This window comes from Gracilinanus agilis, chromosome 1, assembly GCF_016433145.1.
Source record: "Gracilinanus agilis isolate LMUSP501 chromosome 1, AgileGrace, whole genome shotgun sequence".
Lineage (NCBI taxonomy): Eukaryota > Metazoa > Chordata > Mammalia > Didelphimorphia > Didelphidae > Gracilinanus > Gracilinanus agilis.
This window is the reverse complement of record NC_058130.1, coordinates 735,326,140-735,392,204: the sequence shown is the minus strand read 5'-3', so window position 1 is coordinate 735,392,204 and position 66,065 is coordinate 735,326,140. Positions and strand designations below refer to the sequence as shown.

At 40.8% G+C, this 66,065-nt stretch overlaps 1 protein-coding gene across 2 annotated transcripts; it reads right to left on the bottom strand.

Annotated features, from left to right (window-relative positions):
• Window positions 1-24,144: 24,144 nt before the first annotated feature.
• PTBP1 (polypyrimidine tract binding protein 1) lies at window positions 24,145-53,289 on the bottom strand. Of its 2 annotated transcripts, XM_044672559.1 has the most exons (15): window positions 53,216-53,289; window positions 48,914-48,944; window positions 38,551-38,626; window positions 37,241-37,413; window positions 35,418-35,564; window positions 33,921-34,091; window positions 33,180-33,290; window positions 32,896-33,070; window positions 32,066-32,143; window positions 30,725-30,873; window positions 28,317-28,350; window positions 27,744-27,836; window positions 27,019-27,235; window positions 25,954-26,031; window positions 24,145-25,663 (listed from the first exon to the last, which is right to left on the bottom strand). In XM_044672559.1, the coding sequence occupies exons 1-15, from the start codon at window positions 53,221-53,223 to the stop codon at window positions 25,531-25,533; spliced, it is 1,674 nt and encodes a 557-aa protein (XP_044528494.1). In that variant the 5' UTR covers window positions 53,224-53,289; the 3' UTR covers window positions 24,145-25,530. The 2 variants fall into 2 exon arrangements, with proteins under 2 accessions (XP_044528494.1, XP_044528503.1); XM_044672568.1 differs by lacking the exon at window positions 32,066-32,143.
• Between the last annotated feature and the right edge of the window lie 12,776 nt (window positions 53,290-66,065).

The following is a 66,065-nucleotide window of genomic DNA, read 5'->3' as shown; positions in this document are numbered from 1 at the left end:
GAAGGAAGGAAGGAAGGAAGGAAGGAAGGAAGGAAGGAAGGAAGGAAGGAAGGAAGGAAGGAAGGAAGGAAGGAAGGAAGGAAGGAAAGGAGGGAGGGAAATTAAACAGATGACTATTAAAGGGGTTGATAGGTAGCTGAGTAACCAGAGAGCCAGGCCTGGTAACCAGAGGTCCTAGATTTAAATCTCAATTCAGACATCTCCTAGCTGTGTGACCCAGGACCAGTCACTTAACCTCATCTGCCTAACCTTTGCCTCTTAGAATTGTTGAAATACAAGAAAGTTTGGGTTATTGTTTTTTTAAGTACATGATGGGGTATAAGGAATAAAGATACTGTAAAGGTGGGAGGAGGCAGGTTTTCACCTGATCTGGAAGCCATATTCCCTTCTATTATTATCTTCCCTCTTGTTCTAGCTGCTTATGAGCAAGATCCTTAACTGAGTTTTCTTCCTTCTGAGATCTTTCAATCTTTTTTTCACTTATTTTGCCCTATTGCTCATTTTCTGACCAAATGGCTCAGGGGATAGAGCACTGGGACTGGAGTCAGGAAGATTTGAGTATAAATTCAATCTCATAATATTCATTAGCTGCATGAACACTTAACCTCTCTTTGCCTCAGTTTCCTCAGCTGTAAAATGGGATAATAGCAGCACCTGCCCCAACAGGGTTGTTATGAAGATCATGTAAAATAATATCTGTAAAAAGTGTTTAGTGCAATACCTAAAACATAGAAGCTCTATAAATGCTTATTCCCTTTCCCTTCCCCTTCTCCCAGGGGCTGGATCTCAAAGCCATTTCAGCTCCCTCCTATACCCTGTAGTTCACAGCCTTTGCATTTCTAAGGCACTGAGAGAAGAGTGGGCAGAATTGAGGGAGTTGGCAGTCCTGCCCAAGGGCTATGTGGTGGGCAGCGAAGGAGAGGATGCTGAGTGAGTCTGTTAGGAACTATCAAATAGCCTTTTCTGCTGTTAGTTCACTTAATGATTACCTTATTTGCTTCCTTGGTTTCCCAGACCGTGGGAACAGCTGAAACTGCTTTTTCTCTCTTGCACATAATGTCCACTTTGGAGAGGTTTGAGTAATGTAAGGATCCTCAGAGAAATGTCTAGTCCTCCATCTTACTAATCTCTTAACACAATTTTTTCCTGCAGTTTTCCCCCATCACAAAGGGCTCATGGGAATCCATCATGAGATACAGAAAGCACTCACTCACAAAATCCCATTTCCTCTATTACTCTCTCCCCGGAGACTTACATGCCTGCCACACAGATCTCACTTTCACTCAACATAGCACAGTCCAGGTAATTCACTCAAGGCTCGTGTCTTCTGTTCCTGCATGGCTCATCCTCCTGGCAGTAGACTTCTCTGAGAAAAGGGCAGCAGCAGGAAGCATCTATGACTGGGCAACAGGACCCTGGATCCAGGAGCTGCAGAAGTAGCTGCCAAGGCCAGAAATATCCATCTCACAATCACTACCTGGTCTCCTGTGCCCAGAGTAGTTTTGTGAACTTGTCAGAAAGGAGAAGAAAGAGGCAGCGGTCAGCTTAAGGTACTCGAGCCTCAGGTTTATTTAGGCAAGTACATGTTACTTCTAGGGAAAGGAGAGAAAGATTCCCTCCCTCTCCAAACTAGAAATCCAAGGAAGAGGCCATCTGAGGCCTAAGTGATGACAGAGAAAGGAAGAAAGAAAGGAAAGAGGAGAGAGAAAAAGAGAGAGAAAGAGACAGAGACAGACAGACAGAGACAGAAGGGAGAGGGGGGGAGGGAGGAGAAATAGAGTGATAGAGGAGGAGAGAGGGAGAGAGACAACACAACTGAAAATGACTAAACAACAAAAATCCAGCCCTCCCTTTGACTGTTTTCTCTCACTCACAAACAACTTCTTTTCCAATCATCGTATCCCATATGGTACCTTAATACTATTTTTTGAAGACAGTTCAGCCTACTTACAAACATCTTTTCTCCACTGTCCTTTGAATTAACTGAGACCCTTCAGAGATTAGTATATGTTTTATTTTGGTAATTTCACTTTTTTTAATTAACCGGCATTTCATGTTCTTTTCTTTCCACCTCTCCATCACCGGTATGGGAGAAGGGGAGGAAAAATAAAGAAAAATTAAAGAAAAGCCCTTATAACAAATATATATATAATCAAACAAAACAGATCCCCATATTGGCCATGTATGTGGTATTCTGCATCTTGAATCAGTGTGGGGCAGGGCAGTGGGGCCAGAGAGGGCAGAGTAGAGAAGAATATACATCACCAAAAATCCTAATTAGTTACCAAATTGTTCTTAACTCTCAAATTTGATTATCTTTATAATGCTGCTGTTATATGATTTATTCTTCTGATTCTGGATACCTCATTCTTGTGAAGACGGGATTAACTCTCCCCTGCCCATTTTTAGATTTGATCACCAAAAGTGTACACACCCCACTTATCCTCAAGTGGGGGAGATCTGTGACCCACGTCACAATAATGGATAACGAATCAGAATCACTGACTGACCCCTGGGTAGTCCTAAGCAAAACTTTAGCTGTAATTGGTACATGTAAAGTGGGAAGAAAGCACAGGAAGTGACAAAAGGAATGGTCTTTATAAATTGCAAGACCCTCCTATAAAAAAGTTCTTTTCCCTTGAACTGGACCCTGGAGGAGTTCTGGGTGAGGACCTTGGACTGCTTTATATTTCTCCTTAGAACTACCATGTGGGTGAGTGAAAAAGGCTGACTCCCTTCCTTAGCTTCCCTGGAGGTACTAGCCTCTGCATCTGGGAGGAGGCCCTGTGGCTAAAAGCCTTGTTAAATGACCCTTAGACCCTTAGACCCTTGGAGCCCTGCTGGAATAAGCCAGGGCTTGAGCACATAGTCTAGCTCATTAAACTAGATCTCTTACTCTGCCCTCTTCTCATTTCTCTACTTTCACTCTTTCCCTCTATTTTATATATAAATTGCTAAAAAATCATTTGGAATGAATTAATTAAATTCCTGGCGGCCACCCTATTAAATATTCAGTCCAACCATAATTTTACTCTTTTTACACTGTCTCAGTTCATAAAAATCTTTCCAGATTTCCCTGAAAACTCTCCTTATGGCACAACAGTGCCATTATGTTCATCTGCCGATGACTTATTGAGCCATCCCTCAATTTCTGGGCATCTCCTCATTTTCCAATTCTTTGCCACCTCAATCAATCAACAAATTAAATTCTCACAATTTATTAAGAGCCTACTATGGGGGGGGCAGCTAGATGGGTCAGTGGGCAGAGAGTCAGGCCTGGTTCAAATGTGGCCTCAGACATTTCCTAGCAAGTCACTTAATCCCCATTGTCTAGCCCTTACCATTCTTTTGCCTTTGAACTGACACTTAGCAACAAGTCTAAGACAGAAGGTGAAGGGTTAAAAAAAAAAGGAGGGTAGAGGTAGGAAGAGCCTACTATGTGTCAAGTACTGTGCTAAGTAAACCCTAGGAAATCGAAAAGAGGCAAGACAGTCCTTACCCTAAAGGAGTTTACAATCTACTGGAGGAAACAGCAAGTAAATAAATATACACAAAACAAACTCTATACAGGATAAAAGGAAATCATTAACAGAGGGAGGTCACTGAAATTAAGAGGCATTGTAGTTGGGAGAGACAAGCCAAGCAGGAGGAAAGGGCCATAGAAAATTTTGTTCAAATGGATCCTTTTCCTCTTTATTTGATCTCTCTGGAATATAGGCCTAGTAATGGTATTGGTATTTAGGGCAAGATTCTAGACAAGAGAATTAATATGCGTATTGCTCATATTAAGCACTCTAACAGCAGAGATGGTTCCCTGAATCAAGAGAAGGAAAATGATCAGAAGGAGGAAACTAAAGAAAAAGGCACCTGGGTTCAATTGAGACATCAGCCTGCTCCACCTAGAAAGGCACACTGAGAGAGAACAAAAGGCAAGGCACCCAAGCTGTAGTGGAAACAATCCCCTTCAAATTTATGGTACAAATGACTCAAAAAAAAAAGATTCTTTGATTTTTAAAATAAAGATATTTTATGTTTACCTATTACATATAATAACAAATTTCCACCTAAGGTTTCTGAAATTATGTGATCTAAATTATCTCTCTCCCGTCTCTCCTCACTCCAAGAGCTGGCAAACAATTCAATCTGGATTATACATATATTATCTTTCTTGGATTTTTTTTTTAAAAAGCCATGAGTTCAAATCCAGCTTTAAACATTAGCTATGGGACTTAGTGGGAATCACTTAAATTCTTTCTGCCTCAGTTATCTCATTTGTAAAATAGGGATAATAATGGCAATTATCTCCCAAAGTTGTTATGAGGATCCACGGAGATATTTGTAAAAGCACTTTTTGAACCTTAGAGCAGTTTACAAATGATAGCTATTATTATAGACTACATTGAAAGACATGATAGCCTAGTGGTTATTCCCCATCCTCCTTATCTGCAATGCTATTCCTCCTCCCCTTCCCCTTTTAAACCTCCTAGATCCCTTCAAGGCTCAGTTCAAGCTCTTCCTCCTTCAAGACGCCTTTCCAGATTCCCATGGTTGTTAGCCACACTTTGAATTACTGTTTATTTTTAAATATATTCCCCAGTAACTTAACTGTGAACATGTCATCTAATCTATCTGAAGTAAGACCCTTAAAGCTAGGAACTTCTATATTCCTATATTTTCTGATATTTTATTCAATGTACATTCATATATTTTTATGTCACTTTTATAGTCATATCCTCAGGAGAGATGACACTCTAACCCAATTGGACTGTGTCTAGAGAATTCCGTCAGTGGTGGGTGCCATATTTTTGTGTGCAACTCATGGATTGCCTGGGATAGGTGGGTGCCTGCCAAAGCGAGCTCCTCCATCACACTGTGAGACCCTTGAGGGCAGGGATCGTCTTTGGCCTCTTTTTGTCTCCCCAGTACTTAGCACACTGCCTGGTGCATAAGAGACACCTGAAAACTCCTTTTTGTTGGCTAGATCTCACACGCTGCCTTCCTTCCCTCCGTCAATTACTCCAAGAGGCCATGCACTATCTGAGTTGTCCACCAGGTGGCGGCGTCCTTAAACCAACAGCCCAGGACTCACTTCGCTTCTCCAGCCGTGAAATAGACACCTTCCCCCAAAAGGCTGCAGTACTGGAACGGGCCACCAGAGGTCCCTCCACTTGCAAACACCTACATGACCGTCCCTGCTGGACCATCACCGGCTTCCACGTTTAAACAAAGAGATGAGGTGAACTGTGGCTCCACATGATTAAAAAGAGGAAATCCCTCTGCATCTGGAATCTCTCTCGGGGAGCGACCACACTCTGAGTCACAAGGCACAAGACCGCAATAGAAGACGGCTATATCCTCTATCGGGCAGCGAAAACAGAAGGAAAAATAGGAAGCCCCGACACGGAACCCTTCGCGCCCAGCCCAGGCAATCTCTGGCCGCAGCAGACTGAAGCCACCGTGCCCCAACGATCTGCTCTCCCAAGTGAAGCTGCCACTCAGTTACTTAATGAGCAGAAAGCCCCAGTTGGGTCACAGTTCTCTTCCCCCATTCCCCTGCTTGGCAGCCAAGAAGTCTCTATCTCTAGGGGCAGCTGGGTAGCTCAATGGATGGAGAGCCAGACCTAGACATGGGAGGTCCTAGGTACAAATCGGGCCTCAGACACTTCCCGGCTGTGTGACCTTGGACAAGTCACTTGACCTCCATTGCCTACCCTCACCACTCTTCTGCCTTGGAGCCAATACACAGTATTGACTCCAAGACGGAAGGTGAGGGTTTAAAAAAAAAAAAAAAGAAAAAGAAGAATAAGTCTATCTCTAGAGCAAGGGGAGAAATAAAAGCACTCTGGATCTGTCTACACACTCTCCCAGGTCTTCTCATTTCTTTGTTCTCTTGTTCAAGCCAGGGACTTGGGGGGAAGAGAGATACACCTTTGCCCGGGATGGGAAATATCGATTTCAATATAGAAGAGAGAGCAATCAAAGAAAGGCACAGGAGAAATGTCTGCAGATTGCTGACAATCTGAACTAAATCTAGAGGAAGGTGACCAAGATAGCAAAAAGCCTGGCTGCTGAGCCTGGAGAAGAGACTGAGAGCTGCCTTCATTAGTCTAAAGGCTGACCCCAGGATAAAGGACAACAAAAAAAGGAGGGTGTTTTGTTTCTGTAGCTAGAGGGGCCAGCCCTATGATTTCATCAGCATGGGGTACTCCCAGATAAGGAATCTTCCATACCAATACAGGGCAGTGCTTTATCAGCAACTTATAGACCTGCCTAAAGTACTGAATTATAACAAGAAATACCAGTGTCAGAATTGATAAACAAGATCATTAAGCAGACCTTAAGAGAGCAGTTGGCTGCAGTGGAGGCATTCGAGTTACCTGGCGCAGATGAACTACATCCTCGGGTCATGAAAGAATGGGCAGCCATGCTGGATGAGCCCCTGCCAGGGATATTTGAAAGATCAGAGTTCTACCATGGCCCCTTCATCTCCTACGTGTGCCCCAGGAGTGAGAAGGAACTTTATTTTGCTGAACAAGCAACATCTCTGAAGACGCTGAACAAGCCGAACAAGGGGAAGGATTGGCATCTCTCCTGCCTGAAATCTGAGAAACGTGGGAGTTCATTGACATCAAGAGACCAAACAGAGATGAAAGGAAGCCCCCATGAAGCCATCTCTGCTATGCAGAGAATTGGGCCCAAAAGCTATGAAAAAGAGGTGGTAAAAGTCATATCTTCAAATAGACCCAACTTCAAGGTTCCCCACCTCTATTATTCCCTTGAATCCACAGGAAAATGTCAGCCAGATTTGAATGCTTGTAGTTAATTATGTCTCCAATAAACCCTAAACACACTGGAGGGGTGGGGGAATAGAATGGAAATCAGAAGTGCCACGAGATTGGAGAATAGCAAATGTACTGATTCGCAAAAAAAAAAAAAAAAAAAAAAAGGAAAGAAAACTGATTTTGCCAACTATGTTCAAACCACTGAGCTTGACTTTTTTTATCCCTGGAAAAATTCAAGGACAGGTTGTTAAAGGGATGGTTGGCAAATTTTTTAGGAGAAACTGATCATAGATCATGGTGGCTTTGTCAAGAACAGATCATGGCAGGGTAACTTCATTTCATTTTTTGAAGGATCAGTAAACTAGTTAATGAGGACAATGCTCTGGATACAGTTTACCTAGATTTTTGCAAAGCTTTTGGTTACTGTTTTTCATTGGATTAAACATTCATTCATTCAATCAGATAGATTCAGAACTAGTTACAGGATTGGACTCAAAGAGGAGTTGATAAAGGTTTATTGCTAGGCAGCTAGGTAGCACAGTGAACAGAATGCCAGGCCTGGACTCTCAAAGACCTGGGTTCAAATCTGACCACAGATACTTCCTAGCTGTGTGACCCTGGGCAAGTCACTTGACCCCAATTCCCTAGCTCTTAACCATTCTTTTGCCTTGGAACCAATACCAAGTATTGAGTCCAAGATGGAAGATAAGGGTTTATTTTTATTTTAAAGCCCTACTTAAGGCCCTAGCCCTTACTGCTCTTCTGTCTTAGAATTGGTACTTAGTATTGATTCTAAGACAAAAGGTAAGGGATTTTTTTTAATGGTTTATTGTTAAATGAAGGGGGTCCTCCAATGGAGTGTCCCAGGAATCTGTGCTTGACCTATTGTTTAACCTTTTTATCAATAACTTGATTGAAGGTCTGAGTGCTATACTCCTCAAATTTTGCAGATGACCCAATGGAAAGAAAGTTAATTGACATAGTGGATGATGGAGTCAAATTCTAAAAGGATCTTGAGAAGTTAGACTATTAGGCTAAATCGAAGAAGATTAAATTCCACAGAGATAAATGTAAAGTCTCTTGGCCTTCACAAGTAAAAGATCAGGGCAGCAAAGATAGACAGCTATTGTTCTCAAGCTAGTTCTCAAGTCTAGGTGGATGGCAAGCTCAAAATGAGAAAGTTGTGCCAGCCAAAAGAGTTAATGTCTTGACTTCCAGAACCGAGGTGATCATGTCCCTATACTCTAGCTTGATTAAACTTCATCTAAAGGGTTGAGTTCTGGGTGCCATAGTTTTAGAAGGACATGACTAAGTCAGAGAGTGTCCAGAGGAGAGCAGCCAGGTTTTGCAAAGCCTCATGTCTGTGCCAAATGAGAATCAGTTAAGAGAACTGGTTATATTGTGCCTAGAAAAAAACAGGAAGAATATCATAGCTGAATTGTTTCTTACTGGTGGAGAAGTAACTAAACTAGTCCATTTGACCTCAGAAAGCAAAACCAGAAGCAATAGTAAAAGTTTCAAAGAAGGAAATTTGGGTTCAATATAAGGGAAATTTCCAATGAGAGCTATCCCAAAGTGGAATGACTGTCTTGGGATGTGGTGGGTTCCCCCTCCTTGGAGGTATGCAAGCAGAGGCTATATAACCACTTGTTGGGTGGGTTATACAATGGGGGTTCTTTGCATATGGAATGTACAAATGGCCATCAAGACTCCTTCCAGCTCTCAAATACTGTCCGATTGTACAATGGGATTTGTTTTATTTGTGGGGGTAGGGGACAATCAGGGTAAATCCAGGTAGAAATTACTGGAGAAACGGGTCTAAACAAAACGCAAGGAAAATATTCATTGAATCATAGAATTTTAGAATTGCCTTAGAGGCAGTCGAGTAGGTAACATCAAGCAAAAACTAAGTCTCCCCTGAAGATATTGGTTTTGTGATCAGATATGTAAAAATAGTCATTATCCTTAACAGGGCATTCCTGAGGAAATATACACTATAAGAAGTTCCTGATGATTCTGACCTCTGAGGTTATTCAATATATCCTGCTAAGAGATGGGAGGTCCTAGGTTCAAATTTGACCTCTGACACTTCCTAGCTGTGTGACCCTGGACAAGTCACTTGACCCCCATTGCCTACCCTTACCACTCTTCTGTCTTGGAGCCAATACACAGTATTGATTCTAAGATAGAAGGTAAGGGTTTAAAATATATATATTCATATATATTTCATATATATATATATCCTGCTAATCACATTGCTGCCTCCTTCCACAAAAACTCCCCTGACCTTTTCAGTACCATTGCTGTCCATCCATGCCTCCCCCATCTTATATATTTATGACACTAATTGTATCCTTGTATCCAAGTATAAGATTTAAACTTATTCCTATTCACTTTCATCAGCTCCCAGCTCTGACAGCCTATAATAAAGTATTTTCTAGTTATAAGAGCCTCTATTCTCCTACCTCTGACATCCTGTGTTCTAAGAGCACTCCCTGCTCTGAAATTCAATATTTGTTTTTGTTTTTGTTTTTAAACCCTTGTACTTCGGTGTATTGTCTCATAGGTGGAAGAGTGGTAAGGGTGGGCAATGGGGGTCAAGTGACTTGCCCAGGGTCACACAGCTGGGAAGTGGCTGAGGCCAGGTTTGAACCCAGGACCTCCTGTCTCTAGGCCTGACTCTCACTCCACTGAGCTACCCAGCTGCCCCTGAAATTCGATATTTGAAGGCTCTGACTTTCTGCATTCTAAGATCTCTTCCATCTCTGACAGCCAAGAGTCCCAGGAGAGCCCATCATTAAAGATTCTCATCAGGAGGAGAGTTGTTGCCTTGGTAACTTGCGGTCCTTTCCTTCACTTCTTCAGCAAATATTTACTGATAGCTGTATCTGAGATCCAGTGGGTGGAAGGAGTATGAGAAAAGGAAAGCTGGGCTAGGTGTTGGTCTTTGTATTCTAGTCCAGCCTCTGGACCTCTGACTCCTGGAAATCCCCCTATCCTTGGCCAATCCATCCTCTACACATCATGGGGAGGAGGAGGAGGGGGAGAAGCAGCAGCACTCACTCTTCCTAAGGCACATATCATTCTTAGTCTGGCATTACAAACTCTCCATAAATTGGTTCGTATTTATCTCTCTAGATATATTTCACTGTCCTTATTTTCATGTACCCTCCATTTCACCCAAATTGGCCCAGCAACTGTTCAGTGAACGCTGTATGCCTCGTCGCCTATCATGACACCTTTGCAAAGTCTGAAAGAAAGGAGGAAGGAAAGAAAAGCACCTACTATGCACCAGGCACCACATTAAGCACTTCCCAAACTATGTGATTTGGAAAGCAATTCCTCCTCAACTCCATCTCTTAGCATCCCTCCTTTCCTTCCAGAAGCAATTCAGGTACTACTTGCCCAAGGCAGGGATTCTTGAACCTGGGTCCCTGCTTTTTTTTTTTTTCTTTTTAATTCTTAGCTTTCACCTTGTAATCAATACTATGTCCTGGTTCTAAGGCAGAAGAGCAATAAGGACTAGGAAATGGGGGTTAAGTGACTTGCCCAGGGTCATTCATACAGCTAGGAAATATCTGAGACCAAATCTGAACCCAGGATCTCTTGTCCATTGATTTTTTTTTTTAAACCCTTAACTTCTGTGTATTAGTTCCTTGGTGGAAGAGTGGTAAGGGTGGGCAATGGGGGTCAAGTGACTTGCCCAAGGTCACACAGCTGGGAAGTGTCTGAGGCCAGATTTGAACCTAGGACCTCCCGTCTCCAGGCCTGGCTCTCAATCCACTGAGCTACCCAGCTGCCCCCTTTGTCCATTGATTTTTTAAAAAAATTTTTGATAACTATTTTAATATAATTGGTTGCTTTATAATGATATGTATTTTATTTTGGGAGTTTAAAAACCTGAGAAGTGCTTAGTCCTCACCATCCTAGCCAGACTGGCTCAGAACACCAAAGGAGTGATGGTGGTGGTGGTGATAGGAGTACTAGTAGCAGCAGCAGGAGCACCAACTAGCATTTATGGAGCATTTTAAGGAGTTCAGTCTAACAGGGGTTTCAACCTACAAACAACAATGTAATAATAATAATAACTAGCTTTTATAGAATGTTTTGGCACTTTACAAATATTATCTCTCATTTGATCCTCACAACAACCCTCGGAGGTAGGTACTATTATCCATATTTTTACAGAAAAGAAAAATGAGACAGGTTAAGTGACTAATTCAAGGCTAAGCAACTAGTATATGTCAAATTAGAACCCAAGACTTCCCGACTGTACCACCTTGATGCTGGGATCTTACAAACAAGATATAAACAAGACGAATTACAAATCATTTTAGAAGTAAAGGAGAAGGAGGCTTAGAAAGGCTTTTTACAGAATATAAAATTCTAGCCAAGACCTAAGGGAAGTAAGGAGATGGAGATTTGGAGGCATCGAGGTATGGGAGATAATCTTTGTGAAAATGCATGTCGTCTGGGGCAACTGGGTGGAAGACAGGAGGATCTGGATTCAAATCTAGCCTCAAACACTTCCTGGCTCTGTGATTCTGGGCAATCCTAACTTGCCTGGCCTGTACCACTCTTAGGCCTTGGAAATGATCTTTAGCTTCAGTTCTAACGCAGATAGTTTTTAAAGGTTTAAAAAAAAAAGTGCATGGAATCAAGAGATGGCGTTGTTGTATTCAAGGAACATCAAGGAGGTCAGTGCCGAAGGATCGCAGAGAATATGGAGAAAAACAAGAAGAGCCGAAAGAAGAAAAGATGGGGATTGCTTTAGAAAGCTTTAAAAGAGGGGGCAGCTGGGTAGCTCAGTGGATTGAGAGTCAGGCCTAGAGACGGGAGGTCCTAGGTTCAAATCTGGCCTCAGACACTTCCCAGCTGTGTGACCCTGGGCAAGTCACTTGACCCCCATTGCCCACCCTTACCACTCTTCCACCTAGGAGCCACTGCACAGAAGTTAAGGGTTTAAAAAATGTTAAAAAAAAAAAAAAAAAAAAAAAAAAAGCTTTAAAAGGCAAAGAGGATTTTACATTTATATTTGAACTGGATGAAACATGGAACTACTGGAGCGCTTTACAAACATCTCATTTTATCTTCACAATAATTCTGGAAGGTGAATACTATTAATATTCTCATTTGAAACAATTTAAGTGACTCCCCTGTGGTCAGACAACTGGTGTTTGAGGTCGTATTTGAACTTACAGCTTCCTGATTCCAGGCCCAGCAGTCTAAACACTGTGTTACTTAATGATCAATAATTGAATGGGGGACAGGAGTGACAGGGTCAGTCTTATCCTTTAGGAAGATCTCCTTGATAGATGAATGAAGTGTGGATTAGAGCGGGGAGACACTAGGCAAGAAGACCAACCAGTAGGCTAATGTAATAGTTCAGGTGGGAGGCGATGAGGATTTACACCAGGCTGGTGGCACTGTCAGAGGGGAGAAGGAGGGTGTATAAAAAAGAAATACCGATATGGTAGAATCAGTAAGACTTGGCTGCAGCTGGATGAGGGATTGAGAAAAAGTGAGGAGTCAAAGATGAAATCCAAGTTGCAATGTCAAAGGCTTCAGAGAGATCAGGAAAGAAGAGAATTTGGGAAATACCATTAGATTTGGCAATTAAAAGATTATTGGGGGACAGTTAGCTGGTTCAGTGGATAGAGCCAGGCCTGCAGCTAGGAGGTCCTGGGTTCAAATCTAGCCTGAAATACTTCCTACCTGCGTGGCTCTAGACGAGTCACTTAACCCCCATTGCCTAGCCCTCACCACTCTTCTGCCTTGGAATCAATATTTAGTATTGATTCTAAGACAGAAGGTGGAGGTTTTAAGGGGGGAAAAAAGGTTCCTGGCAAATTTGGAGAGAATTGTTTCACGTGAGTGATGAAGTTAGAATTTAGACTATAGAGAATTAAGAGTAAAAGGAAAGGAAATGGGGCCACCAAATCGAGGTTGCTTTAGCCACAAAAGGAAGTAGTATAGGTCAATAGCCAGGAGATGGAAAAATTGTATGAGCACTTTTCGAGGATGAAGGAGACATGAGTGTTTCTAGATTGCAGGGAAATGGCCAATGGGTAGGAAAAGATTGAAGAGAAGTGAAAGAATGGAGATTGTAGAGAGGGCAATCTGTGGAAGATAGGATGGAATGGATTGAGGGCGCATGTAGAGAGAGGGCTCTGTGTGAAATGGGAGAAGAGATAGTGGCAAAAGGATTGATTTGAGTTGAGGAAGGGAGAAGAACTCGTGGCAAATGGCTTCCGCTTTTTTTGGTTCTCAAGTGAGTTAGGGGTGGGGAAGCCATGGGAATTTGAGGAGCGATGCAAAGGTTTGGAAAAGCTGTGTTGTGAAGAGTGGGACTGTGAATCCATTAGCAAGATCAGAATGCAGAGGTTTTTAGGAAAAGAATGAGAAGTGGAGGCAAGGAGTGAAAACAATGAGTTTAACTAACAAAGGGAGGACAGATAAAGGATGATAACTATCTGAAATGGGAGATCTAGTGAGGAATTTTTTTTCTTCCCATGGGGAAGACTTGGTCATGTTTGTCAGCAGGAGAAAAAGAATAGCTAAGGAGTCAGTGAAGATTAGTGGAAAAGGGTAATGATAGGCAATCTGTTAGAGAAGCCAAGAGGGAATGTGATCTAGGGTAAATGTAAAGAATAGGTAGCAAGAAGAAAGAGCAAAGTTTTCATTAGAGGCTGGAGTAAAACAGGACTTAGTGGATGATGATGATGTTCTGAGGGAAGATTTTGCACCACTCCCAAATAATGTAAATTAATGCCCAGACAACTCCTCTGAATCAATCAAAAGTGCAAACTAGATGACAGCTTGTCTTTAATAAATTTTAAGAACAAAGTCATTCATTAAAGACAGATGCCAGTGTATAAGAAATATTGTAATCGTCTAAAAAAAAAAAAATCAAGACACACTGTTGGGTTCCATATAGAAAGAACAAACCAACTTAGTCAGTAGAGTGGTAGTCCAATTCAGCAGCAAAGGACTTCTAAAAGGAATCGTTTGCTCTTGGGATAGAGAAAAAGATGGTTTCTGCCTCTTTCTTCTGCCCCACACCCAGCTAACCTGTTAACAACTTTGTAAGTTACACAAAGGTCAGATGATCCCCAAAGTGTCCCCAAAGAAACAGTGGCTAGCCTCACCAACCTCATTGGAGGCTGTCACCCTTGGGAAACGCAGTAAAAAACATGATCCTTCTGAAGGAAATGTAAGCAATGGATTGTAGAAAGACACTCCTCCTTAGAGCCCAACAGAGAGCTACAAATAAGGAACTTTTACAAGAGCTTTACAGAGGAAAAAATTTCTACTTACCTTTTTGCCACATGTTACCTTTATTACCTTTATGCATTCAATTTAAGCCCAATCTCCCCAAGGACTCTCTCTATATTTTTTCAAGGGGACAGTATGCCCCTAGTTTAGGGAAATTGTCTTGTTTTTTGTTTTTTTTTCCTAAAAGCTATCTATGCTAAATCTGCTTAGGAGATATTATTTCTAAAACCTAATTAAGTCTGACTGATAATCACTAGGAAGCACATGGAGAGGGGCTCAAAAAAATAACTGTAGAAACTTCAGTTTCTTGTGGTTATCTTTAGAACCCTGAATGAGCACTTGGAGGACCCCCAAGTGCAAGTATAAGTTGGGAAAGTAGCTCAGAAGGGGTATTACATTAAGGGGCTCAATGATGAGAAGGGAAGAGGGAGCTCATAGAAAAATGGGACATCAGGGGACAGCTCGGTGGCTCAGTGGATTGAGAGCCAGGCCTAGAGAAAGGAGACTCTGGGTCCAAATCTGACCTTAAAAGATACTTCTTGGGAGCAGCTCAGTGGATTGTTGAGAGCCAGGCATAGACACAAGGTCCTGGTTCAAATCTTATCTCAGATACTTCCTAGCTGTGTGACTCTGGGCAAGTCATTTAACTTCCATTGCCTAGCCTTTACTGCTTTTCTACCTTGGAACAGATAACACAGTATTGTTTCTAAGATGTAAAACAAGGATTTTTTTTTCAAGGCCTTGAGCAGCTTCCCTGATGGTCCAACCTGCTTTTTTCTTCCTGTTCATTTTTAGAATTAGTTCGCTGTTCTCCCCTGGTGTCTGTCCCACAGATACGTATGAATATCACATCTCTAGGTTGTTCATCCAACTCATATAATAGTCTAGAGCAGACATTCTTCATCCATTGGTTTTTTTCAGCATGGATAGTCAAAGTGAATGAATTCTTGAGAAATCACAGATAGATCTTGATTAGGAGGCTGTCATGTTCCAGAGCTTTATGCAATCAGCACATCAGCCCTTTTCAGTGGAAATCCCTTTTCCATTTGCACTCTGCGCTGGAATTCTTCCAGGGCTATGCAAACACTTTTAGCAAGTGTGTTTCCCTATTTTAGACTTTGCAAATTATCTCCATTGTTACATCTTTCAAAAACTCCATTATTATCTTCAAGTATCCACAATAGATGTCTGCTTGGAATCTTTTCAAGCCTTTAAGGTGGTATTTTGATCTTATTAGACATTAGACAGAAGACATTATTATATTAGACATTAGAAATAAGCTCCTGTGACAGCAGAATAGCCAGCATCCCCCTCCTACACCGTTTTCTGGGATTTTGCCCTGAACGAAAGACTGGCAGAAGCAGGCTGAGATCCCTCACAGGCTTGCCCTCCAGCCTGAAGGAGGTATGCTGCAGAGAACCAAGAGCGTGGGCCAGTATGGGAACAAAAGTGCAGAGGCGCAATCAATCTCAACAAACAGCTTAGTTGGGGACCAAGAAAGCAAAAGCCACAGAGAGTAATCACCATGGAAACAGGAGTAGAAATATAGCAATGAGGCTGCCAGCACCAGGCTCCAAGGCCACAAGGCATGTTTGGGCAAATCTTGTTTTTGCAGGGCTCACCCAGAAGCAAAGCCAAGGCAGGTGGCTCCTCCCTTCTTCATTCTCTTTTCTCTGAACTGCAGGTACCTGTTTCCTAAATCACTGGTTCTTGAGGCGTTTTGTTTTTTTAATGCTTTTCCATTTCTTTAAATATGACCAACAGTTAACCATTACATTACCAGATACTAAAGTGCATCATTGCATATAGTGGAGGCATAAGGCTCATCTCCCTGGAACAGAAGAGATTTAAAACTGGCATTTTCTCAGAGCCGTATTCCTCTTATTTAAGGTTCAAAGCAAACAAAAGAGAAGTATATTTCACTTGTTTTTGTTTTATGCTTTACAGGACAGAGACAGAATCTTGGACTTGGATACTTCTAGGCAAATGTACAGGGACTTGGGGGGGGTATTTTGGGGTTTTTTTGTTTTGGCTTAGCAACACTACAACAATTTGGCTAACACTACAAGGCTAGACATTGGCCACTTTCTTTTCCAAAGCAGGTTTGGAAGAAAAATAAGCTACAACCTTCAACTCACAATAACTGATAGTGCAATGCCTAAATATATGATTAAGAGACCTTCGATAAGTTTTTGTTAAGAAATGTTGGTGCTTATGAGAAGCACAAGTTAGTAGACTGATGGAAGGAAAGCTATCTCATAATTAAGACTGAACAAATTTGTCCATTTACAAAATAATTCAAGACTGGTGGAGATTCCATACAGACAATTTACCATTACCACTTATTGTCTATAGTGGTGTTTTATGCTGCCATTGACACCCTTCATCACTCTCTCTCTCTCCATGATACTCTTATCTCTATATTTTTAGAACAATTCTCTCTCTTGGTCTTCCTCCTACCTATCTGACCACTCCTCTGTTCTCCTTTGCTGGACCTCCCTCCAGATCATACTGTCTAACCATAGCTGTCCCACAGGGATTTGTTCTGTGCCCCTTTCTCTTCTCTCTGTAATACTTGTGATCTCATAAGCTCCCATAAATTTAACTATCATCTTGATTCTCAAATCCATCTATCCTGCCCCAAACTTTCTACTGACCTCCAGCCTCACATCTCCAACTACCTTTCAGACATCTCAAACCCAACATGCTTAAAATGGAATTCTTTTACCCTTCCAAACTTTTGTTTAGAGAAATAACATCCTCCCAGTTCCCCCCCCCCAGTAGAATCTCAACTCAAATCTAAGTGTTAGTCTTAGCTCGTCTCACCCTCCACTGCTAATCTGCTACAGCTTTCCAAAACGTCCCCTCCTCTGCTACTACAGCCACAAATACACACCCTCATCACCTCACCTTAACTAATGTAATAACATGCCACAGGTGGGTCTGCTTCCCCACTCAACCACCAGTGACATTCCTAAAGGATGGATCTGACATTGTCCCTCCCCAGTGGCTTCCAGTCACCTACAGGATCAAACACAAAATCCTGTTTGGTATTCAAGGCTCTCCATAACTAACCTCTCCCCTCACCTTTCCTGTCTTTCTATACCTTGCTCAGGGGCTCCTCTTCAATCCAGACACTGAGCTGGCCTCCTGGCTATTCCTTTTATTTTTTTTACACCTTTCTTGTTCTTGTTCTTTTCCCTCTCCCCCAAACTCCCCTAATCCCCCTTGGCCGACACACAATTCCACCGGGCTTTACATGTATCATTGATTAAGACCTAATTCCACGTTATTGAGAGTTATCATTTAGGGTCTACATCCCCAATAATATCCCCATCAGCCCATGTGTTCAAGCTGTTGTTTTTCTTCAGTGTTTCTCCTCCCACAGTTCTTCCTCTGAATGCAGCTAGTTTCTCCTGGCTATTCCTTAAATAAGACCTTCCTCTAGGTTTCAAGCATTTTCGTTCTATGTCCCCCCCCATGTCTGTAAGTCCCAACTAAAATCCCACCTTCTACAGGAAGCCTTTCTCAACCCCTCTCAATTCTAGTGTCTCCTGTTTATTTCCTATTTGCTCTGAATATAGCTTGCTTATACATGTCTGTCTTCTCAACAGATTATAGGCTCCTTGAGGTCAGGGACTGTCTTTTGTCTCTTTGTATACCAAGTGCTTAGCACAGTGCCAGGTACATAGTTGGCACTTAATCCATTCTGAATCTCAGAGGTTTGAAAACTGATGGACACCAGACTACCTACCTACCAATTATGGAAAGACTGCCTCAAGCACACGGTCAACATTCACTTAGTAACTCACCTGTGTATCAAATACTGGGCTAGACGCTAGGGATAAAAAAGCAAAAAACAAGCCCCGCTCAAGGAGCTCACAATATGAGGGCTCAGTAAGACATTCCTAGTGAAGAATTGCTAAAATCGAAGCAATCAGGTCAGCTAAGAAATAAACCACAAAACACCTTTTCTAACTATAATGTTATTCAACTGGAGATGACTATCCCTCTCTCTCTCCCCTTAATATGATGTAGTTCACTGCTAGTCAACTTGGGCCATCTACAAGTTTGGAAATGTATCTTAATTACAAGTCAATTAGCTCAGGTAGGAAGACAGCAACTGCCCAAAAGTGAATTACAAATCTTGAGCAATACAAGATAGAATTCTGAAGACTTATGATGAAAAATGCCATCTGCCAGGTGGCTTAGTGGATAGTCAAGGATGGAGACAGGGGATCCTGAATTCAAATCTGGTCTCAGACACATCCTAGCTGTGTGACCCTGGGCAAGTCTCTTGACCCCAAAAGCCTAAGTCCTTATCACTGCTCTGCCTTGGAACTGATAACCATTCTAAGACAAAAAAGTATGGATTTAAACAAAAATGCTATTCACCCTCCAGAGAACTGACAGAGCCTTCAATTTATTCTTTTATTCTGCCCCCTCCATTTGTGTTCTTTTTCAACATGGATAATATGGAAATATTTCACATGACTGCACATGTAGAACCTAAATCAAAGTCCTGGTCTTCTCAAGAAGGGAAGAGAGAAGGAATTTTGGAACTCAATGTTAAAAGCTGAGAAAATAAAAACATTTTTAAAACCTGGACCACCACAAAGTCCAGACTATTATTATTTATCAGACCAGTATATACCCATTGCAGGAAAATCTAGAGATTACACTTAGGCAGATAAGAAAACTTACACAAGTAAATATGCCTGCATGTAATTGCATGTGAAATGATGCACATTAATTATTGCATATTTTAAATATGCTTAATTTTCTTGTCTACACAAATAAGCTTCTGGAGTACTATCAGGAATGAATCATAGATAAAATTTGTCTCTAGGCAATGCTATGAAGTTTTTAATTTTTGCACATAAGTTGGTTTATGAATGTTCTGTTACACTGTAGGCCCATTTGTTAGTTGGGGCAGCTGGGTAGCAAAGCACATAGAGCATAATAAGGCCTGGCATCAGGAAGACCCCAAGTTCAAATCAGAACTCAGATTCTTATATAATAGCTGTGATTCTAGGGTAGTCATTTAACCCTATTTACCTCAATTTCTCATCTGTGAAATGAGCTGGAGAAGGAAACAGCAAGCCACTTTATCTTTGCTAAGAAATCAAATGGGGTCACAAAGTTAGACATGACTGAAACCACTGGAAAAAAATGCTTGTTTATTATGCATGTTTGCACACATATATCCTATGTAACTTAGGCCTATAGACATTTAGTCAATAAGCATTTGGTAAGCACCTACTATGTGCCAGGCCTTATGCTAAATGTTGAGGATATAAATTCAAGTTTGAGGGGGAAAAATTCCCTGACTTCCAGGAGCTTACAACTAGATGGAAATTGATAAAACACAGAAGGTGAAAGGGGTGGGGGAAGAGTACCTGGGCACAGGAACTTGATGGAGAAGGCCAAAAAAATACAAAAAGCAGTGGTTGTGAGCCCCTTTCTTAAGAGGTCCTGGAGCCCATGGTCCTTCCCTCTAGTCAGAGGGGGAAAAGGAGATGAGCAGGCGTTTAATCAGAGGCCAGAATACTTTTATCCATGTACTCTTATCCATATATAACAGATCTCATCTCAACTTTCAATGGCTCCTTTTATTAGCCAACACTGAATTCACATTGTAAATCTTATTTTTCTCGGCAGAACCTGTTTGGGGAAAGGGACCTTTGTTCTAGTTTAGTGGCCCTCCCCAGTACCTGGCTGGCACATAGCTATCTATGCACGGAACACATGCACAATCTTTGTTCAATTCCGTCCTGGTTTCATTTTTTCCTTTGAGCCTAAGGGCCTGGTATAATAGTGGGTACTTGATAAATGCTTGACTTGCTTCCTTATTCTCTGGCAAAGTTGTATCACTAATTGACACCCCCTTCGATGATTCAAAGATCTCCAGATTTAAAACTGGAAGGAACTTTATTACAATGCTCTATTTTCCTTCCTGCCTCACTGTGTCACTTTACTTACTAGCCCTACTGAACTAGTCTTCTTTCCCCTTTTCCCAACATTCACATTACCTGGATCCTCATCATATTGGTCAAGTACATCCCAAGTTCATAATATAATGCCTAGCATGCTTTAAAAAATTTAATATGGTTGAATGCCACGCAGTCATACTAATAGTTTAAGGCAGTGATGGGCAAACTATGGCTGGCGGGCCAGATGCGGGGCCCCCTTAAATGTTCTATCTGGCCGCGGGACATTATTCCTAAACTGAAGAATACAATGAGGATACAATACAATGAATCTTGGAAAGAGTTGCCTTAGAAACAGACTGACAGATGAGCATTTCCTTTCCTTTGGCCCCCTCTTTAAAGTTTCCCCATCACTGGTTTAAGGGATAGTAAGCTAGAACTGGGAATGTATCTACCTTGAAACTACTTCCTTGGCCTATTCCCTTCCAAGTCAGTTGTAAAAGCCTTGTCTTCTAAAGGCCTTCCCCTGACTCTCCAAACCCTATAGTATTTTATATTTCCAAAACATTACTTTATCCTAGTTACACTTTATCTTCCCAATACAAAGAGCCTAGTTTTATGGAGACTCCCATTTCTATTTAACTTCTTTAGCTTTGAGGCCCTTTAGCCCCACCATCCACTTGTGGCAACTTTTATCTCTGCCAGTCAGTTTTGTTACTGGCATATGACAGGCCAACAAACGAATTTTGGAAGTCCTCTGATCCATGAGAAATTCATGTGCCGCCCCCACCCCAATAGTTTTCCCTTCTGTATTAGGAAGAAGGTATGGTTGACTTAAAATACCCCACTCTGGCTGCTGGATTTTGGAGCAGTAAGTTAGTGGGGCATAACTTTGTTTGGGAAAAGATGTTATTCCACCATGGAATTTTAAGACTTGGGGACATCAAAGGGAATCAAATTCATCTTATGCCGGGAGTTGCCTGAGGGAAAATGGACTTGTTCCTTTTATATTCAGGAAGCCCCTCTCCACTCCCCCCACTAGTGAATCAGTAGCCAATTCTCACCAACCCTCTACTAGTACTTTTTCTGACAAAATGCTGGCATCTTGACTTTTGTTGAAGCCATATAGGAACACTGACAGCATAGGAAGAAAAGGGAGGGGAAAAAAACCGGCAAGGTGGGAGTAGGTGTCCAAAATTTGGAGAAAAGGTTCCCCCCTTCTGTAGCTATTGTTTGGTCACCTGGGTGGATCACTAGACCAAAAAGTCACCATAAATGGAAATACGAACATTCATGCACTGCTGAAAGGAGGCATATAAGCTTCAATCCCTGATGAAAAGGGAACCTGGGGGGGGGGGGGGGGATCAAGGTCTAGGTCTGGTGGACCTACTTAAAACCATTTTAACTCATCTTCCCAGATTTAAAGCTCTAGCTCATACATCATTTTCAGGACTTTTTTCTTCTTCTCAGGAAACCATTACTTGTAATACAAGTGACATTCCAGCTACCTCATCATGCCTGAGATGGACACTGATGGCCTCTTGAATTCTTTTCTGGCTAGGATTCAGATGCTATTCCCCAATAATCTATTTCTGAGCTTTAGCCAAAAAATCATGATCTTGCTCATAAAGCAAAATTTTTAAATGGAACGAATGCTTTCATTTAGGAACAGATTTAGATAGAAGGAACAATAAAAGCCTTCTACATTTAATTCAAGTCTCATTTTATAAAGATTCCCTGAAGTATTTTAATACTAAATTCTTATCTGATGCTTAAAAGTCCTAACTAGTCTTAAAGACTTATGGTATCCAACACAGGAAAAGTCCACAAAAATATGAAGAGCTTTAACAAACATTGAATAAATGGGTGCATAGCCAATTCCCATATGAAGATGTTCAAGATGATGGAATTTTAAAGGGAGAAAAGAGATCAAGAATTAATGTGAAATGATTCGCAGAATATTCACAAATCTCTAATATGAAGTTTCAGGACAAATAAACAAGCATAATATACCGTTCTTGGTTAAAGAAGGTCTATTCCAGGAGATAGAAGAGATGGAGCTCTGGACTCAAAGACAGAGGACTCGCAGAAAGTCAGATAGTAGGCAGAAGTACATGACCAGGTTGGTTACTTGGAGCCATGTCCACAATGGTTTCTCCCTGCTAACTAACATTGATGCCAACATGCTTATTTTTAAACACTTTCTAAGATACTCATGAAACTAAGCAACAAGTTAGATGGACAAGTCAGTTAAAAATCCACTCATTTTTATAACTGAATTTGAGTGTGGTGCAAAAATGGTGGCATTCCAAGACTTAGGAGGAAGCAAAAATACTCTGTGCATTTGCCCCCCCCCAACCCAGAACTGCAATTAGAATTTGTTTTTTTTAAAAAACCCACTAAACTAAATGGGAGGCAGCTGGATTTACATTTAGGAGGAAGAACAGTAGCAAAAAAAATAATAACAAACACACACAAAACAAAAAGAAAACAGGCACAATAAAAAGATAGGAAAATCAGAAGCAAAGAATACGGAAGAAATTTATTGAAGCACAAAGTACAGACTGGCCAATAACTGCTTTCTACAATCCCAACAGTAAATAATAGAGCTACAGAAAGATACAAAGTTTGTTATAAAATAGTTTTAATTCAATTCTTTTCGCATTACAAACATTCTCTGAAACAGGCAATGGAATTTGTTTGTGGTTACCCTCCCCCCACTTTCACAATACTGAACCTGGAATAGCTGTTATCAAAATATACAATACATCTGTTCACCATTAAAAAAAAACTGGGTTTTGCTGCCCCCTCATGTCTTACAACAGGTATAAAAAAATTATAAATATGTACACCCTTTGTTACTCACATTCTTTACATGCAAAACACAGGGATCCAAAGGACAGACCCACAGTCGCCTGGGTGCTGGGCTTGCCACAGAATCACTATCTGGCAAACAAAACAAAAAACAAAACAAAAAAACCCACTCCTGCCTGATTGCTGGCTGAGTTATCTTAAAGCAAAGCCAAAAACTTGTAACAAAGGCCAACCTCCTTGTGTGCATCCCAAACAGCCAAATGAGTTTAAAGTAAAGCCAAATGAGTTCTGAGAGCTTGTCCCCAGCTGTGCACTTGGGCTCAAATGAAACTACTTTGGGAGGAAAAAACCGGGAAGGAGGGCAGGACAGCAGAGTTTGTTCTGCCTCTGGGGGAACAACTTCATCCCAGGTATTTGGGTTATGGGGGAGGGGAGGGAAGAACAATAACAAAAAATTGAAATGCAGATTATTCCTGCAAAAATCAGTTCCCAAAAGTGACCAACTTGAGAGATCAGCCTGGGAGAAATCTCTTTAAACCAGCACAGAGATTAAAGAACAATTTTTAAAAGGCTGTCACAATCATTGTTCTTATGGCAAATTTAATATCCCACTCCTCCCTATCAGCAAGATGGAAACAGGGAAGACTGCCCACATTTTATGCCAGCAACCCAAGCCAAATTCACACTCAGACATCACATCCTTCCTCCAGCATAGTTCACACCCTTAAGAGGTCAGGGAGGAACTAGAAAAGGTTAAGACTTCAAACTTTCAGTGCTGAGCCAGCCAAGAGTTTTGGGATACCATGACTACCAACACTAAAAGGTAGACAAAAAAAAAAAAAAAAAACTTTGGTCCACAATTTGCAGAAAAAAACCCTGAAAAATGTATTAAGAGATCTGTTTTGCAGATAAGCAGGTTAAAAAGGTTAAACAAAGATGTAAGGCAACATCGGATTGTGTGAAAATAGAAGGCAGAATGGTATGGGGAGAAGCAAGGACCATATTCTAAAGCCACCTGAACATAATACAAGTTGGCTCAGCCTACTAGATGTACTCATCTGCAGAAAAATTTACAGATGTTTCTTCTCTAAGTTCTGGATCTGAGGGGGTGGGGTTTAAAAAAAGAGAGAGAGAGAGAGAGAGAGAGAGAGAGAGAGAGAACTTTAGCCTGGGTCCATTCACTCAATAATCCAGCTCTTCAGAAGCCACTGTTGTTTGCTGCTTTGAACATTTACATCTACTTAGCCCAATCTATGTTCCAATCCAATTACATTCCCTTTACTGATCAACCTCATATCCATGACCGCAGCTTGATAAATCGAAACTAAATTCCTGCCCTACAATTTCACTTAATTACCAAAGAATAAAATAAAAGCACAGTATACAAAGGGTAATACCACAAGAGTAAATTTAGATTACACTTATACCATTTTTAATCCTCTTCTATAAAAGTTACTTAAACTATCTTTTGCATATAAATGAAAAAAAAAGATTAGAATATTTGGTCAACTGGAATATTGCTAGGCACAGATGACAGCAACTGCATCAAAAGTATAATACAAGGATTCAAACAAATGCTGAAGACAAAGCAACAGGACGATGGTAGGAACTACTTGGTCTCAATAAAGGTCAAACTAGAGTCATAAATTATGCCTCAGCTTAACATCTCACTAACTTAGGGGCTTTACCCCACAAAAGAAATCCCAAGAATCACTAAATGCACCTACAAATTTGGAAAAATTCATGCTGATTCATCTACAAAAGGGTTCAATCAATGATGAAGTATAATAAGCTTGATCAAGTCATAGAAGGCAGGGGCTTAACTGCTGTCAACACTAGAATAAAAATGTATGACAAGGAAAACTGACTTGCTCAGACCTATTTGCTTGGTCAATTGAATGTTTCTAACCAATCCCACTGACTTCTGCTGGAAACAGAATACCGATGGAGATACATTGGAAAGATACATGATACTATGTAGATTATGAGACAATTCAGACAGTAGAGTCAATGCCCAATATTTTCTTTATCCACTTGGCCAACTTCTCATCTAATCTTGAGCAGAATGAGCTTCCTCATCCCCTTCAATGCTCCAAGCTCAAAACCTATCTTTCTGCTGATACACCATGGTAGTTCCCTGCTTCCCCACTCTCCCAAAAGAAAAAAAAAAAAAGTTTAAGGCACAGGATAGCAGAATCCAGGATTAGGAGCATAATCCTAAAACCCAGGACTAGATGGGTATGGGGACCCATCCCATACTTTGCAAGATCCTGACTCTCAGGCGACAGAGTGATCACACAGTGGTTTGGGGTCTTTAAAGGCTTGACTGGGTAAAGAAAATTAAAAGGCATCAATGTGAAACCTGATAAATTTGTTAGGATTCTTTTTAGGGGATGGGGAGAAAATTCCCAGAGCAGTTTCCAAAAAAGCGTAAACTTAACTTGTGATTTTTCATCATGTAGCTTTTGTACAGTCACCAAGATTGCTATCCCACCACCGCAAGGTTAACAATGTGAATTAGATTTAATTTTTTTAAAAACAGGTAAACTGATTTCACTTAAAAAAATAAAATCTCTGGTCTTTTAAGGTCACTTCAGCTGCTTTTAAAGTGGCTTTTTTAAATCTGGAATGATGGAAGTGATCCCAGGTGCTCAGCCTTTACAGACCAGGCTGAAACCCTAGGGTTCTCGTCAGTCAGGTTCATTCTCTATCTTGTGCCTTCCCAAATTTTAAATGGTAGACTTTGAGAAGGACACCCGAAGGTGGTGGTTCTCTCCAAGGTCGTGGTTATGAAGGTCAATAAGGGATTGAATGGCTTCTTCCACTGAGCCCATCTGGATCAGAGCCATCTTCCGGTCCTTTCTGTAAAGATTAAAAAAAAAAAAATCCAAATGCTGTCATATTTACAGATGTTAATTAAGACTCTCCTCAAGAACATGTTTCCTTCTACATTAGTCCAGTGCTTGGGACAGGTAAACTTCTATTACTCCAACTATTAAGAGTTCTAGAAAAGTTAGTTTTTCCTATTTTGGTGATACAATGATCATGCTCACACAGACAGCCACATTCATATATCTCTCTCTCCCCCTCCTACTGTGCTTTCCCTCCCGATATATTACAAAGAACAATTTATGGTATTCTTATGTACTTACTGGAAGAACTTGAATCCTTTGACCATTCCTCCATTGCTTGAGAACAACATCTTAAGGTCTTCTTCAGATATAGAAGGCCTAGAAGTGAAAAGGATACTTTTACCATATGCTATCTTTACTTCATCCCCATCCTCTGTCATTGGGGGAAAATTACAAACATTGAAGAGAGAACCAGAAAAATCAATCTCCCATCCTCCAGAGATAGCCAGCTTACTTAAATCCTCGGAAAGGAAACTCCTAGTGCAGGAAACCCTACCTCTGCCAAAAAGCCAAAAAACAACTTAGAAAGCTGACCTCAGGACTGGCTTGTTCCAAGTTATATAGCCAAGAAGTAGGAGACTGTGTCTGGCTCCTTGGTCACTTCCCTATCCACTGAGCCATCCATGGCTGCTTCTCTCTGGCTGTACTGGGGAGAGGACAACTAAGAGACCCTTTACTTAGGGTGGCTCAAATAGGGGTAACGTGGGATTCTCATGGTTTGTTCATCTGGTCTGACAAAAAGCCAACTCTTTTTCTGGCTCAAACTCAAGGCCCTTTGTCCTAAAAGGTGAAAACTCAAAAGCCACCTCTCATATAATAGGACTTTAGTAGATGACAATTAATTAGAAACATGCAACAACAAAACTTAAGATACTAAGCTCTGAAAAAAAGCACTTCCTACTAGGAATTTTCTGATCACATGGTATTAGTTCAATGATGGTTTCAAAAAACACAATGTCAATTCCACCATGCATATATTTATCTTGCAATGCTGCTATTCTGTCTCCAATCTGATTTCACACACAGATAAATTAAATCTGTTGTTTCTAAATGACTATCAGACATCTTCAAGGTGTCAAGTTCATAATTTCCAAAACTAGTCATCTCCAGCTACTGTACCATAGTCCTTCCCTCAGAGATGCTATTCCTAAAGGGACACCTATTCAAGTCCAGTGTTTTAATACTTTCATGTATATAAATGTTTTGTGATCTGTAGCCTATAATTCAATTCTATAAACACCTGCCAAACACAAAGCATCATGGTAAACACTAAAGATATTACAATAAATGTTGATATATGCTTACGGTATATTAGAAAGGTGCAGGGTAGCAGACGGAGGGAAGATATTTTGAAAGTTTTTGGAGCCTGGTTTCTTGAAACGATGAAGGGGTGAATTTCCATAGTCTTTAGTCAAGCCTTGGTCTTCTTGTCCTTCACGAGGAAGCTGAACTGTCTGGTGCTTGGAAAGAGTGATTCTGATTGGCTTCCCATGAAGTTTCTGTCCATTTAGATGGCTCATGGCTGAAAAAAGGTGAGATAAGAACAGGTTGTTTCAACATCTTATTCTATGGCCTGATAGCCCTACCTAACATTATTTCCAATATGTGAATTTTACCTAATACCTTTTGAAGAGAATCACTAGGCATGGTCTATAACAGAAGACACCTGTTGCTCTAACCTTAAAAAATACTGTTTGTAAATAATTCCAGTTAAGCATAAGGCAGTTAAAAATTACTTTGACAACTTCTTGTCCAAAAAATATACTATTAATTTCAAAACATTTACATATTAGAAATTTTAAATTTAGTCTTTACAATAAGCTAGTATCCTGAACTTTTTGAGTCTTGATTTAAAGTTTCAAAAAACTTTTCAAAAAGGACCATATAAAATAGGAGACCAGGTCAATATTCTACCACCTTGGCTAAGACGACCATTATCTCTTCTACCCTGTAAAATGGTGTGATGAAAAAACAAAAAACAAAAAAACATGCGTTTCAGAGTATATGGATAACGAATGAAGCAGTCTTACCAAGTTGGGCCTGGTTTCCATCTGCCATCTGAACCAAGGCATTCTCTTTCTTATTGAATAAGATCTTCACTCGCTGGACATCACCATAAACGCCTTCAAAAATTCAGGAAACAAAGACAATCCTTAGATAACAAACATGCTGGGAAAAACTAAGAATTATAACTTCTAAGAATTAGCCCAAAAAGGAAAATTTAAAAATAACCCAAACCAAAAAACCCATTCACAATATGACGTCTTATTTCAACGAACTTTACTACTCATTCTGCTAGTTGTAGAAACCTATACAAAGCAGAATTACGAAATACTGAACTTTAAATAGTAAATTAAAATGCAAGCCTAACCAGAACTATCAACTAGCATGCTACCAATATTTCTCTTAAAGACATGCAGAGCAGTAAACCATGCACATCTAAGGGACCACAGTAAAATAAATATAAAAGGCCAAACTATGATAATACAAAATGAAACTGTGCATTCAAAATGGCAAACTGCAAACAACTGGACATTTGAGGCATCAAAAGTAATCTCAAATAAATGAAAACAAAGTAATAAAAAGTGTGAATAATAACATACCGAAAAGAATAAAGAGGCATTGGGGTGTAACTCTCTTTAGAGAACAGCAGAGCAAGGCAGCGGAGGGACAGGGGAGAAGGTAAGGAATCGAAGGGGAGAGCGGAGGTTGCACAAATCGTCCACCACGAGGAAGGGCAGTCCCCGCAGGAAATGGCGAAATTGGTTGATGGATGATGAAGTTTTCAAGATGGTTAATATTGAAGGGCAGGTTGGTTTCCGAAGAGCAGGGTTTTTTTGGAAGGGGAATTTTTATTGTGTGTTTTGTTTTGTTTTGGTTTTGGTTTGTTTCAAGCAACAACAGGAAGCAGAAGTACCGTGCAGTCAGTTGGCAAAGAAATTCCGGATCAAGGGTAGGAAAAAAAATTGGGAAAGGGGAAGGGGAGAAAAGAAAAAAGTAGCAAAAAACACAGGTCAGTAAATACATAAGGAAATATGTAGTGTTCCATCAGTAAGATATAGAATATTCTATACAATACTCGTTTACAGAAGTTATTAGGTTTTATCTAGTGGAACACAATGATAAAGAAAAGTATCTTTACTTGATATACACAGAGGGCAAGAAACAATATTAGTGCAGAGTGACTTCTAAAGATGCCAAATTGTTTTTCATAATAAAGATGGCCCAAAGCACCATTTCTGCTTTGAATTTGGCTCCTTGTGCACCCTTTGGTTTTGAAAGAATACACTGCTTTGAAACAGCAGTGCTATATAAAGATGTTGCATGCACAAACTGCACAATGCAAGCTGAGAAAAACTGGAGTCAGCAATTAAGAAGTAACTAGCTCACTCTTCCTTTAGTTCCCCTGGAGTACAATGTTTTAAACACACAACTCAATAAGCTAATTCCAATCCAAGATGATCCTACCAATAAGCCAAGTAAGTTTGAGTTATAGGTAAAGGGGGGAGGGTAGGTAAGAGACAAACCAGTAGCCAGTCCCCCTTTTCTGATATTTCTTCAACTTAATTTTTCCAGTTTGGGTTCCCATAAAAGTTTCACCTATGCCATTAAACTCACTCCACAAAAACATTGTCTCTTACTAACTGGTTACAAAGATAAGTTTCTAAAAACATTGATTACATGAGCAATGAATGACAAGATTCAAGTCTGTTAGTTTATAGCTTCACTACAACTATCAGTCTTTCTAGCCCAAAGATAAGCTGGATGGATAGTAAAGAACTCATCAAAAATGTAAAAAGGCATGAAATAGTCAACAGTTCCTTTCATAAAAAAGGTAATTATTCTTTATTACTGAAATACTCTATCAGCAGACTGGGTTTGATGTTTAATCCAATCCAGCACTGCAGCAAATAACTGACCAGGAACAATGAATTTGAATCATTTAGTGAAAAGGAATTCTAGTACTCCTAATTATTCTAAAGTTGTTTCCATCCATCCCTCATATGTGCATAAGGCCACCAGAATGATCATGATCCAAGCTGGAAAGGGATGTGGGGGTGGGGGGGTTGTACGCTGTGCTTCAGAGCAATTGCCCTATCTCATGCCTTATGGAAAAATAGTATATGATAGGAGTGTCAGACAGATGAAAAGAATGGTCTGAAAAATTGATTAAATGTTAATCCCATCAAGAGTTAAATATTTTGAGCATTACTCTCTCATCCAAGCTCTTTGAGGCAATTACTGACATAAAATCAATACATTTATTTTCATATGCAGTCTTACTGTTACTTTCAAATATCACCAATTTCAGGTCTCTTCCCCTAATGATTAATGAAAATTTTTAAGTCCAGTCCAAGTAAAGTTATTTGGACCCAAAGTCACCAAATAACGAAGTTTGGTTAGACTGCATCTTTTGATATTATTCTAAATTTGCTTTTTAAAGATTGCCTTCAGTGAAAAACAAAAAATATTTCAACTCTGAGTAAAATTATAAAATTGAAAATGTAAATTTCAAGGTGTTAGGGGAAGAATAAGAAAACTTCCAAGCAATCTTCGGAAAGGAAAATAAATGTGAGCAAATGGCCAGAAGGGGGAAAAACATGGCAGGAATACACAAAAGCCAAGCTGGCAAGATTTAAAGACATTAACAGAGAGTAGAGGGCAGAACAGACTCTCTTCATATTCAATTTAATGTTACTCTTTAAAAAAAAGTATTATAATGAAACTGAGAATCGAACCATCACCAGCTGGAAAATTAAAGAGAATATAATATGGGTCAGGTTCCCTTCCTTGGATTCATGAAAATGAATGATATCCAGTGGGGTTTGATATACCCCAATTCTAAATAAAAATACTGTTCAGATGAGCAGGACCCACCCTACTCGATTTTCTAGTTTGGCTGCATCCTTAGTAAAAGATTTAAGATAAAGTGAAACATTCTCTGAAGGTTTCCAGAAAGTGAGAATTAAGAGTTGACTGGAATAAAAGGAGATGATAAAGCTCTACTAACCTCTGGGTTCAAGTTGCTAACCAGCAAGACAGAATTCCCTGCCCCTGTGAGACCAGGAATGGCAATCCGCCCGGCTGCAGCTGCAGCAGCAGCTGCTGATGGAATAGCCAGAGGAGCAAGGGCTCCATGAACATTTGGAACGGAGAGTCCTGGAAATTAAAAGAAGAAACCAATATAAAACCAGCACATAGTCTACTGTTCCCGGGCTGCAGCTGAAGGAAGAAATTTAAGTCTTCCCAGTGCCATGCAAATGATAATGGTTAAGAGCCATTTTCCTATAAAAAACTAATACTGTGTTAAGTAATTTTCATTACTTTAAAACATTTTCAGTGATGCTTACTGTTAAGTTTTAGACACAACCTTGCTAGTTTCAAAATTCTTACATTTCTACATGCGGTCAAACATAGCACAAAGCTTTGGGTCCATGAGTGCAAAACAGAAGTAAAAAAAAAAAAAAATACAAGCAGCGTGTCTGTAAACCATACTGACCAACTGCATGCGGAGTACGCCATTCTTCCATGCATATGATCAAATACATAAACACAGATTATGCATCAGGCCCGCTGGGGGCCAAATGAGTCAATTAGTCTTGGTTTTCCACTGTCATGTAGTTAAGTTAAACAATCTTCCACTCTTATGGGCAACAGCATGGATAAACGACCCAAAGGGCACCAGAATGATTTCCAAAGACGAATGGGAGAAAGCATAAGGAACTGCCACACGGAAACAGACTACTTGAATGAAAACGTCCTTAGGTGTGCCCATTGTCATCATGCTTCTTAATCTCATGTATGCTGTTTGCTTACCAGGCCATTTATTCAATTTACTATGAATAAACTTCAACCATTCAGTTCAGGCCATCTCCCCTGGCAGCTTGAAAGGGAACCAGAACCACAGAAACTATCAAGTTAACTGGCGACGAGCAGGAGGGAGCTCTCGCCAACATGAGACTACAAAAGCATTAGTATCTTCACAGCTCTCCTTACTCACTGTCATCATTAAAATGATACAAGTTAACCTCCAAATATTCTACCTCTTCAATTATCACCCTGGTGCTAAGCAAGTTCTCCCAGGAAGTTGGCTTTCCCTCAGTTACCTGTGCACTCAGGACTGTTTAATTAGGAATAGGTCTAATTTGGTTGGTTTTGTTTGTTTTTAAACTGTTATGGGCATGATTTTGTTGTTTTAGTGTTTTGGTGGTGGTGGTGATGGTGGTGGTGGTATTGGTGGTGTGAAAGGGGGGGAGAGGAGAGTTCTTTTGTGTATTTTTTATTTTGCTTTTACAGTGAAATGGGCATGCATAATCAAACTACGGGTGAGGATCACAAAATTCATGAATACCTGCAGCTTGAGGAATTGCAAAGGTGGGAGGGAAACCAGCTCCTGCGTATGGAGAGGCAGAGATTATACCAGGTGCACCTAGAAATAAACGAAATACTAATCATCGCACCCACAAACCTCCAGGAGAAAATGTCAGAATGAATCCCAAACAACAAGAGATTGTATTGAATATACACCATGCTTTGCTTTAAAGGGAGAGGCTGAAAATTTAAAAGCACGTTTTATGTTCTCCATACGCTTTCCCCCCAGTGTATTATGTTTAAAAACCAGTGAGTCAAAATAAAATTTCTCTAGGTTCCTTAATGGTACGAGAGGGCACTAGACAAAGCTAATTAGAAGGGGACTATTATTGTATCCTCAAATGAAAAGGCATTTAAAATCTCTATTCATATTTACAGGATATGCAGACTTTAGGCCCCTATTTTATTCTTTGCTTTGTGTAGAAAGTGAAGCATTCTTTCCCCCCATTAACAATATTGAATTCCTAAGCAAATGTCAAAAAAGTTGGGATTTCATTAAGCACATAAGCTGTTCTCTCCTGGGCTCAAGGGCTCTTTAGGTGTTCATCTTCGGAAAACCCTAATTTTGATGCCCAAACTGAAATGTGACAGTGGAAGCGTGGTGGTTTTCTGCTTTTAAGTGCTTCACAGGGCTTATTGGTGTAGATATTAAACATTCCTTTCAACTGTGCAGCAGGGAACTTTTAGCCAGTGACAGAGATGAGCAAATTGTCTCTTACTAATACTTAGCACAGAAAAACATCAACAGATGAGAATCAGAACGTGGCCACCAGGTTAGATCAAGAAGCTGCTAAGATGAAGAATCCTTACCAAAGGCTGCTGCCATAGTCTGATCAAGGGAAGGCTGGCTGTCACCAGAGGGCAGATCTGGGCGAGTGTAGTCTCTACTTTTATCATTGTTGTATTTCACATTGAGGCTGGTGAGTTTAGAAAAGTCAATGCGCAGTGTACAACAGGCATTGTAGATATTCTGCCCATCAAGAGACTATAGAGGAGAAAGAAATCAGAGAAAGCAATAAGCAGACCAGACCCTTTCACAAGGTCAAACCATTTCAAAAGGGGAAAAGCCACTAAGTAACAGTGGGTACACTCACCAATTTAGCATGCTGGGCACTCACAGGGTCAGAATATTGTAACAGAGCCTGGAACTGGTTGTTCTTGGTGAAGGTTATTATTTTCAGTACTGTGCCAAACTTGGAGAAAATCTGTAAAGAAAGTGAACAGTGGCAAGTCTTCCAACAGGTCTAAAGCTGACAGCATTTGCTAGAATACCTAGACATGACTAATTATGTCTTGCATTCAAATTTGAGTAAAATCCTCACCTCTTTAAAGGAAACAAGTTGGCTTCAATAGCAGAATGAATATTCTGGAATAGTAATAAACGTCCTAGGATAAAATTCTTTATAGTCAAACTTTCACTATACCTACACCACACAGTAGCCCTTAAGATTAACATAATGTTTTGACTTTAAACAATCATCTCCTGAAGTAAGAATATCTATGAAAATGAATGAAATATAACATTATAATTAAGTTTCTTTTGTGGTCATATCAAACTTTGGTCATTTGTGACCATTCTTAGAAGAGCTTCATAAGTTGTGCCAGACAACCAAATGGATTCAAGTTACCAAAAAAAGGTCAAGAAAAATCTTCACTTTATGAAGGATTATGAAGAAGCCAGGTTGGCACCAGTCTTTATGCTAGGAGCCTTAAATAGGTAAAATATACCTAAAGCAGGGTTCTAAGGGCAACCTTTGAGTTCTAAATAGGGGAAAAAAGCAAAATCTATGGCCCTTTATTTATCCAATACACTGCTACCCATCATCCAATCTCACCTGGTGCAGTACATCCAAAGTGACTGGGTAAAAGAGATTTTCTACGATGATCCTCAAAACTGGACTCTGGCCAGCCACTGCCATTCCTGCATCGGCTGCTGCAGCAGAGGCAGAAAGGGCTAGATTTCCTGATTGAACGGAGTTTACAGCTTGAAGTGCTGCCTGGGCACGCTGTGGAAGACATTCCCATCTGGTTAGTACTTTCCTTGTACCATGTCCAAAATCTACAGGATATTCATGCTATTGCATCATGTGTAGCCAATTCTTCATTTGCATGCTGCTACTACAACCACAACCACAAGCTGAACAACAAAGCTCCTACTTCTTATCTGACAGGCAGTCAGCAGGGACAACAGACATTAAAACAAGTACTTTCAAACCTACAATATGCCTTCAATCATAAGATTGAAAAACTTTCCCATAATCACTTTTTATTTTCAATGTTTTCCTTGGGTTCACCAAAGACTTTGAGTATAAGGGTATCCTTAACAAGGAAGCCCCACAGGACAGTCATTATGTGTCTTCAGCGTTCCTGTCTTCAAAGACATGGGGAAATGTAAGAGCATAAAAACTACAGAACTTCCCATACAATTTTATTTGCTAGCCATTAGGTGCTAAAGTTCACATAAAAGTCAACTCAAGAATTCAAAGCAAAAACTGAGTATCTAAGTCAATAAATACACATGATATAATTAGGCAAGAATATTAAATCAAAAGAACTCTTCCCTGAGCTTTCAGAATGCTATTTGTGGACCCATAAACACACTCTCTTTTTAAACCAGGAAGCTGGGGTCAGTATTAGATAAAATATTGGATTAAAAAAACCTAGAACAAGCATTTGTTCAATCTATATTCTTCATTGAGTTAATAATTCTAGCCCTTTGCTGCCATTAATCTTGTTGCTAAATGTGACTCAGAGTCAAGACCTCAATACTTCAAATTAAAGACCAAAACTTTCCATTCTCCCCAATTCTGTAGATTTACCCCTTCCTCTGAAATCTCACTACTACCTTACCTATAATCAAGATTATCCCCCGTCCCATAATCCATGAAAGCTCTTCTAACAGATATTCCTCAAATCACAACTACACACCCTTTTCTAAACTCTTCTGTCTGGCTTTCACGTTTTTCCATGACCCTGGTCCTGTCTTATTTGCTTAGTATAAACATCACTTTCTTGGAATTCTCCTTCATACCCCTGTTCTTTCCATTGCCCTGCTCCTAGTTGAGAAAAGAGTTGATGAACGCATGAATCTATCTTTGATCATTCATACTGGCAATCATCTAAGTGTTACCTAGTCTATCCTACAAAACCCAGTTCAAAATATTGGAAGTGTAATTTGCTTTATCTTTTAGTCTTGTCTTTTGGGAGGGAACATTGATGCTTTCCTTATGTGTGTTCTCTTATGTATCCGCAATACCTAGTAGATATTAGTGGAAAGGGAGGAAAAGGGGGTGGGGATCAAATGATTTAAACTCAACAACAAAAATACTCACTGCTTGGTTTGGAGAGTTGTCTGTTTTGAGCTCCTTGTGGTTTGAGAACTGAATGTAGATAGGCTGGCTTCGGAGGACAGGAGTCACTGTGGTATAGTAACTTACCATAGTGTTTGATGCCTCTTCTGTGTTCATTTCAAGGAAAGCCTAAAAAAAGCAAGGATGCCTCAATTAGTTGGTATGTCCAAGGCAATATCAAGGAATCATTCTTAATGAGTGGAGACAATGTCATAAACTAATGAATCAAGTACACTGGGAGAGGGATGAAGGATGGGGAAATGGTCTATCTCATAGATTACTGTTATAAATTGTGCCTACAGGTTATAAGGTGATTAAAAAGCGTTTGTTTTTTTTTAAACCCTCACCTTCCATCTTAGAATCAATACTGGATATTGGTTCTAAGGCAAAAGATTGGTATGGGTTACACAACTAGGAAGTATCTGAGGCCAAATTTGAACCCAGGACACCTCAGTCTCTGGGTCTGACTCGCAATCCACAGAGCCCACCGAGGTGCATTCTAATAGCAAAAAAAACTCAATTCTCAGATCTCAAAGCCAAGAGACTATTGATTATTAACTACTGGGGGAAAAAACTGGTCATAAAAATTCTTAATATCTACAACATTTGCTTTCACTAACTATTTAGCAAATAGCAACCTTAATAAAACGCGGCAGCTGGGTAGCTCAGTGGATTGAAAGCCAGGCCTGGAGATGGGAGGTCCTAGGTTCAAATATGACCCCCAAACACTTCCTAGTTGTATGACCCTGGGCAGGTCACCTCAATCCCATTGCCAAGCCCTTGATTCTAAGATATAAGGATTTTTTTTTTAATGTTCTTCTAGACCTCAGACACTTCCCAGCTGTGTGACCCTGGGCAAGTCACTTGACCCCCATTGCCTATCCTTACCACTCTTCTGCCTTGGAGCCAATACACAGTATTGACTCCAAGACGGAAGATAAGGGCTTAAAAAATAAAATGTTCTTATAAGGTTCACTATCGAAATCTCTTTTAAGACTCAGTAAAACTGGTGTTCTTCAAGACCCTTCAAATCAAAAGGGCTGGAAAGTAGTAATTTTCCTGGGATTAAATCTGCTTCTCACACTTGAGATTGCTATCTCAATTCCACTATTAACACCAAGAAATACAATTGGAAAGAAACATTTGTGCACAATCTGAATACCAAAGTAAGAAAGACTTAAGCTAAAGAATACTGAATTTGGAGTCAGAGGACTTAAGTTAGAATCTTCAACTTACTACCTGACCTTGTTTTCTTGTTATACTTCCTTATCTAGATCTCATTCTTAGTCCATTATCGGAAGTAGAAAGTTTAGGAGATTCCTCTATAGCTCTACATTTACTGTCCTAGGAAGTAAATTAACAATTTGCATTTGATGTTTAAACATTTAAAATGTATGGGTTCACATTACCTCATTTGATCCTAACTTTAAATCTGAAGTAGGCAGTTATCACTCCCATATTTCAGATAAATTGATGCTAGAAAAATTGATTTACACAACAGCACAGATTTAAGTCAGCAGCTGAGCCAGGAAAAAGATCTCTGCTCCAAGGAACAGCTGTCCCAGAACTAAAGAGAAACTGAACAAGATGTTTGGACACAACACACACATGCCCCTTATCCACGTAAAGATTACATCTGAAGTACTATTAGGCCTACCCAAAGATTATACCAAGGTATCAAAATGAGTTGACTGCAAGGCAAGTATGCTGCTTTTGCAGAATTTTTTAAAACTTATTTGGTCAATTTTTATGATAATCAGCATAATTACATATTCCAAATAAACTCTTAACAGAAACATCAATACCTGGTTTTTGCCTTTCAGCATTAGAAGATTGGTGACCTTGCCAAATGGTAATCCCAGGGAAATAACTTCAGCTTCTGTGACGTCACCTGGGAGTTTTCTCACATGGATTACTCGGGAAGGGACTCCTGGACTTCTGTTATCACCTTTGAATTTCTTGCTGTCATTTCCATTAGCTGAAAAGAAATGTTTTTATAGCCCTGAATATTAAGTGAACTGTAAGACCAATTCTCAGTTCATATGAAGGTAAAAAGCTGTTTTCCTGTCCCATCAACCCATTCTATAGACCAGGAGAAATACCCAGGGCTTCTAGTACAATGCTAATTTAAAACTATAGAACTTCATTATTACTTTTTTCCTCATGTATCCTTCAGAGTAACATCCAAGATTCTTCAAACCTGCAGCACTCATAATAGCACTTCCTATAATAGTCCTTTCTTTTTACTGACTAGTTTAAATTCTGAAGCAGGTGCTCCCCACCCCAGGCCTCCAACCTGCTCTGCAGGTATCCAAGAAAGCATCCTATTTAGAGGAAAAAACCCTTCCAAAGCGCATATTTAATAAAAATTTTTTAAAAAGCAATGCTAGTTTTCCTCTACCTCCATTATTATGGATTTTTTAAAAACTGAAAAAGTCAGACTCCAAAAAACTCAAACTTAACTTCAAACTGTCTTAGACATTTAGAACAAACTCCAAAGATAGAATATAAAATTACTCTTTGATCATGTGTAAATTTTCCTGAAGTACAAGAATCAGTATACATTATCTTAAAAGATTTAGTGTCCCATAAAATTATCACCTTTCCTTTAATTTCATGCCGCAAAGTTCAAAGGTCAAACTACACAAAAGAAGACAGTTCAATGGACAATTGCTAAAACATCTCACACATAGGACCAACTGAAATGATGACTATACAGGTTATAATATCTGCATTAATGAAGTAATTCCAAACCACAAGTTTCAAGTAAAGAAAGAAAAAGTATTACTTATTAGGGTTTTATATAAAACATTAATTCCCGTGTTAATGATTATGTGCATCTAGAGAGTAATTCCTTTAGCTTTTCTAAATTTCTTCTATCAACTGTGGGGGCTTCTCAACAAATTCCTATTTGCATGCTCCAAATTCAGTTTCCAAGGTCAAGAGTATGAACTAAGAATAAAGTCTTATGAAGAAAGTAGCTCTATTTACTGAAAGAAATTCCCACCAAACCAATTAGAATGTTGAATAAGAAAGAGCAAGTAGACTATTGAAGTAGTCTCCATATTTAAATATCTGGCCATAGGTTTCCAAATATTTTGGCTAGCAATTTTACCTGCAGAAGCAGAGTTGCTGCTCATGATAAAGGGTCCGTTAGTAACACAAGTAGAGAAAAGCTCGTCAGATCCCCGCTGGAAGAAAAAAGGAAAAGGGTGAGTAGTTGTATTTACTAAATTGTAATTCAAGTACTTTGAGAACAGAACAATTCCTAAAATCAGATGTACAAGAGTAAGAGATAATAGATATAGTACTTATTGTAGTGCAAGCTTAAACCTTATAAGTAGCCTTTAATGGATTCCAAAAGCTTGGCTCAGTATCTACCTGAAGTGTCAACTAGCCACAAATATTAGCAGGATGTGGGTTCCCTGAGAGGAAAAGATTAGCCAGAAAGACCAACAGTCCCAAAAGGCAATTATCGAAAACTTTTCTAACTAAACTCCCAAGAATAAAAGGGATTTTTTAGGCAGATTATCTCTTTGGGAGATTAAAGTAAGCAAGACAAAAGTGGGTGACATTTGAGTTCCCTCTGTCTATGATTTTGCAAGATGATATGGCTGGCTACCAGTTACTGGGAGGTCAACAGATCTTCCTGAGATGTAACCAAAGGGTGACCCCCCAAAATTGCAGGAGGGCATTAAAATTGACTTCAAGTACTCAGGTTCTTTCTTGTCAGTTTCTGAAGTCCACTACTTAAGGTTCACACAACAGCCTGTCCTAATATCCCTAACTCCCACCACTGGGAATTTCTTTAAAATCCTATTTTCTGGTATATAAAGTAGCTACAATGAGGCTCCAAAAGGCAGTGCAAAGTACCTGTCCACTTATAACCAAAACCGTCTAAAAAATTGAAAAATAGATTTTTAGTAGTCTTGAATTTATCACATAAAAACGACTGCAGTAATCCAGTGGGTGACAAAGAACTCCTTGTGAATAGGAAGCTGGCTACCTCCATTTCCATAGCCTGCAATGCAGCCAACAGGAAGATGCCCTATTTTCCAACAGCTCCAATGAAACCCTACCCTCTGCTTTGTCACACTTTCAGAGATTACTCGAAACACTATCTCTTTTATCAAGTACTATCCAGTGACAAGTGGGGTAACTGTATCACTTCAAAATACAAGTGCTATTTATTCAGTCATTCCAGTGTCTAGGATACAAACTAGGTCAAAAAAAGCTTATTAATTGTCTGCAGAGAAACCGGCTTTGATTTTCCTGCCACCAATCACTGAGCCTATCCCATACACACACTTCCAACAATCCAAATGTGTTAAAAAGAAAAATATTTCTTTTTCACTGGTTCATTGTAACCAAAACAGGCTGTGTAAAGCTGAGGCAGAAACTCAGTAAAAACCAAGAAATCCTCTAACCCCAATTTGAGAGAAAAATACTAGATTTTCATTTTATTATCATATTGGAACTAAATCACCTACTTACTTTGAAAGCTATGCAAAAGACTTTAGAGTTAAGCTAAAAGAGGATAAATTAAAAGTTTAAGTTATATAAAACACATCTACAAAACTTTTAAATTGTTATAGAACAAGGCACATGTGTTGCACTGAGTTACTACTTTTTCCACATCTGCACTAGAAGTAATTTTTTCAAAGACTCCAAATCCACTCCAATCATTATCTTGGTGGATACATGAAATATTATCACTCAGCAATTACAAGCTATATACAGAGGCCTTCTGTGTTGATAGAAGACCAAATGGAATAAAAAAAGGGAAGTAAGACAAGCACATGTGGGTGGTTAATGTAGTCAAGACAAATTAAATTATTCAAACTACCTTAACAGAGATTCTAAAGTTAATTTTTTACTGCCATAGTTTAAAAGTTGTTCATAGTTTATGAAACAAAAGCAGATGAGGTAATAGATTTATAAAAACGGTTCCCATTTTGCACTGAAAACCCACTCATCCACTCATCTTAATGCTCTAGCCAAACCAAAAGCCATTTTTTCAAGGTCAACAATTCTGAATTCAAGGTCTGTCCTGCATGCTTTTCTCAGCCAACAAAATGGAACATGCACGAGCAGAGTCCATGCATGGAGCAAAGTCACATCTCCCTTAAATATCACTCCCCACCCAATTTTACTATTATCCACTACTAAATAGCAAAACCTAAAACCCTACTTTTTATCAAGTCCCTAATTATCAAATTCATAGAAACCTTTACAAGTAAAACTTTGAGATAAAAAGGAATAAAGGAACCAAAGAAAATCTACTTTAAGAGTGGCACTGGTTGAAAATATTTTTTTTTAAACTTTAGTTTGTAAAGTTGTATGGTTGTAGCTGAAAAAAAAAAATTTTTTTTAAATCTTCACCACAAAATGAGACCCCTTCCCTCCAGTAAAACTGAAGACTTGCTTCTTCAGCACTTGAAACTTCTGACAACCCAGGAAGGAATTAAGGGTTATCAAAATCTAACCAAATCTGTACTTCACCTCTTTACTACTTCTAAAACTATGGAATGCAATATTAAGATTCTTTAATTTTTAAAAATGCATGTTTCAATATTTTGCTAATTCTCCAGTTATCAAAGTATAAAAAGCCTCACCTTGGCAACTATGCAAACATCTTATGAAACAAATCAGTTACAAGAATATAAGATGTGATGTGGCCTTTGAACTGCCAAGAAAATTCTGGAACCTATCAAGTAATGCAATTCCTTCCTGCTCTGTATACTAACTATACAACTTGATCCTAGGAACACTGAAAATCAGGTGCCATTTTAACCTCTTCAGGATTAATGATTTAACTAGTGTTTAAACTCTCACCCCCTCGCTGTGCAGAGCTCTTCCTTAGGCACAACAGGAATTTAGGAACTTCAGGGGGGAATCAATGGATTAAGAGCCAGTCCCAGAAATGGAAGATCCCAGGTTCAAATCAGATCTCACATACTTCCTAGTTGGGTGACCTTAGGTAAAGTCACTTAACTCCCACTGCCTACTTAGGTAAAGTCACTTAACTCCCACTGCCTAGTCCTTGCCACTCTTCAGCTTTGGAACCAAGACATAGTAATGATTCTAAGATGGAAGGGTTAAAAAAAAGTTAAGAGCTTCTCTAACCCCCCCATTAAAAAAATATAATACAGTAAAGGAAAACAGCCCTCCTCTTAACAAGATAAACATTGGTAAATAAAACAATGTATTATTAGTTGAGCTCCAAACATTCTTTCCATTTCCAAAAATCAGTATCAAATTTCAATAGTGGCTAAGATGATTCTGGAAGCCAAGGTGCAGGTGATCAAAGTGTACCCTGAAAGAGAAAGGTATGCTAGGAAGCCCAGGATTTGTTTAGGCCAATTGCAATTTTCTACACACAAAAAAATTGAGTTTCTAGCTATGACCTAGGCCACTGATGGGCAAACTTTTTAAAGAGGGGGCCAAAGGAAATTCTCATCTGTCAGTCTGTTTCTAAGGCAACTCTTTTGAAGTTTCATTGTATTGTATCCTACTCACTGTATTCGTCAGATTAGCAATAATGTCACTCCCATGGATAGAACATTTCAGGGGGCCACATCTGCCTGGCTCACTGACCTAGGTAAATCACTCAACCCCAGTTGCCTACCTCTTATTCTTCTGCCTTGGAGCCAACATTTGCAGATTAGAAGGTATGGATTTGGGGGGGGGGGGGGGAAAGACAGATGAAATCATAGGAGTTGGGAACTAGATGTCTAATATTCCCAGCTCAAAAATTTTATAAACTAGGCATTCTCTATCCATAAAGCTTATGATTTATAAATCCTGTTTAAGCGGACTTTAGGTAATTGTACATGTTTTTTAAAAAGGCAGTCTAGAATTTTTCAAGCCATTTCTAGTCACTTGCAGGTTTCAACTCCCTTTTCTCCCCAAAACAGGTTACTGCTTGTAAATTAAGCAATTAGCAAGTCTCTGGAGAAGGGGGAGAGATGTATTAAAACATGTGGCTTACATGTGTGATCATGCCAGCAACAGAAAGCCTAAAAAAGTTTGTCTTTGAACTACAGCAATAAGGAGGAGAGGTTGGAATTTCCTCACAGCATTCTTGGCCAAGTGCCTTAAACCGTAATTGCTGTTCCCATGGCAAAGATCCTGGCTCAATCACAAAAACATTTCTATGCAACTAGGCTACATTACACTCAGATGAAGACCCTTGGTTGTTTTGGTGTTTGAGTGCCATTTTCTAAATTTCTAACCAAATTTAGTGAATGGCATATTATTATTATTATTATCACATAAGAGTTCCTTAATTTAACACTTTCATCCCAATGTAACAAAATCCAAATACACAATTTGTGGGTAGATGCCTTAGGCAAAGCTAAGCTACTTTCTATCCTTCCATTATAAAAGATATAACATAAATAATACCCTTAAGAACTAATTTTCAGGTATATGTTTAAATATAAAGGGAGAATAAGAGTATGTATGTAATGTAACTGCATTTCTATGCCAAGATATAGGATAGTATTCTCTGTCAAGTCACTAGTACAAGTCTGTCTGACTGGTTTGATGAGAAGTCCTTTCTCCAAAGGTCTCCGAGGGTGTTGGAGTTGAGGGGTGAGGAGGGAGGGTATTCTATTGGTGCCAATCAATCCAAGATACCCCAAATTAGCTTAGGCCACCACAGCCCAGAACTCAAGAACTTAAGTTATCCACCACCTTTCAGCCTCCCTCAGAGGAATTATAAAACAAGCTAAAGAATATTTGGAGAACTGGAAAAAAGTTTCAAAACTACTATTTATTCAATGAAATCTCTATTCCTTCCAAACAAGGAGAATCCATCAAGTAAGGGCATTAAAAGTCAAGTGATTTGGTTAAAACCTTTCCTACCAGACTAGAACCTCCAAGAGCACAATGCCTACTCAGTTCTTATTTTTGTAGCTTGTTATCTGCATAGGAATCAATGGATTAAGTAAGTGAAAAAGCTTTGGATCTCCCAACTTAACAGCTGACTATTTAGTACTTAATTAATACTTACTTGTAGTAACTAATAGATAGTGCTTAATTGTCCAATAATAACGGGAAGGAAGCTTAGAAAGAATAGCTGCAGAAATCCCTTTTTGAGCACCCTAGTAGTGACAATTTAGCTTAATTCTTCAGTGATTTTTCCTTTATACTCAGCCTATTTATCTTGCTTACTGCAATTTTTAACTCAATACTCTGGGAGTCAAGCAAAAACAAATGTAGTACAATAGTTTTTCCTCGTGATAATCTTTCAACTAAAATATTTTCTTCCAAGCCAAATATTTCCAAGTTCCTTCCATTCGGTGTCTCTATCATCCTTTGTCAGTCTGACAAAATTGAGGATGTTATTTATAAAAAGTGGAGCAGATTTATAAAGTTTCTATTTATCAATTATTGCAATCTATATTCAAGTGTTTTTTGAATCTGACATGTCACACTGTTAATGTATACCAATCTTACCCTCCACTAAAGAGTTTGTTCATGTCCTTTGACTAATCTTGATTACATTAAACTTTTTAAATTTGATATAATCAAAATTAATTTTATATCTAATAATGCTCTCATCTCATTTGTTCACAAATTATCACTCTTTGTAGCCAAATCATATACCATTTTGCTGTTTTCTTGATATAGGATGAGATGTTGGTCTATACCTAGTTTCTGCCATACTATTTTCCCAGCAGTTTTTGTTGAGTTCATCCCAAAAGCTAGGGGGGTTTATCAAACACTAGGCTGCTACAATCATTTTCCCCTGCATAGAGTATATTTAAATCTATTCCATTGATCCATCATTCTATTTCTTAGCCAGTACCAGATGATCTTGATGATTATTGTGTTTTATAGTAGTTTGAGATGTGGTACTGGTAAGGCCACTTTCCTTGCTTCCCCCCCACCCCAATTCTCTAGATATACTTAACCTTTTATTCTTCCAGTTGAATTGTTATTTTTTTCTAATTATAGAAAATAACTATTTGGTAGTTTAACTGGCATGGCATTGAATAAATTAACTTAGAGAGAAATGTCATTTTATTAGCTCAGTCTATCCATGAGCAATTAACATTTTCCCAATTATTTAGATCTTCCTTTATTTTTATTTGTTAAGCGTTCTGTAATTGTGTTTATATAAGTTATTTGTCTTGGCAAGTAGATTTTCAGGTAGTTTATATTTCTAGGGTTATTTTAAATGGAATCTCTTTTTGGGATGCCAAAGAATTTGAAATCATGGAGATGTCTTATCAACTGGGGATTAGCTGAATAAATTGTGACATGGTGACAGAATACCATGTTATAAGAAATGATGAATGAGCAGGATGCTTTCAGAAAAAGTTTGAAAGATCTACATGAACTGATGCAGAGTAAAATAAACAGAACTGGGAGAACATTGTACACAGTAACAACAATATTCTAAGATGATTACTGTGAAAGACTTAACTAGCTACTTTCAACAATACAATGATCTGGGACAATTCTAAAGGACTTATGACAAAAAATGCTATCCCACCTCCAGAGAAAGAATTGTTGGGGTCAGAAGCAGATCAAAGCTTACTATCATTCACTTTAGTTTATTTAATTGCTTTTATTTTGTTTATTTTTGAGTATTCTATTACAACAATGACCAATATGGAATTATGTTTTGCATGACAAACATGCATAAACCAGAGGGAGACAATTTGGATGTTACAATTTCAGAAAATGTGGAAATTTGCTATTACATGTGATTGATAAAACGAAATATGGGGGGAGAGGGGAGCGAATGTCTTCAGAAAAGCCTGATCACACCTCTAGTAGATTTGATATACCTGATTCTTTAAAACCAAATGAAGGTGGGGGCAGTTGGGTAACTCGGTGGATTGGGAGCCAGACCTAGAGATGGGAGGTCCTAGGTTCAAATCTGACCTGACACTTCCCAGCTGTGTGACCCCGGGCAAGTCACATAACCTCCATTGCCTAACCCTAACCACTCTTCTGCCTTGGGTAAGGGTTTATTTTAAAAAAAAAATTAAAAACATAAAGGCCTTTATGTTGGACCCAATCAAATATCATCTGATAAAAATTCAGCTTAATTTTCTAGTCTGTTAATTCATTCATCATCCACTATTTCCAGATTCGCATCATCTGCAAATTGCTAAGTATGCTTTTGTTCAAGTCCCAGATTATGCTGCTGTACAAAAACCAGACCAAAGATGGCCCCAAGTGTGGTCTTCTAGGGTACTCCTTCCAGATTGAAACTGATCATTCTGGAACTGTTCAAGCAACTTTATAGGTCACATTTTGTCCACAAAAATATAATGGGAACTATCATCAATGGGCTGCATCAAAATGCAGATACATTAGTTAAATTTTTTTCAGGTAACCCTGTCAAAAGGGTAAAAACTAAACTGGTCTGGATTCAAAAATCATACATTATTTATAGCCTTATGCCATAGTCAAGGGTCCCGTGGGACCTACCCTATTCTTCCCAACATTTTCAAGTATTTCCAATTAACAGCTGAGCATTCAATGTAACTTCAGTAGCTTTGAATAGTTCCCCAAAGTCTGGTGACTCAGAATTAGATGCTCTTACATCTAAAGAGGAAACCATCTTAGTTTGGTGGTTTTGTAAATTTTTTCAAAAATACTCATATTTAATTCCCAACATAGCATAAGCTAAAAAGGGGGAAAAAACTCTTAATAAGCAGAGGCAGGCAACAAACCACTGATCATCATCTTGCTAAAATAGCAAATCCCAAAACTGCTTCCAAAATTCAAGAATTCATGTCTTAAAGAATCAGAAGGATTTCCCCAGATTTACACAATATACTACAGAAAGTTGACCACCTACAATCTCCACTCCTCTCACCCACCCACCCCTACCCTAGTGCACTTAGGACTAGAATCCAGGTGTCCTGGTGTCCAATCACGTTCTTTTCACTAAACCAGATGTCTCCCAATTTATGCCTTAGATCACAGCAATGGCAAACCTTTTAGAGATCGTATGCCCAAAAAGCACCCTCAAGCTGCCTGTGAACCCCTGCATTACACCCCAGTGGACAGAGAAAGTGCTCACATTGGGTTGCTGAGCAGAGAGGCAGGGTATGTGAAAATGGGGGAGAGGGGGGAAGAGAGGAAAAGCAGTTGCCTCCAGCACAGGGCCTTCCAGGGCCACCCACATACAGTTAAGACCTATGGTTAATTGCCAAGCCCCATACTAAATAATGTTTTACAATTCCATCTAAGTACAATCTTTAAATATGCTCCACCTCAGATAGACCTCAAGTACAACTTTCCAGAGAATTGGCTTTTAATTATGTCTAACTTTTTCTGATCCAGAACATTTATAGTACTGTTGTACTATGTCCAGCGTTTATACGCCGGCCAAATTCCAGGAGAGTATTGCCTAAGGTTGAACATCTTTTTTTGCTACAATGTAACCAACTTAAATTTCCTTATTCACAAAGAAAGCTTTTCACCCCCTCAAACAATTAAGACAACAATTTTCCACAGTATAATATTTAACAAATGGGGAGTTCAATTTATATGACTTGCCAACGATTGTACAACTAACTAGATAGTAGAATTGAAATTTGACCCTTTTCTAAAATACTAGAGGCCATGTCACTATAACCATCTAAGGTTTAATTAAGGACAAAGGAGTAGCTGAACTTGTGTCCAATAGCAGATTACTCCAAAACTCCAATGATGTTTCAGTGAATATAATACTTCTCCCACTACTGAAAGTTTGCATTTTCAAAAAAAAAGTCAAGTGCAACATGAAAATGCTAGCAATCTGTTCTTCAAAACAAGCTCCTCTGCATCAATCAATATTCACAAATAAAATCAATTAAATATAGTGCCGGACAACTCACTGAAGTATATTTTCTGACCTCTCCATAGAGCTTTCAGATATCCTTTCTTTAATTACAAGCTTAGAATAAGCTGCTACAGCAATACCATTGAAAGTAGATAAAACATAAATGAGTCAAACAGCTGGGTTAACTGCTTTATCATTTTCCCTACGAATTGCTTTTATCAAGTAAAAAAGTTGCCAACCCATTCCCTTCTGAGGTTCATCTGAAGAACTGAATTCAATAAATATTAAAATTCTTCTGTATGTTGAGCAATGTGAGGAGCATGAGGTAAACAAAACAAATACTTTGAACTCCAGGATTATTATTCTAAAGTCATTTAAAAAATATTTTTATTGGACAAAATTTAGGACATTAATTTAGGACATTTTATCCTTTTGACTTTTGAAGAGCACCTTTTAATACATAGGCCTTTCAAGAAGCAGCAGAAAAATGGCATCCAATCCTGTTTGAGGGTAGGCCATAATTCCATTCCATAAGTGAAAATAACGCAGATTACCCCTCTTTGCAGCCAAATCATTAGAATATTGACAATTAAGGAGTGCCCTTGGCTTTCCCTTCTTTCAAGAAAGTACAAAGAAAAGTTGAGAAGGGGAAGCAGTCAGTATCTTTCCCTAGCTCAAACATCGCTTTCATTCATGTCAATCTGTGTAAGAATGCCCCTTTCCCCAATTAACATTGGGAAGATGAAACTGTTCATTAAGAAACTAGTAAAATATCCTCATGATGCTGTAGTGAAAATATTATTTGGCTAATCCAAAACTAGTACCTCTTTTTGTAATTTGCAAAATCCCTGTCAAGATCTAATCAAAATGCTCACCAGTCAGGTTTATGTAAATATGGCAAAGCTTCTTCCACCACATGTTTATTAGATGTCTTTTCTTCCAAATACCCAAATATTTGGTATACAAAACTGTCTTATTAACCCAACCAGGAGACTGCAAAATCACACAACTACTAAGAGAATGGATTATTAAGAACCCTGTACCTTTGTATTAGTAAACCTATATAAACCTCTACTTTTCCTTAGCTATATTCCGTACTGCTTTTAATACCAATGGTAACACTTTTCAGGTAAAAACCAAATCAGAATGAAATGTATTAGGATAAGGAGTTATTCATTTTTTAGAGACTGCAAGATTGAACATTCATCCTTTAGAGTTAAAAATTTTAGGCATGTATACAGTGCTTGCAGATAAAGAAGTTTCCTGTCAGCACTTTGAATTTTAGGAAATGTTCTCCAGAGACTGGAGAAGGTTAAAAGTTGCATTTACAGCTAATAAGAAAAGGTTAAGAATTAACAGGTACTGAAGGAGTAAAGTTATAGTCAGGAATTAAACGGATATTTTGTTCTGTCAGCCAAATGGAATAACATTCCAGTATTTGATGCTTGGGTGACAGATTTTTGAAATTAAGAAATTCTGGCTTGAAAATTCCTTTTTTCCCAGATTCAAATTGCTGAAGAGCAGGAATGCTGCTTTAGGACTGGAAAATAAAACAAAGAGATCTACCTAAATAACAGAGAGAGGTAGATAAAGAGTTCCCCAATCTTTTCAGTTAAAGGCTAATACTAACCTAGATCTGATGCTGAGCAAGTGTAACAGAAAGAAAAGTGAGAAAAGTGCCTACCTTTGTACCAACTGTTATATCTGGGACAATGCTGTAGGAAAAAAAGAAAGAAAAGGATAAAAAGGTTAGATAGGTTTGCCACAATCATCAGCATAGTCACAGCAGTAAGAAAAAAAGCTAGTCAAAGTGAACAGCTGCCTCCACAAGGAGCAAAGAAGAACTTACACAAGAAATAAAATGTATCATAGCAGATTAAAATAAAGGAGACCCAAGAATCAAAAACTAAAGAAATCTGTGAATACCCAATTAATGCACAACTTGCACCTTTCTTTTTCTTAAGGGTCACAGTGAGAAAAGTACCCAAGTATAGTAGAGAAATAAAACCAGAATTTGGTTGAAAGGAAGGGCAAGTAAAGTTTATAGTTATGACAATTCTACCAACCACCATTTGGTTTAAAAGTAGTAGGTTCAAATAAGATTCATCCAAATTAACTTCAGCAAATTCAACCAGGATGCTATCTATTGTCCATTCCCAAGACTTCTCCCTTCTCTTCACAAATTTTGTGAAGGATATGTCACAGATGATCCTATCATATCGGAAGATTTTGGTCAAAACCTTTTTTTTTTTTTAATAGAAGAGGAAACTGAAGCATAAAAGTTGAATAACTAAACCCAAAGTCACAAAGGTTTTTTTGGGACTAGAAATTTAAAACAGGTACCCCTAGTACTACCGTAACTAGCAGACTGAGGCTCCTGGGACTGTGGAGGAGCCACTTTTATCACTCCTCTTCAGCTGCAGAAACTGGTGTAGTCCCAATGTATACATTCAATCCCATTGGAGAAAAGGAAATTGAGGCCAGAAAATTAAGAATTAACTTTACTTCCCTTTCCTTGGTTTTGATTAGCTTAATCAAAATGCATTTATTCTTCCTGCTGGGAAGTGACTGGTATATTAAAAAAACAACAACAAAAAAAAACAGAAAAGTGACTAAACCCCAAGAACCTCCAACCAAACCAGTTCATGGCAAAGCTGACTAGTAAACTTATCTCTAAGTAGACAACAAATTTTTGTTATAAACAGTAACCATACCTCAAGACAGGTTTTCTGAATACATCCTAGCTCAACAACCTCCTCAAATGATGTTGCTTTTCCCCCTCCAACTTAAAAAGTTAATTAAAAATTAAATCTTTTTGGCTCCATCCATAAACTATGGATGGAACATGTCTGATGTCATGGTTGTATACAATAAACCCATCTGTAGCAGAACCTATTAATTGGGGGGTGGGGGTGGAAAGACCTGGGAAAACCAAATAAGAAGCATCAAATTTCCTGAGCACTGGAAGTTATCAGTCATTTCTTTCAGTTTCCTGTTCCTTAGGAGGGCCTCAGACACAGGAAATGTTTTATATAAAGTAGCCTTTATAGAAAATATTTCAATTGTTTCAACAGGAAGAGATTTCGAACTCATCCCCCACATCCCAACTGCTGTGTTTGGACTGATCTGTTAAACCACAGAATATACATTACATAGAAAGACAAACTCGAAAAACTGATGCTTCATTTAATAACAGAATTAGCCTTAAGTCACATTTCCTATAACATTTAGGCCTTTTAAAAATTAAAATTTGAGGAACCTCCAAAAATGTCAGTTTTTCCATTTTCACAAAGCCTAATTGCAGACTACAGTTAAAATAGTATCATGAAACCTCTTAATACTAAAAGGTTCCCTAGACTTTTCCTCTCTGTAATATTATCAAAAAGCTCAAGACAAATTTCCCAAAATGAAGCATTTTGTGCATACACCCAAAAAAGCAACAATTATTTGTTTAAGTGATTAGGGAAAAAAATGTCTTAAATAGGCCAAAGATAAAAAGAACTTCCAAAGCAGGATATCCAAAATTCTCCTTAGGAGTGAGATGTGGCTTCCTACAAAGATTCATATTCACTAGTTCAATTTAGCATACAAAAAAGCAAGACCAAACAGCCAATTACAATGGTCTTTTTCTTCCAAATATATAGAAAGGATTCATCTAAGTCAAAGTCAATGTTAACTTATGTTACTTGCCAGACTATTAGTCTGGCTAAAGTGTAGCAAAAACTTCAGGCAACTCAACTGGCTGAGCTCCAGACCCACACAAGCTATCCTGTACAAAAGGAGAAGGGCCAAAATACTTTCAGATTGCAAAGATAAACAGGTAAGTTTTCCAAAACTTTTACCCACCCAAAATTTTTTTCCTCTGGTCAGTGTACTCTTTTTTTAAACTGATACGGACAATGAATTCACAATGCATTCAAAAGTTTAAAAGTTAACTTACTTTTTAACTTTAAAAAAGAATGCAAACATTTCTTTTTGAAGTCTTTCTTCCAACATTAATCTTAATTTTAACCCTAGAACAGAACTTAAAAGTGAATTTGAAATACTACTCTCTCCCACAACAGAGGTTGCTTTATTATCATTTGTTTATGTTAGGCTGATTCATGTCTCTAGAAATACTACATTGGCTACATAAACATTGGGATTCTTTACCTACTACAGTTCCAGCTCAGGAGTAAAATTAGACTATTTTTCCAAAAAGTACATGAGAAATGGGCTGAGTTCATATAGTGATGGTACTACTTCTATTTCTGAGGCATCTTCTCTTCCCCTTCTCAACCACCTCTTCCCCGCCCCCAAAAAACTAAAAGGACAGAAGGGTTTGGGGGATTTTTCTTAAATACCTCGGTGGTGTGATGTGTAAAGAGCCCTAAGCGACTTAGGGTCTGAGTGACCTTAGGGAAGTCACTTAACCTTCGAGGGCTTCAATTTCCTCCTCAATGAAAGGAAGTCTAAGACTAGTCCAGGCGATTCAATTCAAAAACGTCTAGTAAAAAGATTTTTAAGCTGCACTACCATGCTTAATTTGGGAGAAAGTTACAAGAAAATAGGTTTAAGCTAAGCAACCTCAGATATTCGAACCCCTCAATTTACAGCTAAGGAAACTAAGACTAAAAGGTTAATTACTTGCCCAACATTTTTACAAGTGGCAGAATTGTAGGTCAAATTTGTTACTAAGTCTCCAAAAAGTGGAAATAATCAGTATTTCTCATTCCAGGAAATCAAATGAAAATGTGAATGTTATCTTTGGTTATAAAAAGTGCCCTACGAAAGATTTAATTGCAAGACTGAAGGCATTCGAACTAAAACCATCCCATTTATTCAGATAAAGTTTTGGAAACATTATCCGGGTCAAAGGTAATGAAATGGATATAAAAAGACCTTGGCCCTTCCCCCCTCCATCTTGGAAAAGTAAAAAAAAAAAAAAAAAAAAAAAAAAGTCTCACTACTCCGGAGTTGATCTACTGGGCCCCCAGAGGGGGAGGGGAAGGGGTTTCCTGGGGAAGTAAGTACGGGTACACAGAGGCACAAAGACTTCGGTGACCCCCACTGCTTCTTTCTGACCAAATAACTTTGAGCAACTCACGCCTTGGAGACTCAGTTTCCTCCTCAGAGAAAATGGCGAGGCTAAGGGTGGGTAGGGGGATGGGGAATGAAGGCAGCCCCACCCCAGGGCTCCCTCGGCGGGCGGGCCGAGTCGGGGCCTCGAGGCCCAGCTTAAGTGGGCGACCTGCCCGCCTGCCTGCCCGCCCCGCCCCGCCCCGGTCCCGTCTCCGTCTCCTTCCGGGCAGGGCGGGTCGCCCCCAGCCCCACCCGCCTGGGCCCGGGGAGGTAGCCGAGGCCTCCACCCCGGAAAGGCGCACGTCGTGCGGATGGGGGCAGGGAGGGCCAGAGTCCAGGGGCGGGAAGGCGGGAGGGGCCCTACGCGCCGAAGGAGAGCGGGAAAGGCCGCTGCAAGGCACGAGGGGGGAGCCACCGCGTGGGGCCGCAAAAAGGGGCGCCAAGAGCCCTCAACCGGAAGAGAAGGGGGAGGGAGGCGCGCGCAAGGGGGTGCGAGGCAGGAGTAGAAAAATGAGGGCGGGGGGGGGGGTAGGAAAGGGCGGCTGCAGCGAAACCCGAGCTCGCGCCGGCAGCCACACTACGCACGCGCGCGCGCGCTCGAGTTCTCTAGGGGGAAGGGAGCCGTCCCCCCCAGCCCCGAAACGCGCGAGTTGGCCCGCACGCGTATATACACACACGTACACATATACATGCATACACACACGCACACATTCCCTTTCCCACGGTCACAGCACCGGTCCCAAGCTCCGGCGGAACCTGGCCCCGCCTCGAGAGCGTGACTAGAAGCGGCCATGAGGAGCAAGCAGGGGAGGCCCCCGCGGCGCTACCCGTGGGTCGGGCGTATGAGGGAAAGGAGAGCCCGGCGAAAGCCAAGGCCGCGACAGCAGTGAGCAAAAGTATTCCGGGGGGCGAAAATGGGACTTACCCGTCCATGGCACACGAGGAGACCCGAAGGGAACGGAGTGGAGGCGCCGGAATAGCAGGAACCGACTCAACGGCTCCGTGTTATAGACTCACAAAATGGCGGAGACGCCCCGACCACGTCCCCCGCGCGCCCTGCCCATTGGCTCCGACTGCTGGGAGGGGGCGGGGCGAGGCTTGTAGTCCCCCGCCACAGTTACCAATTCGTCGATATGTCTCCCAGAGGGTGGGACCAAAGGAAAATCATGGGGATTATTAGACCAGATAACTGCCTGTCAATCCCTAGGACGGAAACAGCCTGTAGGAACGAAAAAAAGTCGAACCACGTGATCTTCCATGAGCCACTGAACGGCCATCTTGAGTGTGGTTTTGTGGGTTAACGGTAGCCATCTTGAGAGTGGGTACGTGGCGGCTCAGGGAGCGGGAAGCGTGGTGCCCGTTAGGGCGGCCATCTTGTCTAGGGGCAGGAATCTCAAAGTTCCCCATCTTGAGTGCTAAGAAAGCGGGGTCTTGTCTCCAAGCCATGTGGAGGCCATATTACATGTGGGCAAGGGACTACCCGGTGGCCATTATCATTGTGGGAAAACTGCCCAAAAAGAAATCTTAGATTCCACCAACACCCTCCCTATGTTACAACGGGGCCTTGAGTCTAGAGGCCCCTAGATTTGTGAGACATAAGGGGCAAAGTTTTAAGCCATTTGGAGACAGTGATGCTAGCACTTACTAAGCCAGTCTTGGGACAGGAGGAGGGAGGAGGGTCTCAGAAAATGGAATGGCAGGACTGGGACTGTCTTTAGAACCCAGAATGTCAGGGCTGGAAGGGTTCTTAGGACACAATGTCAGAACTAGGTGTTCCATTAATAATAGCTGATATTCAAATCTGGCCTCAGACATTTCCTAGCTGTGTGACCTTGGGCAAGTCACTTAACCCATATTGCCTAGCCCTTACTGCTTGCTCTTCTCCCTAGGAACCAATATATAGTATTCATTCTAAGACAGAAGGTAAGGGTTGAGAAATAAAAATAATAGCTGATATTTGTGTGTCACAACAACCCTATGTGCTCCTCAAACTCACCCTGTCCATGAGAGCTGTGACCAAGGCCAGCCTATCTCATCCTGAATATACTCCTCTTGTCCTTTGACACGGCCACCCCTCTTAGTGCTGGCCCTTATCGCCTCACACCTGCACTTGTACAACAGCTTGCTGACAGGGTCTCTCCTTGAGCTTCTCCCCTTTCCAATCTATCGTCCATTCAGCTGCTAAAGTGATCTTCCCAGTCATGCTCTAATTATGTTACCCAATCCCCCACTCAAAAAACTGCATTGACCCTATCACCACCAGGATCAAATACAAAGTGCTCTGGTTAGCATTCAAAGCCTTTAAATTCTAGTCCTCCCATTCCAATCTTCTTCCCCTCTTATACTCTTCAATCCAGGGATGCTAACTCCCTTGCTGTTTCCCAAACTAGACTCTCTATCTCTTGACTCTGGCCATTTTATTTCTATCTTTTTTTAAACCCTCACCTTCCATCTTAAAATCAAATGTGTATTGGTTCTAAGGCAAAAGAGCAATAAGGCCTAGGCCATGGGGGTGAAGTGACTTACTCAGGGTTGCACAGCTAAGAAGTGTCATGAAGCCACATTGGAACCCAGGACCTTCTGTTTTCAGGCCTGGCTTTCTATCCACTGAGCCACCTAGCTGTGCCAGGTCTCTCTCCATGCCTAGAATACTCTTCATCTCCGCCTCCTGGTTTCCCCGGCTTCCTCAAAATTCCACCTAAAATCCAGCCATCTATAGGAATGGCAGCAGACTCTAATGGGAAATGGGAGCCACTAATTCATTTCCTGAAGGCCATCTAGTAACCATTTTTAAATGTAATTTTAGGTATGGTTTTGGTATTTTTACTTCTGTTGTTCAACATTTCCCAATTACATTTTAATCTGGTCAGGCTTTCAGTAAGGAGTATTCCTGGCCTTTCCAGTTCCCACTTTCATTCCAGTGCCTTCCCACTTTCCATTATTTCAAACTTTTCCCCCCATATAGCTTACTTGGACATGGTGACACAGTAAGGTATGCCTAGCATGGTATTGTGCCCATTGGGCCACGAGTTCCTTTGCTTTTCTTTGTGTCACCACGGCTTCACAGGGCCCTGGCCCATAGTAAGTGACAAGTAAATACTATTACTATCTCCATTTTACGCATAAGGAAACTGAGTCTCAAAGAGGTTCAGTCACTTTCCCAGGGTTACACAGCTATGTTGAAGGAAGAATTTAAACCCAGAGGGAGCCCACAGGTCTGGCACTCTTCCCACAGGGCTGGCCGCCCTTCCTCTTGAACAGAACATAGAGCTGGAATGGACCTCGGAGGCTTCTAGTCCAGCCTCATTGCCTCATTTCATTCAAAAGGAATTTGAGGCCAGGGAAGGGACTTGCCCATGTCCTCCATAGAGTCAGGAGTAGCCTAATGCCAACCCCTCTTCTGAGGTCTACATCTCCTGAGCCTGCCCCTCGACGCTAAAATTGAGAACGGTCATCCTGAAGGGTCCTGCTTGCAAAGAGCACTGGCATCCCCTCGACATGGTCTCCAACAGGGCCCTTACCTCCATCATCCTCAGAGGTGCTGGCACAAAAGGAAGGTTTTTAACTTAGCCTCAATTTTGTACTTGAGGCAGGAGCCCATACTTGGCCCAGCAGACAAGAGTCCCAGCTTTTTTGTCCTGCTACTAACTTGCTGTGAAGTTCAGCAAAGACTTTCTGTCCATCTGAGTGACCATTTACTCACATATAAAAAAGGAGGGCCCTAGAGTAGACGAGTTTATTCCTTCCTTTTAAATAGATATTGAAATATAACTTCCCTTCTGACTCTTGCAGATAGTAGACTTCCCCAGGCTGAGGGTTTGAAGCAGGTTACCTGAGTCTCTTGTTCTTTGGAGCAGAGATAAAAGTGTCGAATTCCCTTTTATAAACTATTCATGCTCAATGATATCTCTGCAGCCCCAGGAGTCTTTTAGTCCATATGCCAGGTGTGTATAAAAATAAAAAATAAAAAGACACCCCCTCCTTCAAGGATGGTCAGTCTCCAGTTTCCTTCCCTCCCCTATTTGGATCATGTCCCTTTAGGGATTTCTCTGTTTCCCTGCTCTCCTCCTTCCCTCTCCCTCCAGAATGGCCATGGCGGCTCTTCACGGAGGTATGACATTTACATCTCTGCTCACATTTCTGTCTTGGTATCACAATATCTCCCTTTTAATAAATGGTGCAGAATGGTGCGTTTCAGCAGAGAAAGCCAGGCAGCACATAGGTGATGTCTCAAACCCCAGGCACCAGCCTTCCCTTGAGGGCCAGGGTCGGGGAGGGAATCCAAATCAGATGGGATCCTCAGGATTCACAGGTATCCATCGAGGGCTCTTATCTTTCCTACAAACAGCTCCCTTTGGAAGGTTGTCTGCCAGCTCTTCCTCTCACAAGATCTTTTTCCCAAGTTCCTGCATCTTATACTGACCAGACATCTCACATGCCAAAGGAAAAGAAGGGTCGTCATTATTCTGGCACTCGGGCTATTTCGAGGCAGAAGACAAAACTTCATTCATCCAGGATGGGAACCCTTTGGAAGGCCTGTCCACAGACCCCCCCCAAAAGACTTGCTCCATTTGGAATCAAGGGGAAAAGGGGAGAAGGAGGAAGAGATAGCTCCAGAGCAGCTCCCCATGGTGGCCACTTCCATCTTGAAGTCTTCCTTGATAACCCCTCTTGACTCTAAATGGGATCAGAAATCCTTTCTCTGACTCAGGACAATATTTGGTTTTGGTTCATTTCTCCTTTTCTATTTTGAATTTCAGTTACTTGTGTCCATGATTTTGAGAACTGAGGTCATACCAAACTGGGAAAACCTTTAGGATAGTACAATGGGGCAAGCCTTGACCAGAGGGACTATTGTCAGGAGACATTGTGGCACATTAGAAAGAACAAGGGAGTCAGAGACCAGAGTTCTAATCCTCTGTCAGATATCCTCTAGCTATTAACCCTGGATAAACTCCCTAACCTCTCTTAATCTCAATTTCCTTATTTATAAAATAATTGTATAATCCTCCCTGGGGTTTTTGTGGTGATCAAATGAAGTATAAAATTATAGACACACATAAATATATATGCAGATTTGTATACATAAATGTATACACCTGGATGCCTATATTGTATGGGCATATATATATATGTAGGTGTTTGTGGGTAACCTATATAATTTTTAAATCCCATCTTTGATTTCATCAGCACAAGAAGCTCCAGGTAAAGAGACTCTGTAGAACCAATGCAGGGTGTTAGAACCATTCTTCTGCAACTAAAGGTCTTAGAAAGTTGCCTAGAGTTTAGGGGTGTCAAACTCAAATAGAAATGGGGGTCACTCAACCATACAGAAGGATCTCTGAGGGTCATATATTAAATTAGAAAACTACACATGGTTATCTATTTCTTTATACATCAACACATTAAAATCAGAGCCAAATTACATTCTGACTTAGTGCTGGCAGCACTCCCACACCAGAGGGTNGGGGGGGGGGGTAGGAAAGGGCGGCTGCAGCGAAACCCGAGCTCGCGCCGGCAGCCACACTACGCACGCGCGCGCGCGCTCGAGTTCTCTAGGGGGAAGGGAGCCGTCCCCCCCAGCCCCGAAACGCGCGAGTTGGCCCGCACGCGTATATACACACACGTACACATATACATGCATACACACACGCACACATTCCCTTTCCCACGGTCACAGCACCGGTCCCAAGCTCCGGCGGAACCTGGCCCCGCCTCGAGAGCGTGACTAGAAGCGGCCATGAGGAGCAAGCAGGGGAGGCCCCCGCGGCGCTACCCGTGGGTCGGGCGTATGAGGGAAAGGAGAGCCCGGCGAAAGCCAAGGCCGCGACAGCAGTGAGCAAAAGTATTCCGGGGGGCGAAAATGGGACTTACCCGTCCATGGCACACGAGGAGACCCGAAGGGAACGGAGTGGAGGCGCCGGAATAGCAGGAACCGACTCAACGGCTCCGTGTTATAGACTCACAAAATGGCGGAGACGCCCCGACCACGTCCCCCGCGCGCCCTGCCCATTGGCTCCGACTGCTGGGAGGGGGCGGGGCGAGGCTTGTAGTCCCCCGCCACAGTTACCAATTCGTCGATATGTCTCCCAGAGGGTGGGACCAAAGGAAAATCATGGGGATTATTAGACCAGATAACTGCCTGTCAATCCCTAGGACGGAAACAGCCTGTAGGAACGAAAAAAAGTCGAACCACGTGATCTTCCATGAGCCACTGAACGGCCATCTTGAGTGTGGTTTTGTGGGTTAACGGTAGCCATCTTGAGAGTGGGTACGTGGCGGCTCAGGGAGCGGGAAGCGTGGTGCCCGTTAGGGCGGCCATCTTGTCTAGGGGCAGGAATCTCAAAGTTCCCCATCTTGAGTGCTAAGAAAGCGGGGTCTTGTCTCCAAGCCATGTGGAGGCCATATTACATGTGGGCAAGGGACTACCCGGTGGCCATTATCATTGTGGGAAAACTGCCCAAAAAGAAATCTTAGATTCCACCAACACCCTCCCTATGTTACAACGGGGCCTTGAGTCTAGAGGCCCCTAGATTTGTGAGACATAAGGGGCAAAGTTTTAAGCCATTTGGAGACAGTGATGCTAGCACTTACTAAGCCAGTCTTGGGACAGGAGGAGGGAGGAGGGTCTCAGAAAATGGAATGGCAGGACTGGGACTGTCTTTAGAACCCAGAATGTCAGGGCTGGAAGGGTTCTTAGGACACAATGTCAGAACTAGGTGTTCCATTAATAATAGCTGATATTCAAATCTGGCCTCAGACATTTCCTAGCTGTGTGACCTTGGGCAAGTCACTTAACCCATATTGCCTAGCCCTTACTGCTTGCTCTTCTCCCTAGGAACCAATATATAGTATTCATTCTAAGACAGAAGGTAAGGGTTGAGAAATAAAAATAATAGCTGATATTTGTGTGTCACAACAACCCTATGTGCTCCTCAAACTCACCCTGTCCATGAGAGCTGTGACCAAGGCCAGCCTATCTCATCCTGAATATACTCCTCTTGTCCTTTGACACGGCCACCCCTCTTAGTGCTGGCCCTTATCGCCTCACACCTGCACTTGTACAACAGCTTGCTGACAGGGTCTCTCCTTGAGCTTCTCCCCTTTCCAATCTATCGTCCATTCAGCTGCTAAAGTGATCTTCCCAGTCATGCTCTAATTATGTTACCCAATCCCCCACTCAAAAAACTGCATTGACCCTATCACCACCAGGATCAAATACAAAGTGCTCTGGTTAGCATTCAAAGCCTTTAAATTCTAGTCCTCCCATTCCAATCTTCTTCCCCTCTTATACTCTTCAATCCAGGGATGCTAACTCCCTTGCTGTTTCCCAAACTAGACTCTCTATCTCTTGACTCTGGCCATTTTATTTCTATCTTTTTTTAAACCCTCACCTTCCATCTTAAAATCAAATGTGTATTGGTTCTAAGGCAAAAGAGCAATAAGGCCTAGGCCATGGGGGTGAAGTGACTTACTCAGGGTTGCACAGCTAAGAAGTGTCATGAAGCCACATTGGAACCCAGGACCTTCTGTTTTCAGGCCTGGCTTTCTATCCACTGAGCCACCTAGCTGTGCCAGGTCTCTCTCCATGCCTAGAATACTCTTCATCTCCGCCTCCTGGTTTCCCCGGCTTCCTCAAAATTCCACCTAAAATCCAGCCATCTATAGGAATGGCAGCAGACTCTAATGGGAAATGGGAGCCACTAATTCATTTCCTGAAGGCCATCTAGTAACCATTTTTAAATGTAATTTTAGGTATGGTTTTGGTATTTTTACTTCTGTTGTTCAACATTTCCCAATTACATTTTAATCTGGTCAGGCTTTCAGTAAGGAGTATTCCTGGCCTTTCCAGTTCCCACTTTCATTCCAGTGCCTTCCCACTTTCCATTATTTCAAACTTTTCCCCCCATATAGCTTACTTGGACATGGTGACACAGTAAGGTATGCCTAGCATGGTATTGTGCCCATTGGGCCACGAGTTCCTTTGCTTTTCTTTGTGTCACCACGGCTTCACAGGGCCCTGGCCCATAGTAAGTGACAAGTAAATACTATTACTATCTCCATTTTACGCATAAGGAAACTGAGTCTCAAAGAGGTTCAGTCACTTTCCCAGGGTTACACAGCTATGTTGAAGGAAGAATTTAAACCCAGAGGGAGCCCACAGGTCTGGCACTCTTCCCACAGGGCTGGCCGCCCTTCCTCTTGAACAGAACATAGAGCTGGAATGGACCTCGGAGGCTTCTAGTCCAGCCTCATTGCCTCATTTCATTCAAAAGGAATTTGAGGCCAGGGAAGGGACTTGCCCATGTCCTCCATAGAGTCAGGAGTAGCCTAATGCCAACCCCTCTTCTGAGGTCTACATCTCCTGAGCCTGCCCCTCGACGCTAAAATTGAGAACGGTCATCCTGAAGGGTCCTGCTTGCAAAGAGCACTGGCATCCCCTCGACATGGTCTCCAACAGGGCCCTTACCTCCATCATCCTCAGAGGTGCTGGCACAAAAGGAAGGTTTTTAACTTAGCCTCAATTTTGTACTTGAGGCAGGAGCCCATACTTGGCCCAGCAGACAAGAGTCCCAGCTTTTTTGTCCTGCTACTAACTTGCTGTGAAGTTCAGCAAAGACTTTCTGTCCATCTGAGTGACCATTTACTCACATATAAAAAAGGAGGGCCCTAGAGTAGACGAGTTTATTCCTTCCTTTTAAATAGATATTGAAATATAACTTCCCTTCTGACTCTTGCAGATAGTAGACTTCCCCAGGCTGAGGGTTTGAAGCAGGTTACCTGAGTCTCTTGTTCTTTGGAGCAGAGATAAAAGTGTCGAATTCCCTTTTATAAACTATTCATGCTCAATGATATCTCTGCAGCCCCAGGAGTCTTTTAGTCCATATGCCAGGTGTGTATAAAAATAAAAAATAAAAAGACACCCCCTCCTTCAAGGATGGTCAGTCTCCAGTTTCCTTCCCTCCCCTATTTGGATCATGTCCCTTTAGGGATTTCTCTGTTTCCCTGCTCTCCTCCTTCCCTCTCCCTCCAGAATGGCCATGGCGGCTCTTCACGGAGGTATGACATTTACATCTCTGCTCACATTTCTGTCTTGGTATCACAATATCTCCCTTTTAATAAATGGTGCAGAATGGTGCGTTTCAGCAGAGAAAGCCAGGCAGCACATAGGTGATGTCTCAAACCCCAGGCACCAGCCTTCCCTTGAGGGCCAGGGTCGGGGAGGGAATCCAAATCAGATGGGATCCTCAGGATTCACAGGTATCCATCGAGGGCTCTTATCTTTCCTACAAACAGCTCCCTTTGGAAGGTTGTCTGCCAGCTCTTCCTCTCACAAGATCTTTTTCCCAAGTTCCTGCATCTTATACTGACCAGACATCTCACATGCCAAAGGAAAAGAAGGGTCGTCATTATTCTGGCACTCGGGCTATTTCGAGGCAGAAGACAAAACTTCATTCATCCAGGATGGGAACCCTTTGGAAGGCCTGTCCACAGACCCCCCCCAAAAGACTTGCTCCATTTGGAATCAAGGGGAAAAGGGGAGAAGGAGGAAGAGATAGCTCCAGAGCAGCTCCCCATGGTGGCCACTTCCATCTTGAAGTCTTCCTTGATAACCCCTCTTGACTCTAAATGGGATCAGAAATCCTTTCTCTGACTCAGGACAATATTTGGTTTTGGTTCATTTCTCCTTTTCTATTTTGAATTTCAGTTACTTGTGTCCATGATTTTGAGAACTGAGGTCATACCAAACTGGGAAAACCTTTAGGATAGTACAATGGGGCAAGCCTTGACCAGAGGGACTATTGTCAGGAGACATTGTGGCACATTAGAAAGAACAAGGGAGTCAGAGACCAGAGTTCTAATCCTCTGTCAGATATCCTCTAGCTATTAACCCTGGATAAACTCCCTAACCTCTCTTAATCTCAATTTCCTTATTTATAAAATAATTGTATAATCCTCCCTGGGGTTTTTGTGGTGATCAAATGAAGTATAAAATTATAGACACACATAAATATATATGCAGATTTGTATACATAAATGTATACACCTGGATGCCTATATTGTATGGGCATATATATATATGTAGGTGTTTGTGGGTAACCTATATAATTTTTAAATCCCATCTTTGATTTCATCAGCACAAGAAGCTCCAGGTAAAGAGACTCTGTAGAACCAATGCAGGGTGTTAGAACCATTCTTCTGCAACTAAAGGTCTTAGAAAGTTGCCTAGAGTTTAGGGGTGTCAAACTCAAATAGAAATGGGGGTCACTCAACCATACAGAAGGATCTCTGAGGGTCATATATTAAATTAGAAAACTACACATGGTTATCTATTTCTTTATACATCAACACATTAAAATCAGAGCCAAATTACATTCTGACTTAGTGCTGGCAGCACTCCCACACCAGAGGGTTGTAGGCTGCATCTCTGACATTTCTGGCCCCAAATAAGATGAGTTTCAGACCCTGATTTGCCCAGGGTCACATAGCCAGCACAGGGCAGAGTGGGGACTTGATCCCCATCTCTGCTTCTCTAGTCCACTATATCACTGTGAGTTATAACTGACCAAGGACCATCCTGGGTAGAAGGAGACTCTTCTCTGAGCAGGTGAGTCACCAGGAAATCATCTTTTTGGCTACACAGGTTCATGAAACCTCTGCCTATTTAAAGCATGGAGAGGTTGTAAAGGAAGAAGCCACAGTCAATGAAATCCCAAACAGTAATTACTAATATGTACATGGGTTTTAAAGATGGTTTCCTATCTATAGAATGAATCTCCTCTTTGAGATGACTGAGGAGAATGCTTAGGAAGGAGTAGTCTGGTCAATTCATTTCCACTCATGATAACTTAAGGCAATTCCCAACCATCTCCTTGAGGAGGAAAGGGAAGAATTCCCAGGGCCTTTGGGATGAATTCAATGCAACAGACATTAAGTTCCTACTAAGCATCAATGAAGCCATGTACTATGTACCAAACCCTGTGGTAAATGATAAAGATTCAAAGACAAAAAGGAAATAGGCTCGGCCCTCAGGGAACCCACTTTCACCAGGGAAATATCTCCTGTAGGGCAGGAAGTTTCCTTTTTCTGTCTTCCTATCCCCAGTATTTGGCACATAATAGGGCTTGCTAAATAAATGCTTGTAGATTGATGAATTGACTGACTGGAAGATATATAACAATTTTGTAAGAAAAAACAAATTTCAAGAGGGAGAAAGGGTATCTGGAGCTGTTTAGGGCCTGGGTCAAGAAAGGTTTATTGTGGGAGACAGCATCCGAATCCTGACTTCAAAGGACAAAGAAGGAACACTGATGGGAGATTTAAAAAGTGGGGTACACAGGGAACATCTAACTGGCCAATTTAATTGAAATGGAAACAGAGGAGAGAAATAAGACTGGAAAGGTAAGTGTGAGTCTAATTGTGGAGGCTTTAGATACCTGCCTGAGGAACTGATCTGAAGGCAGCAGGGCTCCAGGGATAGAGCATTGTTTCAGGAGTCAGAGGATTCAGGTTTGAATCCTTGCTCTGGCATTGACTATTTGTGTGACTTTGAGCAAGTCATTTATTTCATCTCTCTGGCCGTCAGTTTCTTCATCTGTAAAATGAGGGAGGGAGGAAGAGATGACCTCTAAAATCCCTCCCAGCTCCAAATCTGGAAATCTCTGACCACCAGTACAAAAGTGACTGTCTTGGAAAAGGAGACACACGGATAGAGTTGAGTTCATTTTCAAACAAACCATTTCATTTTTAAGTTAGGAGAGATTTTGCGGACATGGACTCAACCACACTTTACAAATTGATTAGATGTTGGAGATAAAGGAAAAAGAAGACAATAGAATGATTCTGCCATTACAAACCTTAAAGACGATGGAACTAATAGGCAAATTTGGAAGACAGTGAGGGTTAGAGAAAGCAAAATGGAACTAAATGAAGTTTCATTTACAACAGGGAAAAGATGTCAATGAATTGTCCCAATTTTACCCTTTTTTTTTTTTTTTTTGAGACTAAGATTTTATACTTCTCTCTTTCCTTTCTGGTATGTAAATTCCCTGAAGGCATGGACTGTCTGTTTTGAGATTTTTTTAATAGTTAACAAGTATTTAAACATCTATTGGGGATAAAAAGGGAAAACAGTCCCTGCTGTTGAGGAACTCAGTCTATTGTTTTAGCATCACTCAGATGTTCCCCTCTATCCTCCTGCCATCCATTAGAACACCCTCAGTACTTAGCACAGTGCCTGGCAAAGATTACTTAATACATATTTTTTTGATCCATTTATTTGGGGCTTGAGATTCGAATGGGATTTTGCCTCACAGAGGAAATCAGTTGCCAAACCCTGTCCTTTCTATGTTTGAAAAATCCCCTAAAAAGGGCCCCCTTCTCTGATACTGCCACCCCTCTAGCACAGGCCCTCATCTCCTCACCCCTGGATGCCTGCAATAGCGATGGGTTATAACCTGCCTAATTACTCTCCCCACTACAGCTCATTCTCCACCAGCCACCAAAGTGGTTTTCCTAAAGCACAATCATGTCACCTCCTCAGTAAAACTCCAATGGCTCCCCATCACCTCCAGGATCAGATACTGAAGCTTCTGTTTTCAAGCCTTTCAGACCTTTCTTCTCTTTCCACCTTCTTCTACCTTACTCCACTCCCAGCAGCATTCTAAAATCCAGCTCCGTTGACCCTCTTTCTTTCTTTCAGGTCCTCACACCCAACAAATAATCCACCTCTCTGCCTTCTCTAGGTCAGTTTCCCAAAATCTGAAATGCTCTCCCTCCCAGGCTTTGCCTCCAGGCTTTCCCAGGTTCCTCCAAGATTCCTCTCCAAACCCACCTTGTGTTGGAGACTTCACTTGGCCCCTCACCCCCCAATTAGAGCCTGGCCTTAGAGATCACCTCCTATTTACATCAAATACAAATCTTAGGTGTACCTGTGGGTCTTCCCTCCCTTCCAGACAGGAAGTGAGCCCCAAGCAGGAATGGAGCTTTTGCCTTTTTATCCTCAGCCTTAAAATTCTGGGTAGTATGGGATTAATAAATAATTCTTGACTGAATAACCAGATTCTTTTATCCCAGATTCTAACACTTTCTTCAGTGCTTTTCTCCCTCTCTCTTTCCTCAATATTGGAGACCTCAAAGTCTGCTTATTCTCCATTCTAAACCCTTAATGGAGAGCACAAATACACCCTTTGCATCTGAGGCTCGGGGAGATACACATCTCTTCCATCCCTAAAAAAAAAAAAAAAAAAAAAAAGAATTGCTGGGTCTGGCTGGCAAAACTGAACTCTGCCTTCTCCAGTACAGGAAATGAGTCAGCAGGGAGAAGCAGTGGAGACAGAAACATGCTGAAGTCATGGGCGGAGATAATACTCCCCAGGCCATGGCGCAATAGGAGAGCTCAGCTCGCCTTTCTTGGGCCTCTTCTGAAATCTGGCCACTCTGGGAGACCCCCCTTAGGAATGCATGTGTCACTGGACAGGGCAAATGCCCTGGAAGAAGCTGGTTTTTATAGCATGTAGCCTTTCCTGGGAAAATAATCTAACCCAGGCACTAGGCTAGCCAACTACCCTGTGAACTATGTGACGGGGTAGTCTCAGGGACTTTTTTTTTTTTTTTGGCCTCCTTCGAGGCCCAGGTCAACGTCTACCTTCCCCAGAAAGCCTCAGAGGCTCAGCCCAGCGAAATGAAAACAGCCCCCCAACCTGGCCCCTGGAGCGCTGGCCCGGGGTCCGACAAGAGGCTTCTGGATAGAGCTGCACCATGAAAACGTTGGC

Coding starts and splice junctions, on each gene's coding strand:
- PTBP1 (XM_044672559.1), bottom strand. Junction 26,032..27,018: donor CTGCACCTTTCTAATATACC/GTAAGCATATAT, acceptor TTTCACTTCTAG/GCCTTCTATATCTGAAGAAG. Junction 25,664..25,953: donor AAAGGATTCAAGTTCTTCCA/GTAAGTACATAA, acceptor TAATCTTTACAG/AAAGGACCGGAAGATGGCTC.